The sequence below is a fragment of the Falco cherrug genome, chromosome 4, assembly GCF_023634085.1.
Source record: "Falco cherrug isolate bFalChe1 chromosome 4, bFalChe1.pri, whole genome shotgun sequence".
Classification (NCBI taxonomy): Eukaryota; Metazoa; Chordata; class Aves; order Falconiformes; family Falconidae; genus Falco; species Falco cherrug.
In genome coordinates, this window is record NC_073700.1 from 110,230,970 (window position 1) to 110,302,368 (window position 71,399).

General features: G+C 41.9%; 3 protein-coding genes and 1 long non-coding RNA gene across 10 annotated transcripts in view; 1 reads left to right on the forward strand and 3 right to left on the reverse strand.

Annotated features, from left to right (window-relative positions):
- Positions 1-24,788: 24,788 nt before the first annotated feature.
- CBX3 (chromobox 3) lies at positions 24,789-38,139 on the reverse strand. 7 transcript variants are annotated; one of them, XM_055708789.1, is made up of 6 exons: positions 37,017-37,351; positions 34,195-34,245; positions 30,156-30,298; positions 28,464-28,629; positions 26,997-27,091; positions 24,789-25,434 (listed from the first exon to the last, which is right to left on the reverse strand). In XM_055708789.1, the coding sequence occupies exons 2-6, from the start codon at positions 34,216-34,218 to the stop codon at positions 25,308-25,310; spliced, it is 555 nt and encodes a 184-aa protein (XP_055564764.1). In that variant the 5' UTR covers positions 34,219-34,245; positions 37,017-37,351; the 3' UTR covers positions 24,789-25,307. The 7 variants fall into 7 exon arrangements, with proteins under 7 accessions (XP_055564764.1, XP_055564763.1, XP_055564762.1 ...); XM_055708788.1 differs by lacking the exon at positions 37,017-37,351 and adding an exon at positions 36,797-36,815; XM_055708787.1 differs by lacking the exon at positions 37,017-37,351 and adding an exon at positions 35,893-36,013.
- Positions 36,082-49,640, forward strand: HNRNPA2B1 (heterogeneous nuclear ribonucleoprotein A2/B1). Its single transcript, XM_055708786.1, is given in 13 exon segments — positions 36,082-36,289; positions 41,435-41,545; positions 42,327-42,473; positions 43,950-44,160; positions 44,481-44,582; positions 44,688-44,719; positions 44,722-44,770; positions 45,318-45,380; positions 45,840-45,959; positions 46,220-46,257; positions 46,259-46,346; positions 47,349-47,431; positions 48,750-49,640. Coding segments are annotated over 12 exon segments (1,053 nt in total). The 5' UTR covers positions 36,082-36,259; the 3' UTR covers positions 47,411-47,431; positions 48,750-49,640.
- Positions 49,641-55,143: 5,503 nt separating this feature from the next.
- The window catches only part of NFE2L3 (NFE2 like bZIP transcription factor 3), an 18,211-nt gene continuing 1,955 nt past the window's right edge, over positions 55,144-71,399 (reverse strand). Inside the window, 4 exon segments of the mRNA XM_055708785.1 lie at positions 55,144-57,942; positions 60,331-60,379; positions 60,381-60,409; positions 61,322-61,426. Of these exon segments, the coding sequence (XP_055564760.1) occupies positions 56,734-57,942; positions 60,331-60,379; positions 60,381-60,409; positions 61,322-61,426 (1,392 nt within the window). The 3' untranslated portion in view covers positions 55,144-56,733.
- LOC129735951 (uncharacterized) overlaps positions 68,986-71,399 on the reverse strand; it is a 3,442-nt gene continuing 1,028 nt past the window's right edge. Inside the window, exons 2-3 of the long non-coding RNA XR_008731980.1 lie at positions 71,092-71,150; positions 68,986-70,688 (exon numbers count right to left, since the gene is read on the reverse strand). This is a non-coding gene — a long non-coding RNA (uncharacterized LOC129735951). The remainder of the gene's footprint in view (positions 70,689-71,091; positions 71,151-71,399) is intronic.

Sequence of the window (71,399 nt, forward strand, 5' to 3'; positions counted from 1 at the left end):
AATGCTATTACACATATTTACTTAATTTCTAAATACTGAAAAGCCTAGAAGCTTTTCTTTTCTTAGTCTTTTTATGTAAATTGTGGGCTCATTTTTCCCCCAAGATATTAAAATGTGAAGGGATCTCTAGGATAAAAATTCTGAAAGAAAATAATTGTCATTAATTTGTATTGTGTGCCCCAAAACTTTCATCTGACGAGCTCTTAGGCAAAATACTACAGGGACAGGTAGAGAATAATATGAACAACTATTGATTCCTTGTAACAAAGTACAGAGAATTACAGGGCTGCTACATTAGGTGTCTACATCAGACTTTTTTTTTCCCCAAATATTTGCCACTTTTGGTGATGGTGGTTCAACATCACTGGCAGGGAGATCCTGTGAGCGCAGATGGGGGCTCAAAACAGCTGCTGGCATTTGTCCTGTGGAAGCAATTTTGGTGGGAAGGTGGTGGAAACACCAAGGCTGGACATCGCCTTTTTGGCTGTTCCTGTCCGGTGCCGTGCTGAGCAGCCGTCCTGTCTGAGAAAGGATCCACAATGGCAGGCCGGCGTAGGAGAAGATGGGAGTGGAAAGGAAGAGTGAAGCTAACTGGCAATTAAGTAGCTCTCTGTGGGACTGCCAGTATAAACTCATTTTCAGAAATCAGATTTTTGTTTTTATAATCTAGCATAATAAAAATTGTTATCAATGAGATCTGTGAATCTTAGTTATCTCTGCTCAAATGTGAAACAGTGCAACCTCTAAGCCACACAGTGTTGCCAGCAAAAAACCATAATTAGATACAGTTAAATTCAACAAACAGGCTGTACAGGCAAGTGTTCTTAATGAAAAAGGAAAGAACAATTACAACAGGGCACAAGTTTTTCTTTTGGAGAAGGTCTGTTCAAACTTCCAAACTGCTTATTTGTAGGATTTCAATCCTTAATTCGTTTACCAGACCTCTTTTGCTCTGTCCCACTTCAGTGTCATACTGAATTACCACCTTTCGTAAGGACACGGTGTGCAGGTATATTCCAGGAAAGAATGGAAATTGGAAGACATCAGACCTTACTAAGATGACTGTCTGCGGTGAGCAGCAGAATGTGAATGATGCTCCTACAGAAATTTTCTTCCTTCCTACTTTTACACGAAAGCGTACATCAAAAGGAACAGAGGCCAATCACCACAATATCCACATTTTCCGGTACAAGTGGAAGATCTGTCCCAGACCTCCTTGATGAATTTCCTCAAAAGAGTGGTTTTCTGTTTCTGGAGCCTAGTTTGGTCAATGCACCCAGTTTTTGCTAGCCTAGACAAAATTTTCCTAGTCTCAGTCATCTTCACTGGTGTTTTCCATTTCATGTTCTGCTCTCCATTTATTCACGGATGACGGGAACTGTATGCTCTAACTCTGTTTCCTTCTTCCTTTTGCCAGCAAACCAGACTCTCAGTTTGCCTTGAGCTATATAACGCTGCTCAGTGAGAGATCCAGAGGGACCTGTTGGTTACTGCTCAGAGCATCTACCACCAGACCTGCTGCAGGGGAAATAGCTGTCAGCTCAACAGCAAAATCCAGGATTATTGCCACTGCTAAATGATAAAATGTAAAATATGGCATCCTAGGAAAACAACCGAAAAAACTGAGGAAGCAGAAGAAAAACAGGGAGGGGAAAAAGACCGAAGGACTGGAAAAAGGGGATTAATATCCTGAGGAAAGTGCTAGAAATCAGAGGTGAGAAGGAGTTTTACAAAACTGGTGTTGCCAGTTCAGTTCTGTTGCCAGTTGAGAATTTGCATAAAGGAAATTCCTGTGCATTTTCTGTGAAATTCTCATACTATTTCTGTCCAGCTTTTTTCACACCAGCAGCATTGTGTCCTGACATGATGATGTGGTTTAACCCTGGCGGGCGACTAAGCCCCACGCAGCCGCTCTCTCGCTCCCCCCACAGTGGGATGGGGGAGATAGAAGAGTAAAAGTGAGAAAACCTGTGGGGTTGAGATAAAGACAGTTTAATAGGTAAAGCAAAAGCCACCCATGCAAGCAAAGCAAGACAAGGAATTCATTCACTGTTTCCCACAGCAGGCAGGTGCTCAGCCACCCCCAGGAAAGCCGGGCTCCATCATACGTAGCAGTTACTCAGGAAAAACTTTGAACATCCCCCACCTTGCTGCTTTTTCCCCCAGCTTATATATGCTCAGCACGACATCATGTGGTATGGAATATCCCTTTGGCTAGTTCAGGTCACCTGTTCTGGTTGTGTCATCCCCCCCAGCCCATTCGCTGGCAGGTCCTTGGCTTGGCACAAACATTTGCAGGCAACAACCAGCACCATCAGTGTGCTCTCACGCCAAATCCAAACCACAGCACTGCACCAGCTACCAAGAAGAAAATTAACTCTATCCCAGCTGAAACCAGGACACGTGATGTCCAGGAATGCTTCTGCATGAAGGTTTTTTTGTGGCCCTTTCTCGGGGTGCAGCTGTAGTGCTGGTGTGAATGATGGGGCCCGCTGCTGGCACCAGCTGACCTGCTGGTCTAAGGGAGCTTCTTTCTCTGCTCCAGGAGTTTACATCTCAGTGCTGTGTTAAACTAATTGCATTTCAGGGAGCTATTGACTCTCTATAAAATATTTTCTCCATGTTTTAGCAAAAAAAAAAAGGGGGGGGGGGCAGGGATGACACACAACTATTCCACACGCTCTTCAAATTTCCACTGAAATAAATTATTATTCTGCTATCTTGACATCGGTTTGACCTAGTTCAGATCAAATCTCCCACACCTGTCGCTGTCCATTGACTCAGAAACGCAAACTTAAGTGTGCCTTCATTTACTTTAGCATTTTTGTTTCAGATGATGTATATCTGTATTTTTTGAAGCAGACCTCTGGTTGCCCTCCCTTCCTGCTCTTCGGTTCGGTTTGTGGAGCAGCTGCAGAAGACACAGAAGAAATCTAGTGTTACCTGCAACGTAACCAAAAGCTGCATTCCAACCACTGATGGAGCCAGCCTGGAACAAACCCCCCAGAGCACGCGGAGGGTCAAGGCTGGGTCCTCCATGCAAGCTGGTTTGCACTGCAGAGCTTTTCCTGTTGCATCCCGCTGCCTGCTAACACAGACATAGCCTAAGTCGCACAGTGATTAAAGTACCGGTTCTGTTACCACATTTTTATAATCCTTCAACTAGTTCATTAGACTGAAATAAAACTCTGCATCCAGAAAATGCAACTATCTGGATCCTGATTGCTTGATCACAATTATGAAAAATTGTAGCTACAAAGGAAGATCCTTAAATTTGCAAGCTACGCTTCTTCAAACCGGAGAACTAGAGTTAAAGAACAATCATACGTGGCATATTATGGACACAAAATAAAAAGAAATATGTTTTTAAGACTCTCCTATAGTTTTGGTTTTGTAGCTAAAGAGGGGAGGGAATCGTGCAGCATTAGGCTGTGGTGGGATTCTTAGGCGTTACTCTTAGGAAGCACCAATAAGTAGTGACAGGAGTCGTGTCACTGGTTGCAGTTCTAAAAGTTGCTCGGTCCTTTCATGTGGAAGGTGTAAGGATTAAGAAAGGAGAAGAAAGGAAGGAACACTGCAAAGATTTCCCCTTGCTGGTTTGTGCTCTGTGGTGGAAAACGGTTGTCCCTCATCCATGATGTCACATTACGTTTGGCAAGCAGTGATTTTGTTGTAGCTTGTTTGCAATAAAGCACAAAATCAACGCATTTGCTGCTGTCCTGCCAACAATTTTTATCCCTTTTCCAGGTATGTGTAACAATAAGGGGTTGAACATATTTAAATTCTCTTACCTGTGAGCAGGGCATTCCCTGAAGCAGCTGGGACAGATTGATGTTCTGTTATCTAAAATTGCTGGAGGAATGCAACTTGGCTTTGGTTTATTTGTTTGTGTGAGCGTGGCTAAGGGAGGAGATTTGGTTAGAACAGGCGAGTTGTCAGTACACTGCCATCGTAGCACTGTGAACACAGTAGCTTTAAAACTTTATTTTGCAAGTGCTGTGCTCCCGTATTCAGTAGTATCTCCTAAGTCTACAGTCTCAAAGTTGCCTGGCTTAGAAAAACAAAGTCTGCCTAAGCAAAATGGGGTCACACTGTGGGAGGGAGAGGATTATTTGGATTTGCATGTAATATAAAAAAAGACTGTTTATTTTGTTTCTTTTTTTTACTTTTCTCCCTGTAAGTAATTCCAGTTTCCCGTATTACATCTGATCTGAAGACAAGCTAAAATGGAAGGCCTCAGTTTTTTCAGTGTGAAAAAGAAGAAAACGATCAATTAAGAAGAAAAGAACTATTAATGAAATCTCTATGCCATCTTTTCAACTCAAGCAGAAGCCCAATGCCTTATTGAAAACTGAAAACCATCAGAAGGAGCTATGATCCACTGCCACACACTCAGCGCTGCAAAGAGTTGTCTGGCCAACCTGCAAGACTTGCATGATTTTCTGCAGTAAAAATAAACAAGGATGAAACAAACAGGAATATTTTTAAAGGGACTCCTCCTTTACATGTTTGGTAGAAGCAAAGAAATACAGAGTTTCTTCTCCCTTCTCTCCTCTAATGTTGCTTCTTCAAAGGTCCTTGTTGTTTCCTTTTTTCCTAGACAGCTTGTTCCGTTTAGTTTTGTTTCTTTCAGTCAGGTTTAATAAAATGACATAGAGTAACATGTTTATTTGCACAGACCCACCAGACTGACAAATTAGAATCAGCATCCAGGGCAAATGTTAAAGTAATGAAATACACAGCCCTCAAATTTGAGAAGATAATAATAGCATAAAGCAGTGGTTGAGCGGAAAAGCCTGAGACACTGTTTTTCCACCTGCAATTTCTTACTGTTCGTGTGCTGATTTCTTGTAAAATATTATACCAGAACAATATTGTTCTTGAAAGAGATTCCAGCTGAGTGTTTATTTCTGTATCTCCTGGTTGCCTTCCTATTTCTCGCCCTTTGTACTGGGACGCAAGGCACAAAGGCCAGGGAGCTGGCTGTGCCCGATTTTCCCTACCTACACGGCAGACTTACTTGTCCCTCAGCTCTCTGTAGTCGACGCAGAAACAAACATCTCCTTCAGATAATTCAGATTGCCTAGGATATAATTTGTCCTCTGAACACACCTGTGCCTCCAGTGTCTGGGAAGGCGGCCGAGGGTAATTCTGTACCTTCAAGTAGGAGGCGGGTCAGGCTGGCAATGAAATGGTAGGTTTTTCTTGCAGAGGCTTGGCCGTGAGCTGTGATTCTGTTAGCACAGAAAATGTGCGTGTCATGCAAAAGGCCGTGCCTAGGCAGTCTGCTGTCTACTCCCCACCGCTGTCCTGAGACGTTCATAAAAAGAGGTGGCATAAGTAGAGGTTTGTGATAGTCTCAGTCCAAATACTCTCATTAGTAAATACCTTTTCCTGTATTTCTCTTCTGGTTTTTTTTTTCTTTTGATGCAAAGAAACCCACGATAAATTCTCATGTGCCATTTATTCCACATCTGGGAAAAAAAAAACCAAACCATGAAAAAATTAGCCATTCTTTATACACTTTAGAGGGAGCACCGCTTTCAGCAAGTTGTACATGTGTGTTTCCAAATGAGCATCTGTTCCCTTTGGCAGATGACCCCGCTGTTCTCACACTCCCGAAGCCTCAGACACTTGCTGCTACTGCTGACAGTACCCCACGCCTAAGGGGCCGGTGGGTCTGACCCCATGAGGTGACTTCTGCAGTTGACTTGTAGACAGTGACTGTGCAACAGCCTGCTAAGGTAACTTCTGGTCGCCCTCAGGCAGAAACAAGGGTACCAGCAATGGGAACCAGGTGGGGACAGTGGAGAGGCTGGGAGGAATCAGTCATTTTGAAAGGCGTTTGGATCTGTACTCTTTGTCTGAGATGAGCTTGGATGGGAGGGGTCGAACTGGTGGTGAGTATTAAAAGTGAAGCTGCGTCAGGGTGAGCTACCAATGGAGTTAGAAGCTCAAGAAGAGCAGAGATGCAATTAGGAGAAGCAGTTTTGGAAAGACCAAGATTTACAGGGTCTGGCATTACTGGCAGTGGTTGTGTTACTGGGGAAGGGACCCTTTTTCCTAAAACAGCTGGAGAGCATGCATTTGTTCTAATTCCACACTGAACGAACATTTCCCCTCAGTACTTTGATAGCAAAGGGTTAGGGTTCATGCCTGTGCCGAAGATGTGGCAGCTGAACAAGTTACCGTGCATCACCCAAGTTTCACCGACACTGCTGTTGGTTCATGTAAATGGCACATCGTACAATCTCATTTAGCAGGAAACAAGAACGATCAAAGTTAAATGCTATCACCTTGCTTTCCCAGCACTCCGAGGTCGTGCCGGTGGGTGGCTCCCACGAGGGAGCTTGGTCCCTTGCAGGGCTTTGCCTGCCATCCCCTCCTTGTCCCTGTGACCTGGTTACATCCAGGGTTTGTGCCGGTGTAGGTGCCGTTTAGGGCGGGTAATGCTTTTACCAGCATAAACTTACTGGTACAATTCCTAGTACTAATGTATTAGGCTGATGTAAAGCTATCATACATTATCATAACCTACTCTCTTCCCTAGCACAGGCACAAGCCTGTCTATATACCCTTCTAATGCCAATTTAATGAGCTCCTTGACAAAGTTTTATTATTTTAAGACACACCTGTGTAGTTCGAATGGTGCTCCTCTCATGCGGCGGTATGACTGCCATACACAGACAACCTCTAGTGCAGCATGTAACATGCCAACGGCTGTCACTTTTAATTATATCAATACCTCGTTGTTGTGAATAAAGTTTACAAGTACATGTGGATGAAATCTACTGAACCAGCTGGCTTGTTATATGGAGGAGATGGGCAAGCAAAACCATCTGGTGTTCAGAATCCGCTCTTGACACTGTGTTTTAGGGCAACTTGCTTAGTTCTTTCCACACTAAGTCAAGTGGATTAGGTACCTCCTGCTGCCTGGCCCAGCTACACCAGACAGGCTTTGCCCTCCCTGTTGCCCATGTATTCTGTCCCTCTTAGAGGAACCTACCTGTGACCTTAAAGGCATTACAGCAGAGAAACGCTGCTATTTTTTTCAGACTCCTTCCGAAGTCTACATGGAATAAGCAGTCACACCTGTGTAATATCTGAAGTTACAATGTAAGTTAGGTTCTGTGCACTAGTATATTTGAAACAGCTTCTTCATTGTCTCATAAACATCTGCAAGGCCATTTATGGCCACAGAAATACGTTGTAGGGTGTGAGTGGTACTGGAGCATTGTTGCTTCTTTGCAGTTGGCTGCCTGGACTTTGTGAGCCTACATGTGTGAGTTGCAGCTCAGCACCACAAGCAGCTTCTGGCTAACTATTACCTCATCATGAAACCATGCAGTCTATTGTTCCATTTCCTTCATTGTGTACATTTACAATGAAGGAGCAGTGGATTGATCTATAGAAGGTGGTTACTGTGAAACAATCTGAAGTGCAAAATTCAAAGCCCAGCAGCTATGGTGTACCAGTTCCTCAAGCAGATGTTCTTATTCTCCATGATGGATGCCTTTGCTTTTAACATAGTTCACTTCTCCCGTGTATTAAGCTAAACCACACAAATTCATATTTATTGCAAAAAAGCATTCCCTCGGGGAGCCGTTGCAGAAGAGATACTCTGCAATGGCTGTGCTGAGCTCTTTCCTGGGTAGACAAGCCCTATGGCGTAGCTCATTGCTTTGCCTGCCTTTAATGACTTCATATGAGGTTTATTCATTATATTACATGGCTAAAAAAGCTAAGGCTAGGGACTATCTGAAATGTGTGTTACTTAATTAGACACGCTTTCAGGCATTTGAGTGACTCTTTAGTTTCCTCCTGTGGCTTGATTCCCTCTTTCTGACTACAAATTCTAAAACATTTGGGTGCATTTTTTAATTACCTTGTCATCACCGGTGTCGGATACTAGTGTAACTTCCACGGTGGCAGGAGTATTAAGAATTTTGTCATTAAATTGTGACAAAACTCACTGGTCTGACCTCAGGATTTGTTGGTATAGCAATATTGATAGGGATGTTTGTAATGCCACCTGCCTTAGCTCGGTTTGTGACGTGGGACTCTACCATGCACTTGCTGTGATTTCAAATAGTATTTCCATGCTGTACTGTGCTGCCCTCCCTCACTTCATTAGCACAGTTAAGCAAGACACCAAAAGCCTTTTTGCAGTAATTTATTTACTTTCTCAGAAAGTTTTTTTATTACTTAAATGAAATAAAACCATTTTAAAAAGCATTTTGCCCCTGTGCACTGACAGCGTGGTAGCTGGGCTTGCTGGTGCAGTTAGACTGATTACACTGATTACGTATCTGTTGTGTGATATCAGGGGAACAGTTAGAACTGAGGTTTCAAGGGAGTACATAAGCAACTCCCCCTTACCTGTAACTCTCACCTGCCTTTTCAGAACATGTTCTTCATCTCTTCAGCAGTCTGGGCCTTGATATTCTGAACTCCACTCAGACCAGTCTCAGCAACTTCATTTCTCACTAGGTACAGGAAAAAGGCATGCAAATTTTAAGCGAGAGCCTGCTGAGTTGTCTTAATAGTGAGATATGACTGGGTCAGACACAAAAAGATGACATTGGTTCCATTTTTGTGCATAGTCAAAATAGACACAGGCAGTGAGCAGTCTGTAGCAGCTGTAATTGAGCAGCTTCAGATGGCAAGTAACGAGGAGGATGAGAAGGAAGAGCAGGAGGCCTTCAATTGTTTGAACTTCAGTTCTCCACTAAAGAGAGTACCTCTTAAGTTTGTAATTGTGTCTTTGAGATCTGCTCCAGTGGTGTTGGCTTTATGTACACTGTCCTCTACTAACTGAAGGTTTAGTATTGCCTTAAACTTCAGTTTTGCCTTTGCAAACACTGCCGATCAAATCAAATTGCCTCTTTTTCAAAATACAGCATCTGTTATTTTGAAAGCACTTAATATTCATCATGAGAAAGCATGAGGAACTAGGAATCAAGCCTGCGATGATATTGATGTACATTTCTTGCAATTTTGTAAAGAAATGCAACTGTTCCATGTCTGTTCTTTCCACGTGACATCCCCACTAGAATCATTCTATCCACATGAATAAAGTGCTTTCATTTATTTGCATTGTTTTTCTTCAGCCACAGTGGTGCATCCTCAGCCTTGCCTCAGCAGGTCAGCTCTGTGAGTCTAGCCCAGCATTTACCGATGTTATTGCAAAAGGAACAGGAACATTTCAGCAGGCGCTGCTTCAAGGGCTATTTTAGCACAACTTTCTTGGAAAGATAGCGATTTATCAATGCATAATCTTTTAACTGATCTGAAATATTCACATTTTTCAGAGGCAACACTTCCAACTGGTGAGGAAGTTTCCCAAATGTATATTTACCAGGATTTGCTGTGGTTCTTCTGTTGCTCTTGCACATGTGCACAACAAGAAAACTGTCCACATGGCTACGTACAGGTAGTCTCCAGTCATCCACATCTGTTCCATACTGCTACTCCACAACTGTCCTGTATGAAGTTAAACAGCTTCTGCCTCCTGTCCAAGTGTTCAGTAAAACCATTTGGAAGCCAAGGAAGCAAACAGTAAGTCAGATCTTTAGGACATCATGTCATCACCAGTGTGACTAGCAGCCACGAAATCACAAGCAGGAAGGTAACCATGACAGTCCCCAAATCAGCCTGAGAAGCTATTCTTTTTCATCAGAACCATTGGCAGGTTGAGAGTCCTTTACCACATCTTTGGTAAGGCATTTTAATATTCTAATTAATGTTATCTGACATATCTATTCACTTGAAGTTTAAACTTTTTGAACTTTATCCTTGTTCATCCTAAAAATACATTTGCAAACCTCAACATACATCTTGCATGTCTGCCATGGGATAAAGAAAAGCAAAGACTCTACTCAAACCTTGAACCATACTTAAGCAGTTAATGTTACAGATTTGTATTACAACCTTTATTCCCCAGGCCCACATTCCCTCTAAACGAACACAACATCCTCTGTTCTTCACGACAGCAGCTCCGACTGCTGATCTACTGGCAGCAAATAGATTAGTCACCAGAAAGCAATAAGCACAATTAGATTCCTCAAGGAAGTTGCCAATGCCTGGAGCCATCTCGAGGGAAGCCGCTGTTCACCTCTGAAATTCTTTGGCCGCTGCTCACCTTTCCGTTCTCGGGACCAGCTCATCCCAAGCACAGCATCACAAGGAGACAGCCGTACGGAAAGTGCTGCATTCATGATTGCTCTTCTCCAACGCTGACCACATTAAGTCGCAGTGGCCAGGCTGGTGGCATCTTCCAACTCTTCAAGGTCATCCACCAAGATGAGGGCCAATGTGACTGAAGATCTATTCAGTATTAGTGGTTAGGATAGTGGTCATTTCAGAACGATGGTGCACAGTGCTGTGTAAACAGCACCTAGAGTGTTAGCAGCAAAGTCACTGCGGAGCACTGACCATGGAAAAACAGTACATTGTTAATTTGACCCCGATCCTTTGTATTCGGATAGGTTGTAAACTGCACCCAAAGGGGCAGTCCAAAGGTACGTCATTGCAGCATTGCACACTGGCTATGAACTATTTGCAGTTACGTGGGAGAACACAAACATCACCCCCCAGGCACCAGCCAGTGCGCTGGCGGGTTGGGTGCAGGCAGCTCCGTGACTCCCAGGCTGGGGTGCCACCTACTGAATCACCACCGCTGTTGCCTACGGCGATTTGTTTCGAGCTTGTAGGTTTAGCCACAGCATTTGAAATAAAAGCCACTGCACACGAGATATCTTAATTACGTGTTACATCTAACAACATGTTTAAATGCTTAAACCTAGCAACTGTATCTTCAGCTACCCCTGAAGGAGTAAAACCAGCTCAACAACTCGTTCAAAAAGATAGATTGAACTAGGTTTTTTTCTAAATTGAGGGGGTAACGTACATTTTCTAAGCAGTGATGCACAGAATACTGACAGGCATGGCACCTGTGAGTCAGTGGCAATTAAGAGAAACAACAGACTTTCAAAGGGAAGCCCACGAGTTCTGCTTTTTATCTAAGGACTACCAGGTATTATTCTATAAAAGCAAAAGCACCTTCACCTGGATCATTAATACTATTATTATTAACACTGGAAAGACACAAACATTTCTCCGGTGATGGGAAGCGTGCTCCCTGCACACAGTTTCGGCTGACTTTTGTCCAACAGAAATGTTGCATCTTGTCCAGGCTACTCATGGTGCTTGATGACAGAAAGAGCAAATGGCTTTTCAGTTCTTAACCTTCCCAATACATTTAGCACAGCCTTTTGCAGTTCTGGGAAAACCAAAGTCAGAATTCATTGCCTGCTTTTTGATTGGTGTTTTGAAAGGTGGGGAAAGAAGTTCAAGCAGCCTTTGAATTTTACACAGTGGAAGAAAAAAAATATACATTTAGCAGTCTCATGTTGTCCAAGTTGTGAAAACTTATTGGTTCCTTTATAGTAGCCTCCATAACTGTGTTTATCTTGATTGGTATAATTCTCTGAGCTTCTTCTGAAATGGATTGTCCACAAAAATGAGATATGTTTTTAGATGCTGACCATAGCATGTGTACACTAAGGAGAAATTCTTATTCCCCATGGGACAGCAAAAGATAATACAAATCAATACTGTAATAGTAAGTGCTAGTGTGGTCTGTAGCTGAGAAGTGCATTTATGTATTTCTCAGTATTTTCCTCTGGTTTATTTGGATTTAACTGTAGTTATCTAGTTTAAACTAGCTTTTTTATGTCATAAAGTGAAGAGAAAAGCACTGACTTTCTGGCATCAGTTACAGAATACTTGGGAATTCGCAGCTTAGTCTATTAGGACAGACATCACTTAAGAATGATACTGAAAATTAAAATTTGTAATTCCTAATTTCTCAAAGAAGCAAGTCCTCTTTATTCACCTTTACATGTGTCTGAGGCGTATCTTTGCAGTACCTTTTTCCTTTTATTTCCTCATCTGTAGAGTTGCACTGACCTATTTCTTTGCTGGATTTTATACTGCAGTTAGAACAATGGGCTGGTTGCTTATCTGCAGAGTTTCCCAGTCTCAGGCCAATTGTTTCAAACGATGGCAAACAATTTACTGAACACGAAGTCCTGAATTACAGTGCAGTGATCTGCGGGGTCTGGTAGGATCATTAGACCTCACATAATTCATTATAATAGCTCCTTTACTATGGAGGTGTAGACCTGATGTGCAAGTCTATCTGCAAAACTGATTGAGTACCTGGAAAAACTATGGAGAAGATCATGCTGCGTGCTATTGAAAGACATCTAAAGACCGTGATCATCAGGCACAGTCAACATGGGTTCACAAAGGGAAAGTCCTGTTTAACTGATTTGATAGCTTTCTGTGATACGGTCACCCACCTAGTAAGTAAAGGGATGGATGGTGGTGGATATAGTTTTTCTGGGTTCTAGTAAGTCTTTTGGTACTGTTCCTCACAGCATCCTTCTGGACTTGTTGTCCAGCTCTGAGGCGAGCAGGTAGATGTTGTGCTGGTTGAGGAACTAGCTGAATGGCAGAGCTCAAAGGGTTGTAGTGAATGGGGCTACATCTGGCTGGCAACCAGCCACCAGCGGTGCTCCTCAGGGCTCAGTTCTAGGGCCAGCTCTGTTCAATCTTTTTTATCAATGATCTGGATGCAGGAGTTGAATGCACCATTTGCAAGTTTGCTGATGATACCAAACTGGGCGTTGTTGTTGACTCTTTCAAAGGACAAGAGGCCTTGCAGAGGGATCTAGATAGATTGAAGCACTGGGCAATCATCAGTGGCATGAAATTTAACAAGAAGAAATGCTGAATTCTGCACCTGGGATGGAGTAACACTGGGCACAAGTATAACTGGGGAGAGGAGCGGCTGGAGAGCAGCTCTGCAGAGCGGGATGGGTGGGTGCTGGTTGCAGCAGGCTCAGTGTGAGCCAGCAGCGTGCCCTGGCAGCCAGGGGGGCAACCCGCGCCCTGGGGGGCATCAAACACCGCAGAACCAGCCGGTCCAGAGAGGTGACTATCCTGCTGTATTCAGCGCTGGTGCGGCCTCACCTGGGGTCTTGTGTGCGGTTCTGGGCCCCACAGTTTAAGAAGGATGTGAAGGTCCTCGAATGTGTCCAGAGGAGGGCAACCAAGCTGGTGAAAGGGCTGGGAGGAATGTCCTATGAGGGGTGACCTCATGGCTCCTACAGCTTCCTGAGGAGGGGAAGTGGAGAGGGAGGTGCTGATCCCTTCTCCCTGGGATCCAGAGATAGGACACATGAGAATGGTTCAAAGCTGCACTGGGAGAGGTTTAGACTAGACATTAGGAAGCATTTCTTTACCAAGAGTCTGGTCAACCACTGGAACAGGCTTCCTAGAGAGGTGAAGGATGCTCCATGCCTGTCAGTGTTTAAGAGGCATTTAGAGAATACCCTTAATATCATGCTTTAACTTTTGGCTGGCCCTCCTGCAGTGATCAGGCAGCTGGACTTGATGATCGTTGTAGGTGTCTTCCAACTGAACTATTCCGATCCTATCCTACCCTATCCTACCCTATCCTATTCTACTCTATTTTACTCTACTCAACTCTATTCTATTCTATTCTGTTCTATCCTATTCCTACTCTATTCTGTTCTATTCCTACTCTATTCTATTCTATTCCTACTCTATTCTACCCTATTCTATTCTATTCTATTCTATTCTATTCTATTCTATTCTATTCTATTCTATTCTATTCTATTCTATTCTATTCTATTCTATTCTATTCTATTCTATTCTATTCTATTCTACCCTATTCTATTCTATTCTATTCTATTCTATTCTATTCTATTCTATTCTATTCTATTCTATTCTATTCTACCCTATTCTATTCTGTTCTATTCTATTCTATTCTGTTCTATTCCTACTCTATTCTATTCTATTCCTACTCTATTCTATTCTATTCCTACTCTATTCTATTCTATTCCTACTCTATTCTATTCTATTCCTACTCTATTCTATTCTATTCTATTCTATTCTATTCTATTCTATTCTATTCTATTCTATTCTATTCTATTCTATTCTATTCTATTCTATTCTATTCTATTCTATTCTGTTCTGTTCTGTTCTGTTCTGTTCTATTCTACTCTAATTCTATTCTATTCTATTCTATTCTAATTCCATTCTATTCTATTCTGTTCTATTCTATTCTAAATTTTTCTGCCTACCTCCTTCCCCTAGGAGTACATGCTAAGGAAATTTTTGATGACATTTATTCCCAGCCCTGCACTGGCAGAAAGGTTTGAATGGGGAATCATGTCCCAACCTAGGCCCTGACTCTGTCACTTTGTGGGGAGGAGGCCTGTACCTTCTGATGAGAGTGAAAGTTGTGGATTGTCTCTAGATAGTTGGAGCACCTGAACAAATTTGCAAAAAGCATGTGTGAACTGCAGTTTCTGAAAATCTTCTGTGTTCTTCCAGTTTGGCTGGGTTTCCACAGGATAGCACAAGGTGACATCTCTGACAGCAGTGAGGCTCAAAGATCAAGCCCCCCCCGGGAGGCCCAGGGGGCTGTCCCTGCCCTTGGCAGCCATGAACTGGTCACAGCTGCTGAATGTCCCTGTGAATTAATCTGCACATTCAGACTATGTAAATAAAGGCATTTATAATATACATTCATTTCATTGTGGCAATGCCAGAGGTGAAAGAAAGGGTTCTGGTTCCCTCTGCATGAACTTTGCAGAGACGAAGAGAGCATGCAGGATTTCCTCACCATTCCTTATCAATGCACCAAGTGACACTTGCTATTACACTGCTTATGGTGAGGTCTTCTTGGAAAGAAGTCCTGAATTGTTTTGTGCTCTTGACCATATTTCACTTGCACTTCAATAGCTCTTTTCCCCCTTTGGCCTTCACCTTTGGTATCTTTCTTGAAAGTGACGGCAGCCCTCCCAGCCTTTGTCTTGCTCCTTCTAGTTGTCCTCTGTGGGCTCTACATGCCTCTAATCAACTGCTTTGGTTGCCTTCATCCTGGACAGAATTTATCTTTCTTGAACCCGAGTAATGAGACATGCCCACAGTGGTACAGGTGAGTTTTCACCTGGGCTTTGCACAATTCTTGCCTTTCCTATGGAAAAGGCTTGTAGCATTTAAGAAATCTCTTTTGTGTTTTTCACAGAAGGTGTTTAGAAATTTGCTGGTGTTCATTAACATTAATGTGTCTATTTCGGGGGGTTACCTGTTGTATTACTACCTGAATGCAACACTTCATTGATTGCCGCTTAATTTCATGTTGGTGTCAGATCAGTGAAGTGCTTTGATCCCAATTTGGTTTAAGCTGCAGGGACTGAGCAGGTTTTTGCTGCAACACTCATGAAAAACAAGTAACTGACTCACTTGTGTAGAATAATTTAAAAACCCTTAGCTCAATATCGCTTAAGGGTACCATAAAAAGGGTAAACTTTTAGAGAGTGATAACAAATCACCTCAGCAAGTTTGTTCACATCCTTGAAATGCAGAATGACTGTTGGTCTCTCTCCCATAAGGCTTATTTCTTGAATGGTCTGTCAGGGGAAAAGGGAAAGTCACCGAGGTCGTTATTGGAGATGTTGCTGTAGGTTGCAAAATGGAGCCCCAGCTGAGTTCCTATCTGAAATGAGGAGTTTTAACAAACTGTTCTTTTAAGCAAAACGCCATTATTCACACTGAAAACAGCAGTAGAAAATGCTGCTGCCTCTGCCCACTCCTGGCACAAAGTGAGCGTAATCACCTTCAGGAACAACCAGGAAAAAATAGTACACACACACACATATATCTCTATCTCTGTGTCTCTGTCTCTATCTCTGTCTCTATCTCCATCTCCATCTCCATCTCTATCTCTATCTCTATCTCTCTCCATCTTTCTCTCTATCTCTATCTCCACCTCTATCTCTACCTCATCTATCTACATCTACATCTATATATCTCAGTATCTATACCTACTCCCTATGTTAGCACAAATAAGCCCTACATGACAGCAGTCCCGGTAAGTGCTATGGAGAGCATGTGCCGAGGACACCAGTTCAGAATGCCAGAGCTGCAGCCAAGGCAAAGGGAGACAAACTGAGGGAACTGCAGCAGCAGCAATGCTGTGGCAAGAGCTGGTCATAAGCAAAGGCAGGGAACAGGGGAAGCCGTGAAGGGACAGCTTGTTGCTGATTCACACGATGTCCTGAGCTGGTACCAAAAGGATGGGCTCTAGAAGGGAAGGATCAAGAAACAGTGACCTCCTCAGCTGTGAGAAGGCCATGGAGGAAAGGAGGCAACAGACTGAAATCTCTGTGTTAAGAGAAACTCGTTGTGTGCCCGGTAAAGGGCAGTACAGATGAGTTTTGCTGGGCTGGGCAAAGGACTGGTGTCCTTTGGCACTGGCTTGTGTGCCCATTCGTGGGCCCCAATGTCAGCCCTGTACCAATGGTCTCTCTACAGAAAGAGCAGTCTTCACAGCCTGTAACACCCCAGGAGCTGCTAGAGCTCCTGTCACTGTCCTAGTTACCCACAGACTCACACCACAGGTATCAGAAGCAGGGACTTGCAGAAGTTTCTGTGGCACAGGCTACATTTCAGAAAGCTTTTCAGGTATCATCTGTTTTCCTGACCATGCAAACCACCTCCCAACATTCCTGTCAACATCTGTGTTACATTGATGCCATGCACTGATATATGAAGATAATGTATTAAATGACTACAAATCATCCCCATTGTGATTGTTATCATTCACTATTTTTAGCTGTCAAGCTGGTGAGAAGTTGGGATACAAATATTTCCTCTGTCTATATACTTCCACCAAAAATCTCTACAGCAAGTACTAAAACAAAAGCTTTAAGCATATCAGCTCTGAAGTATCATGGCATTGAAGGAAAACCACAAGCTTGTTGGCATTTAAATACATTATGACCAGTCTCTTATGATGCTCCTTATTAGACCTTCCTGCTTGGAGGAATTCTGCGTACAGTGGCTAAACCCAATACTGATCAGAGAGAAACTAATTCACCTACAAGAGAATGTGTCCTGTGAAGCATCTCAAAGGGATCAAACTGAAGCAAGCGTGCCTTGGAAGGTCTGAAGTTTCAGCTTGGGTAAACATGCAGAAAGTATAAACTCTTGTCTTAAATCTGCTGAGTGTGAAATGCTGAGCTGTGATTTGCAGGTGTGCTCCGGTGAGACTTCTCCCTGTTCTTCTCCCTTCAGGTAGAAATACTGTGAGAAACAATTTCAGAAGTTCAGCCTGAAAAGCAGTGCTCCACTCTGACAAATGTTCATGCAGAGCATCAATTTGCTTCAATATACATGTTCCGTCTGTGAACAGCTGCCTCTATATACATCCCCACAAAGAATCAAACCACTGCAGAACACAAAACAAAGGAACACATCTTCTACTAAGCATGAATGAAACATAGATCTGTTTCATTAGGAGCAGGTTAGCTAATACTTAGAATAAAAATAAAAATCATGAGAAGCATAACCAAGGTTCTCTTTCAGTCTGTAAAAACTCCTACAAATAAAGAGCTATACCAAATTAAACCAGTTCTAAGTCTTGGATCTCAGGCCCAAGAAAAACTTTCAGCCTAATGAAGATGATGGGAGAAGGAAAGGCAGTGGCTCAGTGCCGCAGTACACAGCAGAGGCATGAGATGAAAGAGACAGTTTCTGACTGAAAGCATTTAATCTAGAAATGATTGAGAAGAAGAAGAAAATTACCTCTGTCTTCTTTTCATTATGATTTCCCAGAGCAGACACGCGCCTTCAGATGTGTGAACAAATAACCTCAGTTCTGGAATTTAAAATACCTTCAAGTTGGGAACAGGGTGGAGATTTGCTCACCTTCCATCCAAAGAGACATAATTCATCTTTGCTCTGGATGGACAATGGTGCTCCACTTACAATCTTGTGATACTACATTGTATAAAGTCTCCACATCCTACCTTGAGATTATAACTACCTTTAGGATTATTTTGTAAGAATTCCTTGGATAAAATTAAGCAGAATCAGCGCATTTGTATCTTAGGCAGGTTAGTAAGTGAGCCAACTAGGGAAGGTGCCCCACTGGACCTGGTTGCAAACAGAGAAGGACTTGTGGGTGATGGGATGGCTGAGGCTGTCTTGGGCACAGTGATCATGAAATGATAAGGGGTTTTGATTCTCGGAGGAGGGGGCTCAGCAGAACCACCACCTTGCCCTTCCAGAGGGTCTGTTTAGGGGCCTAGGTGACAGAGTCCTTTGGGAGGCAGTCCTGAAGGGCAAAAGGAGTCCAGGGAGGCTGGACAGTCTTCAAGAAGGAAATCTTACAGGCACAGGAGCAGGCCATGCCCACGTGCCAAAAGATGAGCTGGCGGGGAAGAAGACTGGCCTGGCTGAACAGAGAGCTTTGGCTGGAACTCAGGAAAAAACTAGTTTATGGCCTTTGGAAGAAGGGGCAGGCAACTCAGGAGGACTACAAGGATGTCATGAGGCTATGCAGGGAGAAAATCAGAAGGGCCAAAGCCCAGCTAGAACCTAATTTGGCTACTGCAGTAAAAGACCGTAAAAAATGTTTCTATAAATACCTTCACAGCAAAAGGAGGGCTTAAGGAGAATCTCCATCCTTTATTGGATGTGATGAGAAACATAGTGCCAAAGGATGAAGAAAAGGTTGAGGTACTTAATGCCTTCTTTGTCTCAGTCTTTAACAGTAAGACCAGTTGTTCTCGGGGTACCCAGCCCCTGAGCTGGCAGACAGGGACACAGAGAAGAACGAAGCCCCCACAATCCAAGGGGAAATGGTCAGCGACCAGCCACACCACTTAGACACACACAAGCCTATGGGGCCAAATGGGATCCACCCAAAGGTACTGAGGGAGCTGGCAGAAGTGCTCACTGAGCCACTGTCCATCATTCATCATCAGTCCTGGCTAACTGGGGAGGTCCTAGTTGACTGGAGGTTATCAAATGTGATAACTGCCCGTTTACAAGAAGGGCTGGAAGGATCCAGGGAACTGCAGCCCTGTCAGTCTGCCCGTGGTGCTGGGAAAGGTTGTGGAACGGATCATCCTGAGTACCATCACACAGCACATACAGGACAACCAGGTGATCAGGCCCAGTCAGCATGGGTTTATGAAAAGAGGTCCTGCTTGACTAACCTGATCCCCTGTGACAAGGTGACCTGCTCAGGGATAAGGGAAAGGCTGTGGATGTTGTCTGCCTAGACTTCGGTAAAGCCTTGGATGTCATCTCCCACAGCATTCTCCTGGAGAAACTGGCTGCTCATGGCTTGGATGGGCGTACTCTTCACTGGGTTAAAAACTGGCTGGCCGGCCGAGTCAAAAGGGTGGTGGGGAATGGAGTTCAATCCAGTTGGTGGCTAGTCACAAGCGGTGTTCCCCTGGGCTCAGTACTGGAACCAGTTCTGTTTAATATCTTCATCAGTGATCTGGACAAGGGGATCAATTGCACCCTCAGGAAGTTTTCAGATGACGCCAAGTTGGATGTTGTTCTGCTGGAGGGCAGGAAGGCTCTACAGGGGGATCTGGACAGGCTCGACCGATGAGCCAAGACCAACTGTATGAGATTCAACAAGGCTCAGTGCCGGGTCCTGCACTTTGGTCGCAACAACCCCATGCAACACTACAGGCTTGGGGAAGAGTGGCTGGGAAGATAGCTGGTGAAAAAAGACCTGGGAGTGTGGGTGGACAATCGGCTGAATATGAACCGACGGTGTGCCCAGGTGGCCAACAGCACCCTGGCTTTTATCAGAAACAGCATGGCCAGCACGATTAGGGAAGTGACCACATCCCCGTACTCAGCACTGGTGAGCCTGCCCCTTGAATCCTGCGTTCAGTTTTGGGTCCCTGCCTACAAGGAAGACACTGAGGTGCCGGACCGTGTGTGTCTGAAGAGCAGCGAAGGGTCTGGAGCACAAGTTTTACGAGGAGCGGCTCAGGGAACCAGGGTTGTTTAGCCTGGAAAAAAGGAGGCTCGGGGGGGACCTTACTGCCCTCTACAACTGCCTGAGAGGAGGCTGTAGTGAGGCGAGTGTCCGTCACTTCTCCCAGGTAACAAGTGATAGGAAGAGACAAAATGGCCTCAAGTTGCACCAGGGGAGGTTCAGATTGGATATTAGGGAAAATTTCTTCCCCGAAAGCGTTCTCAAGCACTGGAACAGGCTGCCCAGGGAGGTGGTGGAGTCACCATCCCTGGAGGTATTTAAAAGAGGTGTAGGTGTGGCACTTAGGGACATGGTTTAGTGGTGGGCTTTGTAGTTAATAGTTGGACTTGATCTTAAGGGTCTTTTCCAACCTAACTGATCCTATGATTCCAAGTTTCTTTAACATGTCTTTTCTTTATAGAGGCAACTTCCTGATGACCCTGCTTATACAAAGTCAGGCAACAAGGCCCAGTGTTTTTTGACAAATTTTGAAGCAAAAAAACACATGGATTTCAAATGGGAAGGAACCCTGCACAGAGCAGTGCACCTAAGAAAACCATTTTTGGGAAGAAGGAATTAGATGTAGAAACCAAAGACACCTCTGCTGGTCTGGCAAATCTGAGAGGTTTGTACATCCAGCAAAGGAAACACACCAAGCCCTGCCATCCAATACCACACCCAGGAGGACTATCTTTTCACCAGATTAATTTTGCAGACACTGCAATGAGTGTAAGTACTTGACCATTGACTAAAACCATTATCTAGTCAGAAAATCCATCACAAAAGGCTATTGCATTCTCAGACACCACGCTATCAATGCTAGCATCTTCAGACACAAGACTATGAGCTCCCACCTGGAAGGCGTTATCTGGAGCCCTGGGAATCATACCCAGTTCTCTCTCGTTAGTAAATCCCACAGTACTTTACAAGGAAGAAAAGCACCATTCCTGCTTCCATGGGGCTGGATCAATTACAGGCTCTTTTCTAGGGCAAGTGCTGCTTTTTTTTTTTTAAATTATGCTTAAACCATCTATCATTTATTTGACATGAGAACCCAGAGTGCTTTCATAGTGGTCCCTGAAAGGGATTTTGGGAGATGGTAGTTTTCCATTTGAACTTCAAAAGGATCTGACGTTGCTGACAGCTGGGAATGTCCCAACAAGAAGGAGCAGGAGTGAAGCTCAAAGCTTCTGCAACTCTTTCCAGGTCCTGCTAAGATAAAGGTACTACCAAACACTTCTATGCCAGCTCAAGCATTGTCTCAGCCAAAGGCTGGGAGAACACAAAACACTATTAGTCAGAAACTACCCTTGAAAGGTATACACCTGAGTCAGATAAACCCCCCAACAGCCCGTCAGCGTGTTCGCTCTGCAAAACAAAGCACAACTCCTTGAGCTAGTGGAGACACAGCTTCATCTATCACAGGGAAAAACGGGGCTCTGTTTGGCCCCGCAGTGTTCTGGTCCGGGCACCGTACAGCCGTTATTTCCACGGCGCTGCACTTCAGCTCGTAAGGTGCAGGAAGTATGTGCAGTAAGACTTTTCATTTTGGGGGAGGCACCTGGGAAACAAGTCTGGGGGCATCCGGCTGGCCTGCTAGTCCAAGTTCAGAGGCCTCTGTCAGCAGTGGAGATGTGCCTTAACACAAGCAGCTAAATTCAACAGCTGAAAAAAAGGTGGCATTTTGAGAAGACATTCCAAACAGAAAGAGAAGGAGACCAAGGTAAGGAAAACGCCAAGGATGTTGGAGAAAGCTGCTAGAACAAGAAAGAAGGACAATCTTTTATAGTGCAAGAGCCTAATTCAGGCACATAAATAAGACAAATAATAATTTGCAGTTAAAGGAAATATTTACTTCTAGTTACATTTGAAATGATGGCAACATATGTTGAGTCCTAGAAGTGCTGTAACCTACTGTTAAGAAACTATCAGTTTTAAAGAGAACTGGACTGTAAAACTAGAGTTACCACAGAGCACACAGAATCCATTTGTACTGAACTGATAAAATTCACTTGCAACGCCATAGTTTTTTTGTGGTTACTAAGAATTGTTTTATTCCATTTAACAGCAATTACTTTAATACTAATGAACAAATTAAGAGTTTTATTTTTTCCTAGCAAAGAAATAAGAACCAGGCTTTGAGAGGATGATGCCGTAACTGATCATGATTTGTATTTTGCGTAACCTAGCACTATCTGGTTACCCTTAACTCAAGCGTATTTTCTTCAGCCAGGGTGAGGGGTAGGATTGTAGAAGCAGAACTGGGGGGTGGTGGTGGTGTTCGTTTGTTTTTTTCAGGACAGCAGCACCAATATAGAGTGATCATGAAAGGACAGCAAAACCTATTTGTTCGGTATAAGAAAGGACAATGATGAGAAACCTCCGCACAACCCACTAACTACAGAAGATACCTCATTTATTTAATCAGTTAATTTTTAATTAATAACATTTGTTAACTTTTGCATATGTATGCAGCACATTCAGCATTTTACATAACTTGTAACTTTAAAGTGTTGCATTTCATTACTATCAAAATGGAGTTTGACACAAAGTGAGGAGAAAAAGGAAACAAGTACCAGTCAGCATTTCTACCATCATAACGTAAAAAATCAGAAATCTAAATAATTGCCTAACAAGCTGTAAAGCTGTTTAATGTGAATACAGTGCATATTTATAAATAGACAGAAGGAAGAACCAAACATAATGTAAAAGCTGTATCTAGTTGCAAATCTGTACTTTAAGGGTTAACAATTGAGGAGAATCAACCTTTCAACAAAAAACTGTCTACCACTTACAATAACCAATAATTTAAATCAACCGTTTAACCTGTATCACTTCAAATCAACAACTTCATATAAACTTCATATCCACACTTGAAACAAAGCATAGAAAATGCAGTTTCAGACAATAAAACACAAACTGTAGAATAACAGTTTTAAGACTTTAAAAAGCACTCTATACTGAAGAAGCAGGCAGGAGAAAGTAAACCGCTTTGGAATCCTTGTTTAGCCCGTGCATTTCTCAAACTACTGGTTAAAAACCCCAAGGATTTCAGAATCCTATATACTAGATGTATATCTATCTATCCGTAGATTTCTATCATAGGCCCCAAAGGATTAAGCCATGAACTCTGCAGCAGGCTTACCCATATGACAAAGCTGGAGTCATGTGCCTAAGGAACAGGCAAGAGAAGCTAACTAAGCTCTGAAATTATCATTACCTGGTGCAAGGGAACCCACACACTAACAGGCGTATCAGGTTTTTCCTAGAGCCACAAATAGATGGTGACTGAATTCTGCCCAAACCCAGTAATAAAAAAAATCTCAACTCGACAAAGCTGTTACATGTAAAAAGGTAATTTATCATCAGTTTAGCCAATGCAATGTTTAACTGTAATTTTTTTACAATTACAAGTTTTGATTCATAATATAAATGGCTTTTGAAGCTACTGAGAAAACTTACAGTACTGATTTGTAAAACAGTATTGAAAAAACACCAAGCAGAGACTAAATTCTTTCATTTGCTCCTCAGCACACCATATGAGGGTTTCCAGGCCTACCCATCTTTTTTTCACCTTCTAAGAAAACATAGCTGGGCGACCTTAACTGTCTCAAGGTATCTAGGACTCTGCGAGTCCAGAGGAGGGGCACCAAGATGATCAGAGGCTGGAGCACCTCTCCTATGAAGACAGGCTGAGAGCTGGGGTTGTTCAGCCTGGAGAAGGCTCCAGGGAGACCTTACAGCAGCCTTCCAGTACCTAAAGGGGGCCTACAAGAAAGCTGGAGAGGACAGGCATGCAGTGATAGCACAAGGGGTGATGGCTTTAAATTGAAAGAGGGTAGATTTATAATGGCTATTAGGAAGAAATTCTTCGTTGTGAGGGTGACGAGACACTGTAACAAGTTGCCCAGAGCAGCTGTGGATGCCCCATCCCTGGCAGTGTTCAAGGCCAGGCTGGACGGGGCTTGGAGCAACCTGGTCTGGTGGAAGGTGTCCCTGCCCATGGCAGGGGGGCTGGAACTAGATGATCTTTTAAGGTCCCTTCCAACCTAAACCATTCTGTGATTCTATGACACCGACAGTAGTGTATTACAGGATTATTTTTTTTTTTTTAGTCAAAACTCTTCAGGAGAATTCTGAAACAAGCATGGCCATTGACATATGGAGAGGCACAGCTCAAGGCAAACTAGACCATGGTAGTCAAAACACAAATAAAAGAAGGTGTAAAGATGGAAGCAAGTGAAAAGAGGAATGGAAAAAAACCCAACTTTCTTCCTCCTGAGTTCCCTACCCCTTACTACTGCCCTTCTGAAGACATTCTCCAAGCAGCTGAGTATAGGACTCATTTTAAAATTCAATCTGAAACAGAAACAATTTTGTTTAAAGTGTATGACTTAAGCATCTTCATGAAAATATTCCACTTTAAAGGCAGTTATGCAAGTATTCTTCAGGTGATGCCCTGAAGAATAATTCCATCCAAACCACCGCTAGTTACACTATAGCTTGTACTAAGACCTGAAATTAAAACAAAGGCTGATACTGTCAACACATGTCAAATATTTCATAGTACACCTGCAGGGGCCACTTGGCCTTGTGACCAACAGCCACACCTAAGCAGTATGGTTGCCATCTGTGACTTACGTACCAAAAGCACGTTCATTTCACAGGCCCTCCCTGACTGAAAAAACCCTGTGCCTTGGACACTGCTCACCAAAAAAATACAAAGAATCAAAGCCTGGTATTTGTCTGGTATTGTGATTACACAGTAGCAATGGGGTAATATTAATTGATCAATCTACCCCCCAAAAACCCTAACTTAAATATATTACAAATTGAGAGCTTAACATATCAAAAGTTCAGAAATAGCATACCATTTCAAAAGAGTCACAGCCTGTCAGTATAAAGGAAGAATATAAAACTATTTTATTGACCACTGTTCACCAGTATTTACAATAAAGTAAACAATATACAGTCTGATAACATTCAAATTACTACAAAGTTAGTTGTCACTTGGTCTTCTCGAGACCAAGTGATCCCAAATACTAAAAAGAATAACTCTACAGGTTTAAAGGGCTAGGGGCTTGGGTAAAGAAGATACATGCACATCAATAGTATAGAAGACTACAAAACATCTGTGAGTTTGTTTAAACATTCATTATGATTCTGTAATAACTATGGAAGTTTATGAACATTTTATAAAAGCTTTTACCTAATATGGAGGAAGTAGTAGTATCAAATGCTCTCTTGTGATAAATGAAACAAGTTGCAGAAAGCTTTTATTTACTTGCTGTTGATGCAAAACATACTACTTCAAAAAAATATCAAATTTAATTCTTGTTAGAATGTATGTTTCTCACATGGCTAACAAATCAAATTTCAGGTTTTAATATTCATATATATAAAAAAGCAATGCAAACAATTATTGTGCTTCATCTTCTGGGCATGAATGCCAAGTTAGTCGCTCTTCATAAAAAGCAATTACAATCTGAGGACACTTCACGTTTGCTTCTTTGGCCAGCACCAGATCTGCCTCATCAGAGTCTTTCCTGATGTAGAAGAGAGTGAGACTTATGAAAATGTGTAATAATTCAGTACATTTAGCAGCTCTTGGTAGGTCATAAGTTCTGAAAAGAACATCAGCTAGAAATCAGTTTTCAGTATACCTTTTGCTATAGCTACCAAGAATTTCCATGCTAATGGCGAGGTTTCATAGCTGCATCTTCCTTTCCTCTCCACATTTCTGTTTGAAAGGAAAATGCTATTCTCAAAGGGAACCATTTATACAGTTACCTATTGTTGTATGTAACAGAAGAAGTAAAACTTTGCTGATTTTGTCTTTCAAAGCATAATCAAAACTTCAAAGCGAGACTTCTTAATATCAACAGCATCAGTCTTAAGAGGCGGTACTTGGATCCAAATTGTATTTACTATTTATGCAAGTAACTTGCTTTATTTCATACTACTATTCTTGATGCTGTCTTGGGGTGATAAAACAATCATTCCAGTCCAGCATGCTTCAGATTCCATTTTAAAGCATATGCTGTCTTTACAAGTCAGTTTTGCGCATACATATTCACATCTGTGTTTGTTGCCTACAATCAATTATGAAAAATGAATCAACTGCAACTGAACTAACAAAAAAAAAAGTTTATTTTTGTACGTTTCCTTTGTGTTTGATTTTTCCAATTATCTCTACAGAAATTCAAATAGTCACAATCTGTATTTTGCAACTCTTCCAAGTTTCACATAAAATTTATAGAGAATTTGAAAAGCCAGAAGGGAGGCAGAATTTTCCAAAGCACTAATCTTTAGCAGTCCAGGCATATCACATGACAAATCATTTTTCTCTCCATTCAGAAATTTGTGCCCTTCTTAAAGGCTGTGGAAAGCCACCTTTCTTCTCATCCTACCACCATAAGAAATCTGACCCCCAGCAAACGTTAATTCAATCTCTTGTATTCTCAACACTGGGAAAAGTACTGAGTTTATCCTGCTTGCTCACAGGCAAGAAGTCCTCTGTCAACACTGTAGCTAATGAAGCCACTCTTCACCCGCTCTCCCAATAACACAACCCTCTCCCCATCAATTTCACCTCTTACTAGCCCACAACAATAAACCTCTCCTTCATATTGTTTATTCTTCATCTCAGCCTCAGCTTCCTCCACTAGTTGCTTCCAATTCCACTTGGCTGCACCCAGAACAGCTGGCACTATGGCTGGTTAAATGGTTGGCTATGCAGCAACTGACTTATGCTTATTGAAACATGTAAAGCTGGATTTCTGCCTGCCATTCCCTCAGCAAGAACATTATAAAGATCCATATAAAGATCCAGCTTTTCCATACAAATGTCAATTTTTCCATATTTTATGAGAATTTACCTTTCAAATTTCTACTTCTCTAAAACTGAAGCTACAGAAACTGATCGAGTTTCGAAGCAACAGGGATTAAGTACTAACTGATTATAGAAGCCTAGTTTTTCTAACAATACAAGGTTAATAAGCAGGCTACCAGCTTCTCTGTCTTCTGAAATTAAGTCGTCTCATTAGCCTAAGTGCAACTGTCTGCCCCCCCTTAATATGGACACACGAACTGTGGATATAAGACTTACCATTTCATGAGAAACATAAGCTCTCCACTGCTATCCGTAGCCCCAATTATCCGCTCAGGATCAAGACCCCTTGCAAACCCTCTTGGTTTATCAACCTATTAAGTAAGTTAGAAGACCGTTATCTAGTTTAAGATGAAATTCTATTCTGGCATTAGTGCTAGATACACGTATTCTTGTACATACATATATGTGTGTATTGGAACAAAAAAGTATAGCGTTACATAATTACAAAAGCTATCGTTACATATTATTGTCCAGAGATTACATTACTTTTTTCATGACTGATCTTCAGGCCAAATCATCTAGATGTAGAGTAATAATGAAGGATTTTACACCAATGTTTCTAGCATTTATTTCTGAAAACTCAATAGGTGAAACAAGTGGTCTAAAATCATTATAGAACATAAACACACAAGCATGGCCAGCAAAACCAACAAAAGCAGCAAAGCAAAAATGCATTCTGGAAGTGGGAAAGACACATCCTTTTCAGCAAAACAACAGCCCTGGGTTGGCTTAAACCATCTGTGAAACCGTCCCTGGGGAATACCTCAACTCTTCCCGGCTGCCTGAGATCCCATTGGTGGGAAGGAGTATCACTATTTCCTGTAATAGTTCCTCTAGCTTCACAATATTCTTTTTGAGACAGTGGCCACTACTGTACCAGATGAAGCCACACACCAGACTTTATACAGAAACTAAAATATTCTTTGTATTATTCATCAACTGTTCCTTCTGATGCCTCCCAACCTTTTTGACAGTAACCACACATCTAACAGCTGTCTTCGGTAAAGCACTGACTTTGCCAACCAGTTTAGTTTTCAAATTGCTAGTTTGAAAGTTTACAGCGACAAATGAACACAGTATTATACATCCATTATTTTATACTTACCAGCATTACATTTGTCATTTTTTTTTAATTTAAATTGTAGGAGAAACCCAGACCTTTTAAAAAAAAGTATGCTTTCTTCAGTGACCCTTTCTATTTCCTCTCCATCATATCTGGTCTTAATCCAAGTAACTGCCTGGTTTTCACATTTTGCCATCTTGCCACTCACCTATTCAAGATCATATACTAAATATGAAAGCCAAAGCAGAACTTCATCTTTGTTTCATGTTTATTCAGGAACCCTCTGCTTTAATACAAACTGACCACTTAATATCATTCATTAAGAACTCTTAACCAGTCTTAATTTCAATTATTCATTCAGTAAGCATCATGGGACAACGCAAAAACTTTTAGTCATCATGTCAATCAATCATCTTTTTCCAACTATTTGGACAGTCTTATTAAATACCATGGATTACCCTTTTCAAACCACAGTTCCAGATGCTGTGCAATTTTTACGGTTTTAAACTCGTGTTTGGTCTCATTCTCAAAGCCACAACAGGATTTTTGAGGGGATGGGGATAGAGAGGTGGGGAAGAGACACAGGAAAAAAAAAGCTTAGTACATGAATATATACTTACAGAGTCACGCTTTTTCTTTGATTTACTATCATCAGATTCGCTATCTGACAAAGATTTTCTTTTGGCACCATCTGTTTTCTCTTTACCAGCTTTCTGAGAGTTCAGAAAAGCTTCGATTAGCTCCGGACAATCTAAGTTTTCTTCAGGTTCCCATGTATTGTCAGCACTGAAACACATATTTATGTAAAATTAAGAATAAAAATGTAAAACTATCCACACGGCTCACCTTAAGCAAGGTAATTTTTTCTCGTTATGTAAGGCAGGTTTCTTAAACCTAAGGATGCTTATCTTGCCATCTTTAGTAACCTTCACGTACTGCATTTGATGACTGAATGAAGTACGCTCTGCTATTGTTGGAAAATAATGTTCTGAAACTGAAAATGCAGAATAAGCAGCTGTGTTAACTCCTGTGACCTATGTGGGATCACAAGAGTTCAAACAAGCAATCCCCACCCTACCAAAACCTACCTGTCCATTTAAACTGACTCCCTATATCATGAACACTCAAGACTTACAGAGAACAGAATGTACACAACACTCACTACAAAGAGCGTGTATGTCTAGGCTTCTCTATACGAGGAATACTCTCAAAAAGCTGCCTCTGAGCACTGAGCTCAACTACACCTAGAACTTTCTTCCTCCTTCAGTTGACTACAGGAGGAGACAAAGGTTCCACATCCAGAGCTGGGCATTGCAAATATTCCAGTAAGTGCATTTTGTGAACTAAAATTTTAACAAGTCCATAAGTGTTCCCTACAACAACTAAGCACCTCATCAGAAGTCCTCATGCACAAATACTGCCACAGCATACTGCACAAGCAGGATGCCTACAAATTATTTTCAGTGACTAAAACGTATTTTCACAACTTCAAAACAGACCCTCAAATACTAAACACATTGCGTTTATGCACTCATCACTACACAAATTTCAGGTGCTAGAATGCAGTGTTGCAGTGCAATCACTTTGGGCGGAATCCAGCAATAATATCACTGCATATGTAACTACGTATATTCAAATGCTAGGTGCATCCCCTTTTTTCAGCTAGTAAAGCAGTCTGCCAGTGTCACAGAAGGGAGGGAGGAGGCACAAATATGTGCCTTCTTTATCAATCAACTTTTTAAGTAAACCGTAAGGTTTTCTTGTGCCTCCACAAGTCCTGGGAAAGAGATTCAAAAGCTACCTTTCAGGTATGCCTGATGAAGGTGACCATGCCACAGAACTCCTTATGCAAATTCATTTAATTTGAGAGCAGCTCCGAAAAGTGAGTAATAAGCAAACTATCTGCTTCAAATTCACACTTAAGAGCTGCCTACAGTTTAAATCCCTGCAAAATTTCTTACTCAGAAGTAACATTCATTCCACCACACATGTAACAACTGACAACTGTCAGTCTAGCTTACCTTGCTAGATATTTACACAAACTGAATCAAAGAACAGTGGCAAAAGAACAATCACTAAGGAACTGTTAAACCTTTGGAACACTGTATATAGCACAAACACTGAACTGCGTATCTTCTATTTTGTTTTCATACTTTAGTGCCTGACTTGAAGACGCATTTATGGATGCCCTTCCCTTGAGGTTCTTTAAAATGTATCCACATCATCCAACCTCCTCTCTGCACAGTTATTTCAAATAAATGGTTAGTATTTAGCATTCTATCAGAAAAAAAAAAAAAAAGGTAATGCCTTACTCTGTAAATCCTTTCCACTTCAAGTAGTATTCCACCTTTCCATTTACAACACGTCTGTCCAGAACTTTCTCCACAACAAATTCTTCAGGCTCTGCCTCTTCAACCTTTTTACCTTTGCCATTCTGTTTCTTTCCCATTTTGTGCTAGAAAAGAAATTCAGAACGACATTATTCATTCTTCTGCTTTACACAGTTACTTCACTGGCCAAATCCAACTTTGCTCAGTAAACAGCGAAGAATCATGTACTTATTCACATTAAAACCAGAAGCTCAGCCTCCTTTTTACATTAGTGCATGTGGTCAGGTAACCTGAGCAAGACATGTTAAATGTTTTGGTTTTTTTCAGGTGCTTAATGAGAAACTCAACACCAGTTTTTAAAAAGGTGAAATATTTTTGTCCATACACTCACTGCCTCTACTTCCCTTATTAATTTAATTCTCAGTGCTACATGCTCAAAAACTTATGAAGCTTCTAAAAGTTAACTCTATGCCCGTGAAAAGGCAGAAGGCAAGAAACAGCATACAGCAGAAGTAAAGGAAAGTAATAAGGGAACCGTGAAAATGCATAAAATAGAAAAGGGATGGTACTCAACAAGGTGGTTACTACCTTTTCCAAAACAAAAAAAAACCAAACAACAAACCCAACCAACCAAAACAAACAAACGAAAAAAACCAAACCCAAACAAAAAAAAAAAATCAAACCCAAATCAAACCAAAAAAGGAGAAGCTGATGGAAGCAAAGTTTATGATGTATTGCTAGAATAACCAAAATACTCAACAATAACCCATAACTATTGAACAGGAAGCATGCTAGGACCATTCTGTTACTGCAGTCCCTTCTCATTCTTAGCCACGCACCAATGTTACTTACATTCAAACAGGTGTCACAAAGGTGCAAAAAATTAAGACAGCTACACTTAAAAGTACAGCACTTAACACGTAAATGAAATTTTGCTAACTTAAAAAACTTTATGTTTTAATTTTACATTTTATACTTCAAATAATATTCTAAGATCTTAAAAATAAATATTACATCCACATCATCCTCAAGGCATTCCCAGTTTAATAAGGCACAATTAAATAGTAATAGAAGGACACATTTCAGAATTTCCTTGTTTGTAATCTTCAAAAGGTTGTAACAAGCCCATCATGTTGTTGTGTAACATTTCTGGAGCACCAGCAGACCAAAAGCAGTTTGCTTGCCATTTTGGACTGCACCTTATAAGGAAATTGTTAAAGTGGCAGTCATAAACTAATGGAGGCAGTATTAAGCTCCTAAAACATAATAGTCATGCAGCACCCTAAATCAAGGTAGATAGAACTAATTCCTCATAATGCACTTCCTATAGAACAAGAAAACACACAAGCAAAAATCACAGGGCACCTCTACTTGCTTGCTGGCCTTTCTCTAGAATTCATTGGTGTTAGTTTGAGAATACTGCAAAACCATTCTGAAACTGACAAATTTTTAGACCTTCTAGAATTTTGTCCTGATGTGGTGAAAGGTAAAAAACCAGTATGTGTTAGACACAAGGAAAACTGCCTTCTTTCTGTAAACTGAAGATCTGAAGCTGATTCTTTCTTTCCAAAGCCCTGTCTTTGTGCCCCTTTTTTATAATTGATTTTTCCCTCTATCCCAAAATAGTTTTACTCTGGTTAGCAACCCACAAATTGAAGGTGCAAAACAAAGAGGAGGAAAACTTCAAGTTTCCCTTTCAAACAGCAAGTTGCTGTATATGATTGTATCTTCTGTGACATTGGTTTTGATTTGGAAGCATTGAAGAGTGATTATCTAAAACTGAGCATGTATTTCCAATTAGATTTTAGCTGCCTGCATATCCCAGGTCTGTTTTGACCACAGTATTCCTGTCTGAATAGTGTCAACTTAAGCACACTGGCTTTTTTTGCCTCCACAAGAAAAAGAATGTAAGACTGAAATTGAAGGAAAATAAAAACATGAAGATGTCCAAGGCTTCTATGAAGGCAGTTCTTTCAAGCAATGTAAGTGTGAAAAAGAGAAAGGGGCACACGATGAGGAAAACAAAAAAAGCAGAGGGGGGAAAAAAAAAAAAAGACTCACTATACTGTAGTAATGACATTATATTACTGGTGATGAGGCAAGCAGGATACAAGCGGGGAACATCTCCATCTGTGTTCTCTGTTGGACTAAAATTATTTGATTGAATGAAAGATTGTTTTCCGGTACTCTTTTCGGCTTCACTAATTCTTGTCACCACAAGATAAACGTTTTGGATTTCTGTATCACAGCAACAATTATTTTTTTTTTACTTTCTAAGACTTAAGTATCTATATAATCTTCCACAGAAGAAAATTAATGTCATGGGGGTCTGTATTTTTTCTTGAAGTGCAAGAAGAATTAACAAAATTGAGAATATGTTGCTTTTTGGTTTAAATATTAGCGTTTAATTATGTCTTGCGTGCATCAGGACTGCTTTCCAACCTATTAAAATAATGCTTTATTGTAGAGCCTGCAGAAATACTACTGAACATTTGTTAATAACCTGTACATTCTGAGATTACACAAGCCAATGTAAATCTCAGCCCACAAGTGAATTTGGTACCTGACCGAAGTTAAAGGGTACTAAAGGTCCACTAGACCCCTGAAGCTCCATTCTCTAAGGCTGCGTGTTAGAAACTGCAACCTGGGCACTTGACCACTGAATGCTCATCTGTGGCTCACTTCCTTCCCTGCATTCAGAAGTCACATGTGACAGCTGCAGATCTGTGGATCACTCTTTCTTCGAGGGGCAAGATTAAAACAACTGATGTGACACTGTGGTGAAGTGTTTTAACATACAAGAGGTAACAAAATCGGAATTACAGTTCCAGAGCTTTGCTATTCCTTAATACATTTAGATTTTGCATGCAAATACATAATGAAACAGAATTAGTTATGGTTCCCATGGGAACCATAACTGATTTTCCTGACCTGTGCAGCAAAATTCTCAACAACATCAAAAGATTAAAAATACTGCATTCACAGATTCTTTCCTCTCCCTGAGGCATCCCCTCCCCAGGCTGGCTAACCCCTTCTCTTCCTCAAATTAGGGAAACGCGGGCAATCAATTACTAACAGAAAGTTCAGACATTCACCTTGGTGAAATCTTTTTAAATAGTTTGTTATTGTACAATGTAAAGGAAGCACTCCATTGCACTTCTAAGCCAGGAGTTAATACTAAATTTATCTTGATACGGGTCAACCAGCAATCATTTCACTAACTTTAAGAACAGGCCTTTTGAGTGCATTATAGGCCAGTTGTTCTGCTATCCAAATTCTGAATTGAATACGTGTATTTTTGCTTTCTTTCCCACCTCAACCTCAGATGCATCTCATGCTATACTTCTTCAGTTCTGCCTTACATAAAACTATGTGTCATTATTAGCTGAACAGTAACCAGCCACCATCTGCCCTTAGAAGTCCCTATTTTAATGCCAAGCAAAGCTTTACAGGACTCGAGATCCATGAATACATCATTAAAATGGTCGAGGAGGGGCTGACATCAGATAATCTCTGCTCCTATGAAATTGAAAGAAACCATTGTTTGTTAAAAATAATTTCAAAAGGCATCTTAACTATGCCACATCATTTCCCAATAATGTTATTTTTCATCTGTAGAGACTCCTTTCCTCAGGCAATTAGTATTCCCCAAATACACTGGGAGAAATTAAATGGATATATGATTTGGATTTTATTTTTTACATATATGATGAATTACACTGTATGCTGAAAGTAGGATAAAAAAATCCTTAGTGTTTTCTACTGTAGAACAGACGAAATAGTGCGGAGTCCTTTAATGTTGTTTTTTTTCCCAACAAGTCTCTTTAGAAATGGCAGATTTATTAAAGCCAAAGCCAATGTCCTTTCTAGTAGCCTTACTTTCTGGATCTGAAATTTTGGTCAGAATAATGCTGGGGAGGGGAGATGTGGATGTATCTTTTAAATGGAGATGCCAAGTTATAAGTTTGAAGAAAAATATGTTGATTAAATCCTTATATACTTTAGGTGTGCATGAACTTACCAATGTAGTTTTATTGGAGGCCATTTTTATTGCAGACTTGCAGAGCTTTTACTAGAAAAATGCATGACAATTAAAAGGAAGTTTACATTACTCAAAGAAAGGCATCCCAATACAAACATGGTCCTTGTTCCAACCCCCATGTATTCACTGCATATAATATTTCTAACATGGATTAAATCCAGAACAAAAAGTAGGCTACTACTTTGTCTGGTATAACCCAGTAATGCACCATTATGCTAGCCAGGATAAACGATACTGACAAAGTGGTATATAGGGTCAAAAAAGGTTTTTCCCAAGGCCTTCTAAGGCATAGCAACGTTTCTAGGGAAAAGGGGGAGGACCATCAGGGATGCTTATTTCCTTACACCCAATAGAACAGGAGTTCAGATTCTAGCAGTTAATTGAGGTATACCTAGGTATATTAACTGTGAATCTGGTGGGGAGCAGCTACAGCTCTGTGGTGTAATAATGAGTCTCCCATTACCCTTACATCATAGTAAATGCTTATAAACAGCAAATATTTATCTTAATGCAACTATAACGTTGCCTTCTGATTCTGAAGTTTGCAAGAGTTAAAGTCCGAGAGCAATATTAACTCGACTAGGCTGTACATACTACACATTTAACCTGAGCAAATTATGTTGAACACAATCCATCCCCTTTCTCATGTCATTTCTCAAACTGAGCACCTCCTTAGGCATGTATTGTCCCCGCCCCACCGCAAACTATAGAACTGTTAGAATTCCCCATATGCCTCTGCAAGGCAAAAGAGAAAGTCCTTCCAAGGCCAGAAAACCTCCCCGTCTCGGCAATCCCGCCCAACTCTCCCCTGACACCAAGTGGGGTTTGGCATTCCCATAGGCGGTGGGGTAGGTGAGGTGGGAGAAGGGCAGGAGCTAGGGCCCCAGTGCAGAGGGGCTTCTCTCGTCCCCGTCGGAAAGGCAGGATAAAGGGAGAAAGAAACAATAAAAAGAGCAACGAAACCCCCGTGCCACCCCCGCCGGAAAACAAGGGCAGCCCCGCGGAGGCCTGCTGGGGGAGGCTGCGCCTCGGGCCTGCGGTGGGCGCACGTGAGGCCGGCGGGGCCGCCCCGGGCGAGCTAACGGGACTGCCCCGGGGGGGGCGTGGGGCCGGCCCACCGCCCCAGCGCGAGGGCCCGAGGGAGGCGGCCTGCCGCTCCCGCCCCGGGCAAGCCCCCGCCGCCCGGCGGGCCCTGCGCGCCGCGCCCCCGCCGCCTCCCCCACCCCGCCACGTTTCCCCCGGCCCCGGCACACGCCGCCGCCGCCACCTCCTGGAGCGGGGACGCCCGGTGGCGGAGGCCGCCGCTCGGCGGCAGCGGGCTGGCTTTGTCTCCCGAGCGCGTCCGCCGCCGCGCGGGTGCCGCTGCCCCCGCCCCCAGCGCAGCCCTCCCTTCCCGCGGCGAAGCCCGCTGGCTCCGGGGCCCTCCCTCCCTCCCTCTCTCGTGCGGGCCGCGGCCCCCCGGCAGCCTGCTCCGCCCGTCACCCCCCGCCGCCAAGGAAGCGGCGGCGTATTGAAGGGGGGGGGGGGGGCGCAGGCGGGCTGCGCCCCGCTTCCTCCCGCGGCGGCCCGCAGACGAGGCCCGCGCAGCGCTGCGCGGGGCGCAGAGGGAAGGGGGGGGGGGGAAGGGAAGGAGGCGGCTGCAGCAAGAGAAAGAGGGAGAGAGAGAAGGATACAGACTTCAATGGTGCCCAGCCGCTCGGGTCTCCCGTCTCCTCCTCACTCTCGCCCTGCGCGCACTGAGCAGCGGCGGCAACAGCGACATCTGAGGGGGGCTGAGGCGGGGGGTGGGGGAAGGGAGGGAGGGAGGGAGGGAGGGGGTGGGGAGCGGCTGGGCGGCAGCGCGGCGCAGGGCGGGCGCGGCGGCTGGCGGGGCTGGGCTGGCCGAGCACTGCGCGCCGGCGGCTGACGGGGCAGAGCGCACGACGCCGCCTACGCGCGAGCTGCAACCTCCTACCGTCGTCGCCGCCAGCACAGGAGGGGGGCCAAGACGTCTCTCCAACGGGGGGCTAGCGCAGGACCGCGTCAGGCGTCCAAAAGAAGGAAGATGCCTCGCGGCGACAGAGAAAGCGACTGGGTGAGCTGGGGGGAACGGGCCCGCGGCGCCCGGTAACTGCAGCCGCCATGATGGCCGCCGCCATGAGGGCGCGTTGGGCCAGAGCGGACGCCGCCCGCCGCGGAGCGGGGCCCTCAGTCGATGCGGGAGAGCGGCCCCGGCGAGCCCCGGGAGCGGGGAGGGTAGGCAGGAAGCGCTGGTGTGCGTTTGAAGCTCGATGCGGCGCGGCTGAGGGGGCCGTTTGGAACGCGGCCATTTCCCGCGTTGCGGCGGGGAGGCCTAGTCGTTAGCGAGGGCGCGGGGGGAGGGAAGCGGGCTCGGAAAGCAGGGGCGCGGGGGAGCTCGAAAACTCTTTATTAGTGGGGAAAAGGGCTTGGAGTTGACTGGGAGGCTTACGCTCTGGGCGAGGAACCGCGGGTGGACCTACGCTGGCTTTCCCTGAGAGCTGGGGCGGGGGGGGGGGAGGGGGCGGGAAGAAAGGAGCAGCCCCATCGCCATTTCCCTGGCGCGCGGGGCGGCAGCACTCACCCTTTGTCGCGGTGCGTGCGGGGCCGGCTGAAGGGGGGGGGGGGGGGGGGGGGGGGGGAAGGAAGGAGGGAAGATCAGAGCCGAGAGCCGCAGCGGGCGGCGCACGCGGTGTCAGCGGCGCAGGGTAGAGCGGAGCAGGCTGCGGCGGGGTCCGCTTCCCTCCGCTGGCTCCCGGGCCCCCGCGATGTGTCGGCGCTGGCGCCAAAATTTAGGTAGTTACCGCTTTCCCCTGCCCGGGCGGAGGGGGAAGAAGAGGCTCGGCTGCCAATGACTGGGGGAGATTTCGGGGGGGCGCTCCGCACCGTGCCAGTACCACAGGTGGCCGGTGAAAGGTTGGGGGGGGGCGATACGAGGCCGCCTTCGGTTAATTATAACCCGTCGCTTTGACCGTTGCGCCTTCGGAGCCGTTCGGCAATTTCCGGAAAAAACGGCACTGTGCCAGTCGGTTCTCGAGGCTGGTTCGGCTCCGCTCGGGCACGTATTGCGTGTCTCTTTCGTTGTCGGAAATTGCCGAACGGGCTAGATAGTCGATGACTGCTGCGCCTTTTTCTCCGGAAATTGCCGAGCAGATCCCGAGCGCCGTTCTTCTCCGCTTCGGCAAATTCCGGAAATTGCCGAAGCGAGTCGAATGGGCTTCCATTCCCCTTTCGGCTTTTTCCGGCGACTGTCGAAGCGGATAAGGTCGACGACGACGGCTCCTTCGGCTCATTTCGGAGACAGCCATTACTAACGGAGTTGATGACTTTTTATTACGTGATAAAAACACGTAGGGACGTTCTACCAAACTGCTGCCGCTTTGGAGATATTTAAGCTCCAGAATCGAGGGCGGTTGTTTGTTGGTTTGGTTTTTTTTTTTTTAAACGAAAACCTCGGAAGCGAGCCGGGGCTGGAGAAGGAGGGCGCTAGCACTACGTGGAGCTGAATTTCAAATTACGTAACAGTTAAGGCAGCCATTACTGACCAGTTGTACGGTACTCTCAAGCAGGAATACGTAAACCATGAAGAATATGGTACGTGAAAAGGGAAAATTCAGAGTTTGCTTTTACGGAGGGTGGCGCGTTTGTGCGTAGGGAGTAAATTTTTTTCGGGTCTGGGCGTTACGAGCAGGCTTGAGCCCTCGTTGGCGCAGGTCTGGGTGCCGCCGCTGGGTCCCGGTCGTTGCGCCGCGGGTAGGGGGCCGATGTCTTCCCGCAGAGGAAGCGTTAGCGGGGAGGAAGGTTCTGGAAGCGGTGGTTGGGGCTAGCGCGCAGCCGAGAGGGGAGGCGGAAGCCGCAGTAGCCGTGCATGGCGGGTGGCGGGTTTTTAAGTCACTTGACGTACCACTTGGCCGAGCTGCAGTTAAGGTGGTGCAGGAGGAGGGGGCCGCAGGACCATGGAGGTCTGTCAGTCCGCGATCCGGCGGGGGGGGGGGAGTCGCCTTTGCCCTGCGAGGTGCTGACCGGCCGGTGTGGCGCTGCTAGTAATGGCGGTGGCGAGGGGGAGGGGTAAAATGGCGGCGCCGAGACTCCCCAGTGCGTGAGGCTCTGAGGATCGCTCCGAGGGCGGGAAAGCGAGTGAGGCGGGAGGGCAGTAGGGGCTGCGAGGTGGGCAGGCAGGCAGCTGTAGTCGGCTAGGGGCTGCGGGGGCGGAGAAGAGCGCTTGCAAAGCTTTTCCTGGTACCGTGTGTGTAGCTGCACGCTGGGAGCGGTTTGCAGCGCTTGGTTTGTGTTTAGCCCGAGGGCCCGGGTGTTAATTATTTCCTCTGCCCTATCTGGGGTCGGTGCTTCCAGCAGCGCTTTCCTTCCCGCCGCATCGCTGCCCCTGGAGGTGACGGCTGCTTCTGGGCGCCATTTTCCGCTTCTAGCTGCGGGGGGCCCTGTGTTCCTGATAGCCGCCACATGGCGGAGCCGGCACGGGAACCGCTCCGCTCCTGATAACGGCGGGGGCGGGGAACCAGGCTGTTGGATTGCAAAAGCCCCGTCGAGCGTATAGGGCCTAACTGGGCGCTTGGAGCGGCGGAAAGAGGGCGAGCCGGTAGCTTTCTAGTTTGGGACCAGTAAACCCAGCTCTGCGTTTGGCAGGCCTAGCCATGGAAGCTCAGAGATCCTTCTCGCTTGTGTCTGTTAACCATTTTTGTTACTCGCCTTCTCAACTCTGCAGAAGCCAGCGGTCAACTTGAGAGTATTTGTGCATGCATTATTGCTATATTAAACACATTTCCTTGCTCTGACCATGAATTTTCCAGCAAAGGCTATGTGTTTTGCAGTCCTTTGAAGTGCTGCTTTAAGCCTGTGAAAGAAGACTTAAAATAAGCACTGATGAAGATTCTACAGAGTTCATAAATATTTCCTATCACACTCCATTCCTGCTAGAGAGTGTACTATGGAAATCTTGAGAGAGGTTTTTCTTCCAGCTTTTATATTGTGAGCCTTGGCAGGAGTGGGTTCTGTGTGTGTGGGGGGGGGTGTTTCTACCAAATGAGGATTTTCATCGAGATTCTCAGAGGGACTGGAGAATCTATCATACATTTTACAGCTTCAGCATAAACTTCAGATGGTCAGAGCTCTGCTTAATGTTTAGTAGTAATGTGTGGTATGTGTGTCCTTTAAAAAACAAATGCAGTTGTTAGAACTAATAAGATCCCATTCTTGATTTTCATTTACATATTTGTAACTGATTTCAAAGGTAAACCTAAGGCTCACTGGAAAAATGCTGCCTGCCTACTAAATTTGCTTGATTCTCATAATAAGAATTCAAATGTGTGCACATGACAATCAGTTATATAGGGAAAAGTGTCTTTTGTGGGTCTATGAAACTGTAGTTAAGTAGTCCTTAATTTTCAAGCAACAAAACAAGTAATTTGAGGGGAGGATTTTTGTTTCAGCAGTATCATCTCTTAAAGTGACTTCTTGGCTAGCCTACTGAGATTTTAAATGATAGTATGTCTTGCAGCATACGACTTTTTAGTTTGTCTAGTATGCAGCATCCTTTCCTTTATTCCTTTTAAGAGATGAGGTGAAAGGAAACTTCACATGAGTTTGCTGCTTTTAAACTCTTATGTCTTATTTTCCTTGTCTGTATAAGGAGAAGACAGCACTGGCTTCCTCTGTATTCCTTGGAAGAAAAAATGAGAGATCCAACAGCAAGTGCCAAGTGTTTTTTTAAGAGACTGATTGTTCTCAAATACTGTATTTATTGGGGGGGGTTCTAATGTTTGACTTCCTTGTCAGGCTGCAGTATCTTAGGCTGGTAATAGTGATGTATTTTGAACAAAAACTGGTTCAGTACTTTTTAAAGCGTTTACACAGAACTATTTTGCTTATTTTTCAAATCGCATTGTTTGTTATTGTTCATCGTAATTTCCTTTTACATTTATCTTAATGTCCAGTGCATAGTTGTTCATGTTGCGTTTGTCAGTTATAGCTAACAATTCGGTGTTTTAAGATAAATACCACCCTGAAGAAAACACCAAACCAAACACCCAAGCAGATTTTCTTGTTTTTTACAATTAGTTAACAGTATAAAGCTGAAGTAATCATTGCATTTGAGTTCTGTTGTCCCTAGCAGGACAGATCTTTTTCAGACAACATTCTGAAATTTAAATTTTGTGGAAGAGGACTACCCTTTAGTACATTTTTTAAATCGTTGCTTTTTGACATGAAATTGTGAAATGTATGATCCAGTGATAATACTCTGTGTAGAAAATGGCAATTATGATCCCTGCTTAGTATAAAAAGTTAGTACGAAAGTGTTTTTAACTGGTAGAGGTTGGAAGGTTGTCCTTCCTGCTTTGGTATAATACCGCATGCAAACCAGTAAATGTAGTACCTTATTAGTGGTCCTGTGTTTTTTTTTCAACTATGTACTTGTCATCACAGCAGAAATTGCTGCTGAACAAGCGCAGTGGTAATTTCTCTGGAAGGTAATAGAACTAAGTCTTACTGAAAGCATAGTTTATATTAGTGGATACATATGGAAGTACATAGTATTCTCATTTCCAACTTAAAGGGAATCTACTTAGTTTTGGTATTGCTGCTGTTGAGGATGGGTAGGTTTACTGCTAATTCCAATGGTGCAGGATCCCAGATTGATTTTACAGATGCTCCAGCTTTCATTATTTTAATAATTAATGAGAAAACTTGAATCAGAGACCCATTTTAGAACATCTTTAGCTATATATTCATACATCATTATGCTTAATGCCTTGGATAAATAGCATCATAGTATTCATGTACAACAATTTGAGCCAGAATGGTTTATAAAAAATATATGTCATCTGGAATAGCATCAGACAGTATGAATGAATACATGTTATCTGTAATGAGAACTTTTTGATTTGTTTTTATTTTCCTTTTCTTTAAAAAGCATATCTTACATAGAGGAATATTCTGGAAATCTTTGAGTGTGATCCCTTGTTCTTGATGTTTGGAGGGAGAGATGGAAAGAAGCACATTACTAAAATCTGTGTCATAAAAGTAGACCCATAGAATTGCGTAATTACTTGAATAATGGTAGAACATTTAAAGAGGCAAGCCTAATTTTGAAAAATGTGTCTTACTGCAAGTTTTTAACAATTCAGAAAATGTTACTTAGGGTCTAATTATGCTGGTGCGGAAGGGGATAATGTTAGTTATGTTAATGTAATCTTTTCTGTGACAGAGGGAAAAGGAGCAGTTTCGCAAACTGTTTATTGGTGGCTTAAGCTTTGAAACAACAGAGGAAAGCTTGAGGAGTTACTATGAGCAATGGGGAAAGCTTACAGATTGTGTGGTAAGTTTGGCATACTCATGCACAATAATGGCATAGAATGTTTAGAAGTTGTAAACAGGCGGAGTTTTTCGGATAGCTTAATGAAAAGATGGAGTATTAAATTTTCTTAAGTGTACAGTTGGTTGATTTAAACCTGATTCAGTCCATTGAAGCATATGCACAGACTTTCCCTTGCAAGAACTCTTGAGCATTCACAGTTTCCTATAAAATCTTACAGATTAACTGTTTTCAACAGTTTAGCTTGGCTGTCATTGGCTGAAATGCATTAGAGAGTGCCTACAGAGAGCACTATTGTATCTGTGTAACCTTTGGCAGAAAGCTGATACAGTGGTAAGCCTCAGTAAAGCTGGAAAATGATGTCTTTCTGTGTGATGTTTTCAGAGAGTCATTTAGGTTGGAAAAGACCCTCAAGATCAAGTCCAACTGTTAACCTAACACTGCCAAGTCCACCACTGAAACATGCCCCTAAGCACCACATCTGTGTGCCTTTTAAGTACCTCCAGGGACAGTGACTCCTGCAGAAGTTCCTCCACTGATTATGTTTTGGGAGCAGTAAATGCTATTTCATAACACCGAGTGACAACAATGGCTTGAATTTCTGTGATGCCAAGTAGTGCCATTCATGTACTTAACCAGCCTAGCCTACTACTTCATTATAATATAGTATTTTGAGATCAATTTGAGTAAAATATAAGTTAAATTTACATGTCTCCTGTAAATATTGCTAGTGTTAACCTTAGGTGACAGAAAGAAATGGTTAAAATGTGTTTATTGTTTTTAGGTAATGAGGGATCCTGCAAGCAAAAGATCAAGGGGTTTTGGTTTTGTAACATTCTCCTCCATGGCTGAAGTTGATGCAGCCATGGCTGCAAGACCTCACACGATTGATGGAAGGGTGGTTGAGCCTAAGAGAGCTGTGGCTAGAGAGGTAAGTATGACTTTGAAAGCAGATACTTTTCGTGCTTTGAAAAAGGCATCTCTTGTTTTGGTCGGACAGTTCTGCTTTGTTCTTGTTTGAAACTGCCTGGGTTTAAATTCTCTAGTTAAAAGGATGTAGTTGGGGCGTTGTTTCCCACATTTTAGGTCTGTTATGTGACACTTACAGAAATGTTCCTTATTACAGTGAATTACTAAGTTACTCTGGTTGTGGAATTGTGTGTGCAAGGGACACAACTGGGGTCTGAAAATATTGTTATTGAAAACATGTTGAATGCCTGTAATTAGGCAAATTCCATCTAACTCTTGTCCAGAACAGTTACTGTTACTAAACCTCAAATTGTAAACTCTTGTCAGCCTCTCCTGACTATTCCTGATAGTCTTAAAAGGTGTGTAACTTGAAGTGAATAAAACCAGAGAATGTAGTAGGGAAACTTTTTTCTAATGGTGGTGTACAAAATCATCTTAGGACGACTCTGGTTTTAGCCCCAGGCATACATGGTTTTAAACTTCAGGGTAGAAATTAGATGTGTGCACAGGGATGCACTACACTTGTAAACTTTGCAGCCAGGGTACTGTGGCACAAAGGTACTTGAGGAGCAAGTGCAGATGTAGTTTCTGTTACCACATTGTGGGAGTTCTTGGAGGGTTTACCAGTTCAAGGACCCCAGGTATTTAGTGCATTTGGACTGACAAACGAATTGAATGAGTTGTCCCAGAAGTCAAGGGAAATAGAAATCTTAACCACTAGTACCTCTCTTAGCCATCCCGGTTTTTCTTCTGTTCCCTGCAGAATGCAGGGTTGGCTAGCCTTTGGGAAAAGGTAATTAAAGCAGCATACATGCATACTTTTGTTACACACAAAGCTGTTGCTAAGCTTTAGGGTGAATCATTCTTGGCTAGTGCAGCAGCTTGGATATCATGCTCAAAGTGTAAAAAAACCCATGAATGTGGAGTTGTCTTCATATTTTGAATAGCAGTTAAAATGCATAGGTGTAGATATGCTGAGGTTGAAGGACCTTTGTTGTTGATAGGAGTGGAATGTGGGTTTCACTGCTTTTGAGGAAATGGGCGGAGAAAGCTGATAAGTCTTTGTTACAAAAATTGTGCTCTAGCTACTAAATTACTTAGTTATTAAATACTAGGCCGTTCTTTCAAACAGTTGATTTTATGTTTTGTCTAAATCTGTTTAAAGGCTTTTTACTTACTTCTATGCATTTCATAGCCGTTCTACCTGTATCTTCTTCTTCAAGTGCTTCTTAAGGCTTTGATGTAAAGGGAGGGAGGAAAAAACCTCCTAATTGCCCCATGTTATTTGCCTCCCAGAAGACCTGCCAAGCAAGGTTGCAGGGACATGCATTGTAAGAGGGTGCTTGAAAAATCTTAGTATTCCATTCCTGAAGTACTGCCAAAATACAGTGATTTGTGAAATTTTTCTTGGTGATAATTCAAAGGATTCTTTTAACAGGAATCTGGAAAACCTGGTGCTCATGTTACTGTGAAAAAACTATTTGTTGGTGGCATTAAAGAGGACACTGAAGAACACCACCTTCGTGACTATTTTGAGGAATACGGAAAAATTGACACTATTGAAATTATTACTGACAGACAGTCTGGTAAAAAGAGAGGGTTTGGATTTGTTACATTTGATGACCATGATCCTGTGGATAAAATTGTATGTAAGTAAGCTTCATTTGACGCTTTCATTTGATAGTATTAAATTTAGCAGTCGGGGTAATTGTGTAAAGCTTAAACTAAGGAGATAATGAGATTAGGTATGTGCATGAGTATTTGCTATGTCATAGTTCCGGTGAATTGCATGGGAACATGTACTTAAAATAAGTACTGGCTTCTTTGCTTAAAAATGATATGTTTGGGGTGTTTTTAAATGATGTACAATATGTATTATTTGGGAAATTCCTTTTGGAAGCCTGCTATTCTTTCTTGTTGCCAGATCAGTACTTAAATGCTGATGGTATCTTACCTGATATGTTTACAGTGCAGAAGTATCACACCATCAATGGCCATAATGCAGAAGTAAGGAAAGCTCTCTCTAGACAGGAAATGCAGGAAGTTCAAAATTCTAGGAGTGGGAGAGGAGGTATGTACATGTAATGGTTAGCGGTTTGTTGTTGGCTTTTTGTTTGTTGGCTGGTTCTGTTTGCTTTCTGTGATCTCACTGCTTATAAATGTTAAATTGTTACAGGAAACTTCGGTTTTGGTGATGCTCGTGGAGGTGGGGTGGCAACTTTGGTCCAGGACCTGGCAGCAATTTCAGAGGGGGAGCTGGTAAGACAGGCATGTTTGTAGCATATTTTTTGTTACCTTATTCATACTGTCGTTCTGGTTCTGGGGAACTTTGTAAGATACTGCTGTTTAATATAAATGCAGCTGTAGCAGTTAAGAGCATTTGGGGGAAAAATAACTTGCAGACCTCTTCTGTAGTATACAAATGGATTATGTGGATAGTCCATAAAATAGAATTTATTTTCTTTCTTTTTTTAAAAAAATAAGGATTTTATTAAAAGCCAAAATCAACTTAATTCTTTTAAGGAATTCAGAGATTTCTCCTCTGTAATTCTATGCATCGCTTGCCAGACCTTTACAGTGGAAGGGCTATGTGCAAAATTAAAACGGGGGTACCTTACTAGTGCAATAAAATGGAGATGTTAAGCAGTGATTGGATGTGTTATTCACATATATTTTTCTAAATTCAAATCTATGTATACTTAATAAATAATGTCTTGAGGTAGTTATCCTTAAAGTCATAGGGATTTGCAAATTCAGTTAGTTTGCTAGAGGTGAATTGAACTTCTTTGGATTTTTTCTCCAATAGATGGCTATGGAAGTGGCCGTGGATTTGGTGATGGATATAATGGATATGGTGGAGGACCTGGAGGTTAGTTTACTTGGTGGTGGTGGTTGTTACTCCCGCATTCGTTTTTCATTTTTACATTCACTTGTCATTTGTAGAAAATATATAATTTCCACAGCCATTTTGTTTAAGAAGCACACATGGTTGTTGGCTCCTGTTAAACCTTTATATTGCAAATTCTGTGGTTATTTCTTGGGCAACTGTGCCCTGTTCTGTTTCTTGGATTTCCTGAAAAAATCAAGATTTTAATTAAGCCTTTTGATTGAGGTTTTTAGGCGGTCTGACTAGTGGGTTTTGGTCACAGTTCAGTTAGGGTGGGAGTTAGCATGTGCCTCTAAAAACAGTGTTCATAAAAATTTCTTCACAAAACTACCCCTTTCTTCCCCTGTAGACTTCTAGACTGAAAAGTATCCTCTTATTCTCTAGAATTTGGTTGCCTTCTACATGGAAAAGTTTATTTTAAAAAGGATTGTATTGTCATAGGTGGCAACTTTGGTGGCAGTCCTGGTTATGGAGGAGGAAGAGGAGGATATGGTGGAGGAGGACCTGGATATGGCAACCAGGGTGGAGGCTATGGAGGTGGTTATGACAACTATGGAGGAGGTAACCTACTTGCTTGAAATTACCTAGTGTTTTAGTTGTAAATGAGTGCAAGTCATCCAAGACTGGGATGTGTGTGTGCAAATGTTATCTAAGGAAGCTCTTGTTTTCCAAAAAGCATGAAAAAGCAGTTTGTTGCACACACTATTGGAATATCTGTGTGATTTTGTACATTCAGCATTCTAATGATGAGATAACTTTGTGAGTCCTGTATGCGTTGTAGCTCACCTAGGTATTTCTCCACTTTTGCATTAATAATGCAGGCAATTACGGAAGTGGAAACTATAATGATTTTGGAAACTACATACAACCAACAACCTTCAAATTACGGTCCAATGAAGAGTGGAAATTTTGGTGGCAGCAGGAACATGGGGGGACCATATGGTGGAGGTATTGTATATGTTCTGGCCTGCCTTGGAGTTAGAGTGGGTGGGCTTCCGTCTTCTGGGAGGGTGGTAGGGAAGACAGGACCACGGGGCAACTGTTTTGTACTAAAAGAGGGTAGGTCAAGATTAGGTAGATGGAGGAAATTCTTCATGAGAGTGGTGGCACTGGAACAGGCTGCCCAGAGAAGTTGTGGATGCCCCATCCCTGGCAGTGTTCAAGGCCAGGCTGGATGGGGCTTTGAGCAACCTGGTCTAGTGGAAGGTGTCCTGCCCATGGCAGGGGGGCTGGAACTAGATGACCTTTAAAGGGCTCTTCTAATCCAAACCATTCCATGGTTCTGAGGTGGATGTGTAGAAATTGGGTAACTTCAGCAACAGAATGGACTGTAGTGCTCCTGCTCTTTCTGCAATTTGGCTACAATTTCTTATCTTAAGACTGTAAAGGTGAAATTATAAATGACAAGATCCTAACTTTTTTCCCCAGAATATTAGGAAATGTTTTGCAGTTTCCAGTTTGTAAAGATTTTGGCCAAGTTTTTAATGTTCTTTGCTATTGGCTTACTCCATTTGTAGGCAGTCTAGTTAAAAGTCCACTAAACTTGCTGGAATTTCTCTTTTTCACCCCCTTGTAGCGCTATTTTTTCCTGACACTTCCTGTTGTCTAAATGTAATTTAATACATCGTGTAGAACTCACAAAATTGAAACACGAAGCCCTTTCTTGTAAGGCTTAGCCTGCAAGTAAAGTCAGCCCTTGCAGGCTCAAGATGGTACAGTGCGTCAAATTACGTGTAACACTGTCGAATCTTCTAAGATTTCAGCATGTACTTCTTGTGGCGGTTTTTGGAAGTTGCTTAGATGAGGACACCAAAATGTTAAAATCTTTGTTGTATGTGCCATCTCTGGAAGTAAAGCAAATGTTAATCTTCATACAGAATCAAAATCATTCCTAGATTTAAAAAGTTTACTGATGAAACTGTTCTGCTTCTTGTTTCTCTGCAATTGCAGGAAACTATGGTCCAGGGGGCAGTGGAGGAAGTGGTGGATATGGAGGGAGGAGCCGTTACTGAGTTTCTGCAAGCATGCCATGGGTAAGTATGTTTATAAGTGTTAAAATTGCAGTGATTCTTGAGAGTAGCTGCAGGAGTTAAAAGCTTTTTAGGATCATATTATCTTTCCTTTAAAAAATGGTTAGATGAATAATTTCATAACCTATTTTTTTACTCTTTACTTCTGTTGAAACAGGCTTCACTGTATAAATAGGAGAGGATGAGAGCCCAGAGGTAACAGAACAGCTTCAGGTTATCGAAATAACAATGTTAAGGAAACACTTATCTCAGTCATGCATAAATATGCAGTGATATGGCAGAAGACACCAGAGCAGATGCAGAGAGCCATTTTGTGAATGGATTTGGATTATTTAATAACATTACCTTACTGTGGAGGAAGGATTGTAAAAATGCCTTTGAGACAGTTTCTTAGCTTTTTAATTGTTGTTTCTTTCTAGTGGTCTTTGTAAGTGTAGAAGCATTCCTTTGATAATGTTAAATTTGTAAGTTTCAGGTGACATGTGAAACCTTTTTTAAGATTTTTCTCAAAGTTTTGAAAAGCTATTAGCCAGGATCATGGTGTAATAAGACATAACGTTTTCCTTTTAAAAATTTAAGTGCGTGTGTAGAGTTAAGAAGCTGTTGTACATTTATGATTTAATAAAATAATTCTAAAGGAAATATTGTGTAATTTTAGATTTTTTTTTTAATACTGTAAAATAAGGCAAGGAGTGGGTAGTATAAGGTCCCACAAATAATATAAAGCTATTGTTGTACGTGTAAAATTAAATGCTGGTCAGAAGAAAAGTATGTTGTTTGTAAATGATCAGGTTTAAAATATCTAGATAACTTAAGGGATATCTCTGCAAGGAGAAACACCTTTTTAGATCTTTTAGATGCTGCTTCTTCAATGGCAAGGAAAGGAAATATCCCCAGCGAGGTACTCTTCCAGGGACACAGGTCTAGTACAAGAGAAGTCTTGAAAACGTCACTAAGTTCAGCCAGTCTTAAAAAGCTGCGCTGTATTTCTGCAAAGCTTTAACCACAATAGTTTATAAGGATGCCAACGAAGGCTGAGGGTGTAGAGCAAAATAGTTCTAAGCTTCAGTTAAACTTCTTTAGGTAAGATCTTATTTACTTTTCCTTTCTTAATGTTCCAAAACCAAGAAATTAATATTGTATGACAGTATTCTTTCAGTATAGTGATTATCGTTATGTAGTTTAACATAGCAATGAATTAACAATTACCAATTGAAAAGAAATTTGTGAATCCTGTTTTTCTTGTATTATTAAATTTTTTTACAAACAAATTTTTGTTAATTTCAGCTACTTAACATATTTTTTTCCTACTGGAATCTAGCTATGATATGAACCCTGGACAAGCATAGACTGCTGCCACTGTACACTGCTACAGTTGAACAAATGAGACCTGCAAGTGTCCATTAGTAAAGCTTTGCAAGGGTTCCATCCCTGGTGTTGGTAGTTAAAATGGTAGGTCACAAGTTAATTAAATCATACAACTTTATTTTTGCATCCTGCAACATTTTATTTTTTCTTGGGAGTCTATGCATTATGGTGGTTGCAAGGTAATGCAATGAAGGTAGTTCTGTGCTGTTGAAAATGAACTATGTTGTTGTGTGTCTTGTCTACTGTAATCTATTTTATATAACACGTTTCATCCTGAAGGTTCCCAAGTAACTGTAGACTGTTTACGTGTAAGGAAAAAAATTTCACCACAGAATACATCTGCCTCTGTGAAGGAATGTGTCGTCCATTCTTTTAACAACTGCATAAGCAGTTCTTTAGGAGGGGAAGTGAAAACTTCAAATGAAACTGCAGGTGGTATTTCATAAGTGTATACTGTAATTACGTAAATTGGAATTTGGCTAGAATGTAGAGGTTTCCACCATTTTTTATAGTTCTTGCAGCTAATAAACCTTAGTGCCAAATTCAGTCAGCCTTACTCTCACTGCATTGAATGTTTGCACCTCAAATTAATGAAAATTCATCCAAGTAATGAGTTATTCAGAGTAAGGGTGGCATACTCTGCTAGATTTGGTTTTCAAATAAAAATCAACAAAACCCACACAAAAAAAAAGCAACCAAAAATAAGCCCTAATTTCAAAGTTCCGTTGCCTTTAAAAGGCTACCCACTGAAGAATGTGGACTCAGCTAACAAAAGTCCTGTTCCTTTTGTGTTAGACACACCAGTGAACTGCTTATACTTAAAAAAAAAAAAAAAAAATAAAAATGGCTGAAGTTCCCCTATTGGTAATTTGGTTTAGACATATGTGATAAACTTCTTCAGATACACTTTTTTTTTCTTTGGCAGGAAGGTGCCATGCTGCAGGTAACTAATGAAGAAGTGGTCAACCACAGAAACGCTTCAAGAAATAAGAAATTCTGTATCATCAGAAAATAGTTGTTTTTGCTGCCTTCATTAAAAATCTAGAGGTTAAATGAATACTGATAAAACATCACAATTAGTACAGCTCCCTGTAATGCTGGGTTTTTTAAATTATAGTAATAATGTCTTGTAAACCTTTCGAATAAAATTCAGATTCCTTAGGAGAAACAAATCACTAATGTTAAAATAGCAAACATTCTGTGAGTAGAAAGTTTAACTACATATTTTTATAACTTTCATAGCTTTAAAATAAAGTATTTTTATACCAAAGTAGTTCTAGTGTAATGCTTAATAAAAAACCTTAGTGTGTGTCTAACATTAAATAATGTTTATGTGCAGCTTTTAGACCCTTTCATGATTTGAAACATTAAGTTTTGAGGTGAATTTAAAACAAAAAAGTCAACTTGGCAAGTGTATTCACAGAACTTGTATCTCTGTCCGTAGGCATCTGTTCTCTGTCGGGAGAAACAGTGCTACAAATTAAAAGTGCTGATCTTTTTGCTGTTGGACACAATTGCTTTAAAATAGCTTTTTGGCTGTGTTTTATATTACTTTTATAAAAATACCTCCTCCTTTCCTGTTAATGAAACTAACCGCTTCAGACAGTTTGTCAAAATGTGATAGGACAATAGTTTTATCCTTTTTACCTGTAAAGAGCTTTTAGCATCAAGAGAGAAAGACTGAACGGAACGTACCAGAACTGTACTACTGATAGATGCATGTTGGGGGGGGGGGGGGGGGGCAACAAAACCCAAACCCAAACAAAAAAGCCACCACCAAACCAAACTGCAAGTGTGAGCTTGGGAAAGCTTCAGCTGGGAATGTATCTGAGGGAAGCTATCTTCAGTCTGTACTATTTTACTCTGGTCCCTACATACACAGTTTATTCTGAACTTGAAATTTATATGCTTGCTTTGGCAGAATCATTATGTCTTTAACATTATATAATTCAAAAATACTATTTAAGGATTCACATACGAATTTTTTTTGTGTTTCTTAAGTTGCACTTTGAAGTATTTGCATAGGTAACCAGTGGGCTGCAATGGAAGCAGAAAACGAAGATGCACAATCTGCTTTACTTTCTTCTTTCCAGCAGAATGAGTTGACCAGATGATAAGGAATTTGCCTTCTTTCCTGTAACTTAGATTTAGTTGATGGAAGTTTTTCTTTACAGTTGCCAAGTCCACATCCATGACATAACACACTTCAAAAAGGAGTAATTGTTTTTTTCTGTTTGAGATACTTTCAGCAGTTTTGCAACAAAGTTCAAAACCTATTTGAATTAATGTCATTATATTTTCCATATTGAGGTGGTTTTAATTTTGATACGCTGGTGATGGGGGAGGGGAGTGTATAGGGGACAGCATTACGCAAAAACTCAGCTACTGGGTATTTGAAGTCTTGAAAGGTAGGAGTAAGTTTCCTGTTGTCTTACTGTTGAACTTCCATGACTTTTCTTTCTTACTATGTGCCTAAGGATTGAAGCAAGTGACAGTCACAGTGTTCACTGATGAATTCAGTGAGGGAAATCATTGTTTTAAGTCAACTGAACACTGAAAGCCAGCAACTTGAAATAAAAACCAGCATGTGGTTAATTACTGGTTGTCAGTTTGTAGGCAATGTATACTTTATTTCTAAGTAGTTGGTTTTTATGTCACTCTGCAGACTTTGTTTTGAAAGTAACGGTGGCATTGCGGGTCAGGATGCTTCAGTGTACTAAGAACCGAGGATGAGGTTGTTGGTACTAGGCCCAGCTTGCCCCCAGCAAACACTTTATAAACTGAGTGAAGAATGTGGAAGACAACCAACTTGTTGGTAACTGGTATGGGAGCAAACTACAGTGTGTGACTTACGTTTATGAAGTGGTGAAGAGAGGTCAGTACTAGGGCTCTGGCTGCTCAGACTTTGTGTTGTCTGCGTTACTTACAATGCAAGTTGAGTCTCATCCACTTCTTCTACTTACGCTTCAGGTGCTGAAAGTGTTAAGGGAAATGTGCAAAATTGCTCTCAATACTGTAAAACTTGCAGGAATTTAACATTGTCACGTGTAGGGAAGAAGACTGCATTCTTCTGGTTTGACGATGAATGTGCATACTACCTTGGGGATGAAATCATGCTACTTCTGGGGAAGAAAAAGCACCCCCCAAACCCCATAGATCTGAGTTTTGAAGCGGCTGTCAGCCGAGTTTGTTTTGGCAGCTTGACCGCATTTGTGAAAGAGGACGATTTGCTGGGAACATACTGGAGCAGCACATTTCCTACTGTAGCTGTAGTGTTTCAGTTTTGTGATGCAAGTGGAATCCCATAATAACTGCTGTTACTTCCCTCTTCCCCACCCCACCCCCCCCCCCCCCCAGTAAGGGAGATGCCACCTTTTCTTCTCCCTCATACACAGTGATACGGTAGGAACGCGTAGCAGTGTCACGGCAGGGTTTGCCTGTGTAACGATTCTGTGTGCACGCTGTCCCTTTTAACGGTTCTTGATTGCAGCTAGTGTCGGTTTGCGTTGCAGCAGAAGTTTCAGTGTTTTTAGAAGTTACTCAGTTCATGAAGCAAGAACAGGTTTCTTTATCAACAGTAAAAGTAAACGGTGTTTAAATGGCTGTGTGACTTGCCTGACAGTGCGAAGAAGTAAGAAACAGTGTTCTTACCTCCCTGCCAGTGTTTGGGGACCATGTAGTTTATGAACTAGCTCGTGTGGCCTCCCATGCTGCTCCATTGTATGAACAAGGTGACTGTGGGCAAGTCCCAGAAAATTGCTGTTTCCCCCAAGATCTTGCCAACACGTGATTCCTGCCCACCTCGCTTTTATTTGGTCTGGTCTTTCTTGGTCTGTTCCTGGGCATTCTTGTATGAAAATCAATGGCTGGTGCAGTTAATGGAGTCTTAGTAGTAGCTGTTGCAGCAGCTATCGAGTTGCTGCAATGCTTTCACGAGGTGTGCTACAGTAATGATTTCACATGGCTACACGTGTCATCTCAGTTTGGTTTATTTAATAAACAGTACTGCACTAAACCTGGTGTTGAGTGTCCTGTTGCCTTATTTATAGGCCTCTGCCTGCTCTGTCCTCGAGATGTTGGAACCATACTGGTGGCTCCTTGAGATACAAATGTAGTGTGTGTATTTTGGGGCAAATAACAAGCTGTTAAACTGATCTTGATGAAGTTGCTTTGTCCTTTGAAGTGTCTTACTCCAGTTACCCCGTTTAAACTAGATTGTAAGCTCTTGAGCAGGAATGGTCTTCACTTGTACAATTTAGCTTCTGTAAAAAGCCAGCTCCGCTGAATAAAGCGAACGCAAAGCTAAAGCTGCGCTGCAGTGCAGGACTGTTGGTGGTCATTCGAAAGTGGAGTTGCACAGCGGTACGCGTTGCCTCTGCGGGGAGGGGAGGGCTGGTTTAAAGTAGTAAACTTGGGTTTGTTTCTAACGGATGCTTCTCTGGAAGAGGTATGGGTCGAAGTGCTGATGCTGTTCCGCAGTGCCAATGCGTGGCATTGCTGGCAGTAACGGGAAAGTTAATGTGTATGCTTTGTGAATTCCTTGCCACCCACCGTTTCTCCTTTTTACTCAACCTTTCCTAACCTCTTGCAGATAACCTCTTACTTCTCATTCAGTTTACCACTCAAATGTTACAGACTACTTAATAGCTTTACCATGGGAACGATACTTTAATGAGAACAACAGCTACATCTACAATCCTCAGCTTTGCAGTTTCGTAGCAGTGTCGCAAGTTTTAAAAGTGTTTTTTCATTGTTCCTACTTCAGGGAGATGCTTTTTCTCCATGTTGAGTATTCAGTGAGGTAGGATGCTAGCCCTAGGAAGTCTGATACCACGTTGTGTCTTTTTACACAATGGTAGTTCCCGGTTTGCACGCTTGGGCTTTCAGTTCCTTGAAAGATAGATCTACCAGTAAGAAAGCCAAGATTGACTGTAGTCAGGGGTTTCCCCTCTTTTACGATCATTTCAGTTAAAAGTTTTATTTAATGCTCTTCCTGAATCGCTGCTCAGCTCCTGTACAGTGTACAGTCCAAGGCCGTTGCGTGAAGCATATTAAAAGTAGCTTCTGGAATCCTTTGTCTTGGGAGGAAGTCTTGCTATAAACCCTCTTTCCTTATCCGTCTAGCCTAACTTTTAACACTACAAGGTCATGGAAATGAGGTGTAAGCAAGATAAGGCAATGTTTGGAGTTGGTTGGGGGTTTTTTTGGGGTGGGTTTCAAACAGGCTAGTCACGGAAAGGGAAGACGCTTCCAAAAGTGTCGGCAGTTTTTAGGTGAAATTGAATGGTGGTCTACTAAAATGGAAAAAACAGGACATCATCCTGAATTCTGCCTACAGTTTTGTCTTTTCTGTGGGTGGGTAGCTGAAGGTTTTAAGAAAATTACGTAGTGCATCCAGCCCTGATGCTCTGTCTGTGTCATTGGCACTACTCACAGTCCACCCAAAATTCACGCGAGAGGGTTGTGTTAGGGGTGCGGTTGCTAGTTGTGTTCTCAGAAACTGTGATCCATATGTAAATTTCTTCGTAGAAATACAGTTGTTGAACAATAATGAGTGTAATTGGCAGAGGGCAGTTCGTGATAACTTTCCAATGTGCAGATACGCAGGTAAGGGGATGGGGTTGGGGCCGATGTCTCTGCTTTCTATGCTTCAGCTGGAGCATGCTACTTCCTATTGGGATTGCTTGAAAGAGTTCAGCGTGGTTCCCCATTTTCAGCAGGTGCCAAAATGTAACCATGCAACTGTTCCTCAGTTGGGTGTATGTTTTACTCCACTAGTAGCTGGCTTTTGTATGCAGAATCCCCAGAACTTGCTCTCTAATGCTACTGAATGAGTGGGCATCAGGAGGTTTAACCATTTTTAATTTTAAAAAAGAATATATTTTTTTTTCTCCCCTCCTTCGTAGGACTGTAGAAACTTGTGAGACTAAAACAGAAATACTTGGGCTTCTGGTTTTATCAGTTATAGGCCTATCTTGTCAGAATGTGTGCACGTGGGCCACTTAGACCTGGTCCTGCAAAGGCTACCTGCATGCACTTTAAAATGTTTATGTCACTCAATTAAAAGATGAGAATTGTGCTCACTCAAACATACTATTTATTTTTCCTGGAACTAGAAATAAAGGTCACAATTAATTTTATGTACCCGTTACCTGTGGCATGTTTTGGTTGATGAGCTAGCAATTAAATAAATGCCTTGTGAATACCGGTTAGGATGGAGATGCTTCACACTGATGCTCAACCAACAGCAAGAAATTTCAGGGCCTCACTAGTGAAAGTTTCCACTATGAATTTACTCTATCAGTTTGAGGCTGTGGCAAAACTGGCAAGATGCATGTGTTTGTTTATAAAGAAATCTTTTAATATAAAATGCAGAGGAAACTGTTCAAACTGGCTCTTTTCATTATCGGTAATTCAGTGCGTTCTGAGGCAGTGCGCTCTTTTTAGAAAATAACCACTCGATGCTACCAGGTGCTGCGCACACAAGAGCAAACAAACATTATTTACATGCTAGTGGCATAGTTTATTTCTTCAAAAGGGATAATTTGGCATTTAAACTTGTATTGCATGTATGTGTAGTTTTCCTGTGTTTGGTGCAAGTGCTTTTTCTGACATACCTGATCATCAAGTTGCTATGTTGTCATCATCCCATAATCAGTGAGATTTTCTTTTAATGGGTTTTGTTGATAAAAGATATAAAAAGTATTTCTTGCTATCTAGTTGTTAGTAATTCTTTTAATATCTTATGAACTAGTATACTTCTAACATTCCATATAATTCACTACATGCCTTTCAGGCCATCTTTTTTTCCAGACCCTTTTCAGGTTGTAAAATAGAAAAGGATAAGGTGTTGCGAATAAGCATGAGAGTGAATAAAATGTCATCTTCTTCATAGCAAAAATAAATATCAAAACTAAAAGTTCATCTCTTCATTCCAAGCCATTGTTGGAGTGTAACCTCATTATCACAAGTACAGATAAATAGCAATTTGCTTCAGTTTAATTTACTTTAAAGGTTTAGGGAGACAAAAAAAAATAATCCACAACATTGAAGATACTTTAAAAATACCAGTTTTAAAAAGTTAAAAGGAAAAACTTCAGTACTTTTCCAGGAATGTATCCAAATGGGGAGAAGAGGGAAGGTACACAAATAAATGCATCACAAACCAGGAAACGACGGGGAACTCATTCACCATTACTCACTTTCATGGAAGAAAAGCTGAGAATGATTCAGTTGCAGAGGATGAAGGTAAGAAAATATTGAATCAGATACAAGTTATTTTTCAGAATCTATTTGCAGATGTTCCATACGAGTGTAAAATTAACCGGCATGTTATGTTTGCTTGGAGCCATGATGGTGAAAGCAATAAGCAAAAATGCAATTGCTTCCTCAGCCTCTCTCCTCAAAGGGAAACTAGGAAAAGCAGAACAGCTCTGAACAAATGCAAAGCACAGAGTATCTCTTAGGAATACATAAACCCACAGTGAATTTAAGGTGAAGATTAAATTGAGCTACAGTTTTTCTTTCAGTGCTAAAAAAGAATAAAATAAGGTCACTTTGTGTATGAAGAATCAGGTACTGAAACCACATTTTTCTTCTACGTGTATCTTTGATCTAAAGCTTGCTTTTTTTCCCCATTAATGCTCTCCTCCTTCCCCCATCACCAGAATTCCTAGTTTTACACAGGTCTATATAACTACGCTTACACCAATGGCCTAGCTCCTTTAATTCTAATTAAAACAGATTTCATCATTCTGGAAGCCTCAGCTGGCAGCCCTTCTAACAGATCAGTCAGTTGGGTTTGCCAGACCCTTGAACATCCAGTCTTCTCAAATGTAGTCTTTTCTGCGTGTATTATTGTAGTCAATGACCTCCGGTCTTCACGTAAATATTGTTATGCTTTCAGGAAAATAAAACCTAATAGATCTTCAGCCATCTTATTTTTGTTTCTGCTCTTTTTTGTTGTCTTGTTTCTGTTTTGATGTGACAAAGTGTTTGGGCATTATGAAAACACTGCTATCACTATGGCAACAAATGACATATTGGCGTGGGTTAACAGGTCTACCCTGGTCGTCCCTCAATCTACTGAAAATGTCACGGTACAAGTTGTTTAATTTTTGCTTCATCTGCCTGATTGATCTGCTGCACTGAGAGTGCTCCTTTTTAAGGCTTTCCTTTTGTGTCTGAAGGTTACACACATCTTCTTCCAAGCTAAGAATTGCATTCAGTTTGCGTTTACGACAATTTTGAACTGCGACCTTGTTTTTTCCTCTTCGTCTGATGTCACGTAGAAGTAATACCTGAGTATCTGTCAGGTGGTTCTTTGCTAGCAAGGTTTTGAAAGAGTCCATAGGCATGCTCACAATTTCATCATCTGAAAACGGTATTCTCAGAGCTTCTGCATGGCATTCATCGCTGCTAGGGTTTGTATCAGTAGAATTGTGGCACTTACCCTTTACTTTGTTTGGTTTCTTCATCTGCATCTGTTGATGATGCTCTGGAGTGGATGCTGGTTGACCTGGCAGCTGATTATAAGTGTGGGTATGAAGAAACTGCTCAAGTGTCGCTTCTCTAGAACACTCTGAATCACCTGGATATTCCACGTGGCCATATTTAGTGTGTTCTTGGCAATGGCTACCAACAGCTCCTAAGCCATGTGAAGAAGCAGATTTAACATCACTGCTGTACCCAAAACCACCTTCACTACAGACTGAGTAAGAGGTGGTGCTATGATTCGAATTCAAAGACAGTCCTGAATCTGAGCCAGCTTCTTCAAAGAGCTGAGAAACTTCTCTAGGATGAAAGCCTTCCTCCAAAGCCAAAACCGTGAATTTAATTTCATCAAAATTACCATCAGGGGCTATTAGGTTTCTGATGTCATCAACTGAAAACAGCCCTGTCAGATCCGACCCATGAAGTAATGATTCTGGATTTGTGATATTAGTGGTTGACTGAGGAAAAGACTCTTGCATTTGTAAATGTGTTTCTGAATTTGATTGAGTGGGGTAGTCTGTACTTAGTATCGTGGCATCACGAGGACTGAAACACTGGTGATGTGTCTGGATGAAACTTATATTGTGGTGTGAGGATGATGGGTCTTGGCTTCTACTAGAAGTAGCAACTTGCATATCTTCCAGTAAACCCACCTAAAAGATGATGAGGGGAAAAAATGGGATCTTTTATAAAATTAATGCCTCTACATCCCTCACTTACACAGTCTTGATCAATTTGGTTTTTAATATTCCACTATTTGACTCTATTAAAGTCAAAATTTTGCATGTTAAACTCTTCTTCTAGCTATCCTGAATATTGTTTCCCATTTGTACAAAGCATAACCCATGTTGGCATACAGCAAGAGGAAGCAGGAAGGGTGCAGGAGAAAAGTGACTGGAGGGACAGGAGGAGGACTCACAAAGGACAGTGTGGGACGGATGAGTATTGAGAAGTAGAAATGGGACTGTTGCTAAGTGTACATCAAACTACAGCCTACATGTTACAACGATCTGCTCTAAGAAAAGGTCCTCCTAGGAGAAGCAGTCCTGAGCCTTCCCTGGTTGTGGTACTGATAATCAATCAATTCCAGGGTGACCTGGTTCAAGGTGCTGAACAGTTATAAAATTAACCTTGTAAAGAAGAGAAATAGCTCACCTTCAGGAGTTAGCCAGTGGGAACAGCGGTGTAAGAAAAGAGGGGAGGAGGGCAGGAACGTTAAGATCATACTGTCACAGTCTCACTGCTTTCCTTTCACAGTTTATAAAGCCTTCGGGGCTGGGAGCTGCCGCGCTGGCTTAGCTCCTTCTGAACTCAGGTCTATCGCGTTCTGATTTCAACTCTCAACTCTTTACTAATCAGTTTGGAGCAAACATCCCCCCCCAGATCACACCTTCTGTGGATGTCTTTTGACTTTTAAATTACTCTTCAATTTTTCTTTTACAAAAATAAAGCTGCTGTATGATGCCTCAGCCCTGAAGTCCAGACAACAAACAAGTGCTGCAGCAGCATCAAGGCCCACCTTTTGTGGGCCTGGGTTATATACTTGCTGGGTCCTAGAAGTACAAAGCCACTGCCCAAGATTATGTCAGAGCACTTGAAGACAAGCAAAGTAGTCATAAAAACTTGGGAATGTAAATAGATCAAGTAGGAAGCATATGATATGATTCCTCCATAGCTAAGCATCCCTACACTGATGCAGGAAAGGGCTTTTCTGACTGCTGTTCATTGAACAGACAATGTAAAAAGCATTTTCCACAGGAAAGGAATGACGTACCATAATGACCAGAATGTCTTAAGTTCTCTACTGTGCTTACTGGGAGCTCAGGTAACTGAAAAAAAAGTCTTGCCTTATTTCTCCTAGGAAGTTACCTTATACTAGACCACCTGTAGCCTGTGAGATAAAGCTGGTATTTTCAATTAAGCCCTTGAAAATAAATATTCTTAACAATTAAACTATTGAAAAAAATCCCCCCCCACTGTAAAGAATTGTTACCTGGAAGAAACAAGCAATCCATTTTCACCAGATAGGTTGTCACAAGATGGCAGTGCATTAATAGTCTTACATAAAATATGCAACCGTGTATTGTATAGCTACATAAAAGCTACAGCCAAATTCCTTTCAAATTATGAAAGGAACAGAGAAAACTAAACAGTTGAATTTCTGAACCTTAGTGTGCAATCTTCTACCAAAGCTGAACAGAGGAGGAGGCTTATTTATGGGCTAGGAGGCACTATCCAACCTAGAAATTCCCAAAATTAGGTGTTTCAAAGAGAACCATGAAGTTATTTGGAAAACACTAATGATCCTGGCAGGCTCCTGCAATGGGAAGTGCATGCAAGACGCACTTGGACTATTGCAAAAAAGGAATGTAGGGAGTAGCTTCATGGTTAATGACTGCAGCTACGAGCTGCGGGAGAGGAGGGAGACTCCGATTAAGATAACAATTGTTTTTTGTGAAGATGATCACCTAGAAAGTAAACAACAGTATCAGAAGCCCAGAGGATAAAAAAAGAAGAAAAAAATGGGTTTGCTGCTAATGCTGACTGACCTGATTTGCAGCAAAGACGGGTCTGTTCTTCTTGAGGGTAGTACACGTCTAAGCACTTGACCCGGTATTTATGACAACAGCAATCTTTCACCACAAATGCTTAATGGCTGATAGTTGCTCTAGAGAAACACACCAAGAGCTGCTATATAAATATGAATTGGCATTTGGTTTCAGCAAGAGAATTACTAGTTGAACTAATTAAGTTGTCCAGTGGCTGCATCTGACTTTGAACACCAGGTCACAGGAAAAGCAGGACTCTGTAGCTTTCAAATCCAGACAAGTTACTGGGGAAAATTTTTCACGTAGAGCCAATGAAAGTGGCTGTAAAAGGTAGATAGTAGTATCCTTAATGTCTTCAGGTAAGTTTTACTACATTGATTTGCTGATATATTCCCTGGGTGGTTTTTTATTAGATAAAACAGAGTTAGTCATTATCCAGTAATCACCGACTGTATTCCAATCTATTAGTAATACATGTGTTTTCTCATTTACCTCTAGCAAGTTTTCCATCTGCGATGACAGAAGCTGTAAATAGCCCTCTGAGAAGGGAATATAGATGGTTGTGGTTTCTCTGTGACAGAAGAAACAAAAACACTTTGTAAAGCACAGTTATTTTAACCAGAAGGAAGTAAAAATCAAAGTCCAAGAGAAAACAGAGCACAGCTCAGTCAAATACCGCTGCTGACCCTGCTATCAAGCCTTCATCCCGAGGGGAGATGTCACGTCGCTAGAACGAGGAGTAACCCCACGGCAGGAGCATCTCTGCTCTGCCCCACAACAACGGGATTGTGGCTTTCCTCCTCTCTGAGGTTGCATCTACCCAAAACTGTGTAAAAATCAAGTATTTTTTCAAAGCCTATCTGCCAGGGCAGTGGCAAACAGACGAGCTAATGAGAAACCCGGATCGGTGTTGTCATTTCTCACAAGGTCTCAAGAAATGATTAGATTTTCTTTTCATTGTAGATTTCAGAGAGAACAAAACCCAAAGTGTACCTGTTTTGGTTTAACACCATTAAGATTATTTCTCTGCCTTCTAGTTACAATACACACGTTAAGATCTGAACAATCCAGTCTCCCAAATGTAAATCTGCACCTGAACATCAAGCTTTACATAAATGGTGAAAGCAGTATAATTTAACATCCACATCTCTAGCATCTGTAGGAAAAAAAAAAAAATATCTGCCCACAAACACAACATCTTCACAATGGAGAAAATAAAAACAAATTGAAAAATAGTTAGTTGCAAGTCACTTCTGTAAACCTTACAACATTTTAACTACATAAACTATACTAGAGGGGGAAGCAATTTTCAAGATGTACCAGGTGTACACTCCAAATGAAAAAAGGAAATCAGATATTCCTTTCAACACCATTCACTCCTTTCTTTCACCACTCTCTATCCCTATATTACCTCTATATAAGACCTATAGCCTTCCTCACTTCCTTTTCAGTCTTCCCTTCTTTCCTTTTTTCCATTATTTACTTGATTTATGTCTTCTTCCTCCTTCTCTTGCAGTTCCAGCTGATCATCTCCTTGGCGTGGACAGCAGTGATCCAAAGCTTCCTGACATGCTTTCAGGTCAACATCCTGGAGACACAAATAAAACACGTTGCCAAAATTACTCTTGAAAACGCACTTTTTTTCTTTTTTTCTACAGCTATAGCATTTCAAATAAAATACACGCTGAACGGTTCATTCATGCGGATGAACTGACTCTGTGTAGACTTTGGGGTCCAAATGAGACTGGTGTCCGTTCAGGAGTGCAGACACCACCTCCCCTTCTGGTGCCCAGGCACTGAACCCATCAGCAGAGAAATTTTTTCTTAGACAGACACATGAAGATGTGATTTTATGGAAAGTTTGTGCTATCAGTGTCCTATGGATGCCATTTCACAACATAGTCAAGCCAAATATATACTCTGGGGTGGAATCTTAAAACAGGCACTTACACATGGCCAGCTAGCAAAATCCCTCGCTAAAGGAAAACCATCACCTTAACAGGTACGGTAACAGCAGCTCTGTTTCTGCATCACTTCATGCGGTCATTACCCAGTCACAATATATCCACATGATGGAGTGGGTGAAAAAAAATTTTTTTTCAATCTCCATCAGTGAAACTGTTCCGATTTAGTGGTCTCAGAAGCATTTTTCAAGTATAGTCCTATCAGCAGACTTTTTGTATTTTTATTATAGGGCTGAAGGAAGAAGGAATCACTGCTAAAGGACTTTGCATATTTACATTTTAAAAAACTTTGATATTTCATCTTTTATAGGGCAAGCCTGAGTGATTAAAACGAGAAACTCAGTGGAATGGCAGCCAGAAAACCAAGTGGCTGCATTACATTAGTTTCATATACTCCCAGTTAAATGCTATGGCAGGAGCAGGAAAGACAAGCTCTCAACAGCAGCAAATGTTCTAAGTTAGTGTCCTGTTCTAAAAATAAAAATTTTACTTTTCAGGTTTTACATGAAAGCATAAACTATATAAAAGCTTCACCTGTAACATCACCAAAATGTGTAAGAGATTTTTAAAAAATTATTGCTTCATACAAAATACATTAAAACTAAAATGTAAGAGGGTTTAAAAACAAAACTCTGGAGTAAAGTTAAATAAAATTTGAAAATAAATCGATTTCATTTTGATTAATTCTATTAACATTTACTCTTTAAACTATGAACATAAATTTTATTTTTAATTTATTTGTTGGCTTTCCATTTTTCTGTACTTTCTTTTCAAGGATTGGAAGGGAACATTTTATAAACAGGCATTTCTAACAAGAAATAGATATACAGGGCACTCATCTGTCACTCTGATACAAGAGGTGCTTTCCTTCAATGATGCCTAACAGTTTCTAGTTATTAAAAATGACTTTCCAATTCATTGTGTCTTCTTTGTCAGCTGCAGTTGGCAATGACCATATGACTTGTTATTGCCAAATATAAGAAAAAAATTACTTTTCTAAACACACACCCCCCAAACCAGTTTTCCTCTATGTCGTAAAACAGCAGGAGAGGGAATTTCGTTATGGGACACTGAGAACATGGTAACTAGCTATTTGCAAACGCTTAAATGAGTGCAGTGGACCTACTCACAGGCATGGTTAGTCCCATAATTACACATTCGCAAGATCAGGGCCCATCTATAATTTGACAAAGAACCAACCTAATACTTGTCCAATGAATATGATCTATCATCATCCTAAATAATAAAATCCATCATCATAATCATCAAAAAGTGGATAAGAAGTCAAGGATAACTGCTATTAAAGACTTGAAGCAGCTCCTCTTTAGCTGAGTGGCCTGGAAAGCTGCTGGTGCTAAGACAGTACTCAGCTCTGAATAACGCAGCAAATTCATTACTCTAGTGGCTGACGAAGAGGCAAATGCAGGAACCAGTTAAGAAATACGGTATCTATAACGTGATGCTTTGAAAAAACAACTGAAAGCACTGGTTTTGAATACAGAAAGTATATGAGTGACAACTTGATGGCTCCTATTAAAATTGCCAGGTGTACAAACCTATTTTAGTGCCAGGGAAGAGAAAAGCTTGTGGAAACTTTGTGAAGATTTCACAGTGTGTCCTAGAGATCATTCAACACTCCACAGTTCCACTTGCTTATGGTGGAAAACTGCCTGCACACAATGCTAGTCTGCTGAAGTCTACGGTGGAGATGGTCCTTCCCAGCACCACCATGAGGACAACTGAATTTCTGACATGCCTGACTGGACAGGTCCATTCCAAAGAGAAACTAAATGCTCCTGAAGATTGTAGGAATTTGTGAAGACTGTCGTGGCTTTGGTTTCCCCAGGAAGCCACAGACAACTAACTTCTCAGGTCTTTCCCTATCAATATATAGAGCTGTTGACCACTAAAGAGATGGGGGATAAATTCTAAAATTAATCATTGGATGTATCTGGAGTCTGCCTTGATTTTTTTATGTATCATTTTAAGAAAAATTAACGTATTTGACTATCTTCTCTGTGAAGCCATAGACGGTGTCCTTGGTACCCTTAGCTTCCAGGCTGAGAGCTACCAACTGCACTACAGGATCACACGCCTAACGAGGCTTTGGCTTAAGAACAGCATGGAGGTCAGAGTCCTCCTCTGACCTTTGCACAAAGCTCCTGCTGTTGCGAACGGAGGTGCCAGTGGGGACGGGAGGGAGGCAGGGTTTCCCATCTGTGAGCACGACCGTTCACTGCAGTTTACCAAAGTGAATGTACCATCCTTACTGAATGAGCTTAATAATGCTGCACCGTGTTAGTCTTACCACGACAATTTCTTCCTCCAGCAGATGGTATTAAAATATGCTCATGCCTGCTCACACTGATTATTACTGCAATAAGTTACCCATCCTTTTTTTTAAAAAAAAAAAAAAAAAAAAGTTTCACCACTGCCAGGGCAGTTTCTGAAGGAGCACGACCCTGTGACCAGCTTTTCACACCAGCGGTGGTACAGATACAGTACAAGCAAGATTGCTCACAGCACCAATTTCTATGTAGAGGATCATTTCAGTGAAACACTCTATGCAGAAATCACATAACACAACCAGAACCTTTTCCCCTCAGTTTCTCAGTTTTGGCTTTAAAGAAAAATCCCCTGGATTATGCTGTTAAAAGAGTTACTCTCCGACATTACACTTCCCACCAGCTTGTTAGTCTTTCCCAGTGATGAAGAACAGCTGAAAAATACTGTTCAACAACTGAATGCTTCTTTCTATGCCTACGCATCACTTGGGATTGACTGCTGGGCTACTGCTTTGGGAAGAACAGGAGGAAACAGGAGGAGAACTCCTCCAGAAACAGCCATATCATGTTTTTGAATAAGGCATTTCTTAAATACAGCTTAATTTTGCAATCTGAATACATATGTAATGACAAAAGGGATTAGGTGTAAATACCACTTACTCCGTACAGCACTGCCACACTTAGCGTTTCTGTCCTGTTGCTTATTTTGCATTAACAACAGAAGAAACAGTAATTGAGTAATACCATATCACTACAAGCCCAAGAGCTAGATCAAGATCACATGTGGTTGGTCTCTGTACAGAGAAAAAGACTGATTTTTGCTGATTGCAGATTACTTAATATTACCACCAACCCCATTTACTGCTGCAGTCTTTACACTCCTACCGCTGGAGGCTGTGGAAGTTCACACCTCCCACAGCAGGCTGCTTCCACATGAAACCCTACCTGAAGACAACCTTCCATTTGCATTTGGAAGGATTTCTGTGCAAGCACAAGGCAGGAGGTTTACACTAACACTCCCACGAAAAATAATGAAAAAATAAATCCTCAAGTAGCTCGAATTGTAGTCTTGCTTCTGCCATCCAGTAGTTTCAGTTGGGCTACAGAACGCAATCTGACACTAAGTCTGGTTTACCAAATTATCCACCAGCCCTGTCGGCTGGAGAGCTGGACTCAAACCGTGCATCTGCCCATTCCCTAACGTACAACTTACCACAGGTCAACTACAGCTTCGGTTTGTCAGTCTTTGGAATATGAAAAATAGTAAATTATGACAAAGCTGCTACTTAAGGTGATCCAAGAATCAATGTGGAGGGTGAGAGAAAGTACGATTTTCAGGTGGGTGGCCTGGACTACGCTTAATTGAAAGGATGCCGCCTGCTCTGGCAGGTTTCCAGAGTTTTCTACTATGTTAAAAATAGAGCCTTCAGTTTCCAATTAAATACATTGGAGTATCGTTCTCAGCATGAACTGGGTGCACCGTACATCAAACTATCCCTCCACATAACTCCTCCCTTTGCACCCCACACTCATGTATTATTTGTTGTCCATAAAACAACACGTAGGGAGCAAAACCTGTAATGATATCAAAATACAAATAGGTCCACCACGATGCGTTGGATGGGTGAACAAGACCCCTCTCTAGGAGCAGCAGAAAGCATAAGCGAGCTGTTTTCAGCTGTCAATCAGCATGCATTTGTTAAACAGGGCTAAAACTACACAGCTCAGGGCTACAAGTGCATGGAGACACTGGAACTAGCTCTGGACTTAATAGCAGCAACATCTCACCACAGCAGAACTGAGCAGACAGGGTGTTCTGCCTGGGTGCACAGACAGCACCAACAGTCAGGGGTACCTGCCCCTGGAAAAGCTGTTTCACTGCAGTCGGACTCCAAGTTACCTCTACGAATATCCCAGTGCCAGGGCAAAGGTATACGGCCACGACTATTTGCAAAAGGACATCGCGTTTTGTGCCGATTACTCGTGTATCCTGTTCACATGCTGTCTTCTAATTGTCCTACATTACATTCTCTTTTAGTTGTCAAGCTTTAAATTGTTCCACTACTGTCATTACTAACCTTTAAGATGCTTTTCTGCAGACTTGTGTCCCTTCTCCTTTATTAACTGCACTTCTTTGCAGAACTGGCCCTCTCCTTGCTACTAGCTGAAAAGATGCAGCACAGGCCTGGTGATCTTTGCTATGTTTGGAATCATTAAGTAGCATTTCCAAAAAATTGTCCCACACCTGTAGACATTAGGCAAAAGAAATACAACTTTTAGTAACATCACCAGTAGTTTCACTTTACTACTGTGTAGAATTACATACAATTAGTAATTAAATCTAATTATGCATAGCTATTATCATATAGCTCTAAGGTTACTGATGTTGCTCTTTGCCTGTGTAGATGATAATATGATAATTTAAATTATAATAATTAATCTTACCAATTGCTATCTACCTAACCTGAGTTAAAAGCAAAACATTTTTTGCTGTTTCTCTATATTCATCATGAGCCCTAAAATATCCTGAAAACACAGGAAGAGTACTTTATTATTTGAAATGTAGTCAGGGTTTAGAAAGCATGGAGGGTGGAATGGCAGATGGAAACACCAAATAACAAAGTAACTGTTATGTTATAAAAGGCTACACTTAAAAAAAAAATCACACTAAACCATGCTAATTAAGCAACGCAATTGAGTAAATCAAATTGTAGATAACTGTGACTCCAAATGTGGCACCTGCCAAATGTCCACGACACGTCTAAATCCTAATAATACCATCTGGGCTGCAACCAACCGCACACGGTTAAAGGCGCTCCTGTTGCAGAGAGTTCTTAGCACCTCCAACCACATGCGATTCTGAAACAAAAGTGCTAGGGCTTTACACAGTGTGGCTCAGCTATGTGAGCTATTACAAAACACACATACTCTCTGCACGTTCAGCATAAACACAGAATTAACACCAACCACCTTCCCAGATGAAGGCAGAAACAGGTACAAGTTGAAGCAGACACAAACAGTACCGCTAATTTCGATTGAGACATCAAATTTCAAAATCCAAAAAAATTTAAAATAAAAATAAAAAAAAGCAGACATGCTGAAGACGACTCAACATCCCCTTCAAAATGAACTTTTAAAACCACTTCTAAATCATAAACCAAAAGAGTTTTACACTCCAGCCATTTGGTCCCATGCTAGTGTTTTGCACCAGAAATTAATTTCATCCTAAAGAATGCAACATCTCTGACAGTAAATCTGATGAAGGTTATTAAATTTATTCAATCACTTTTCCAGATTGAGTGGAGGGTGGGGGGAACGGGGGGGAGACCTCTTTCCTATGCCTCTGCTGTCCCTGCATGTCTATTTTGTCATTAAACTACGTGACATTTGGGTTCTGTAAGAGACTCCTCTCTTTGTCTCCCCTTATCCAGGCTAGGTTGGTAGTATGTCCTCACTGGTACGATGTAGTCACTAAATAAACACGGCAGGACGCAGGGCTCACCCTTTCTGATGAAACTTCATCCACAACTCCGTTCCAGACGTCTTCCTTTTGAGCCCTGCCAGGCAAACACCTTCTCAAGTACCCGGCTCCCGGCTTGCTCAAGCTACCAGCCCCATGGCGATCCCAAACGCCTGCCAACTCACACGCAAAATCCACAGCCTGATACTTCAGCTCCTCTGGGATTGAGCATCTTTACCTTGCGTCTGTCACTGTATGTAAACTCTTCTGTTTTCCACACTTACCGCACTCTTTAATTCTTTCCTCTTTATGCCTGATATTCCCCTCATTACCTCTCACATACACTTCTCATGCACACCCTACACTGGGAATACCTTCCCCGCTCTCCAGGGAGCAGGATAATGCTGGCGTAGGTCAGCCCTTCCCCGCCTGACTCCCACTACACACTTCTTGGCCACTCATTTGATGCAGCTTTTTCAAACCCTTGTACATCCCACAGCACACCATAACAAAAATTAAAATCCCAGTCTTTCAAGACAACACGTACCTCAAATGTCTGAGGTTATTCTCTCAGCCCACCTCTCCCTGAAACACCACACGGTCCTTCATGCACCTTCTTACTAAACCTAGGTGAGTTCTGGCTAACAGATAAGTCATCCGTGAGCAGAGACCCAACCCATTGAACTATTTGCAGATGTCCCTCCGTAGCAATATTGCCATGCCCTAGTGCTCAATGTGTTAAAAAAAAAATAAATTGAAATATGTTCTGTAAGTTAAGCACACAGCTTAGTGGGACTGCTCTTAAATGGGCTGGAGAAAAGCCTACCTGGTTTCTACTTACCTTTACTTTACCAAATTTTTGACACTCACCAAGAAAAAAAAAATAAAAATCATAAACTATCCTCAGTCAGTGTAAATACTTCAAACAGTGCCCGAAGTCCTGGACAGATTCACCCCCTCCAGTGCTTTAATACTGTGAAAGTCTGCCTCTAGCAGCGTTCAAAGAACTGTGCTTGTATGAGGTTTCACATAACCTGCCCCAAACTGCCCTTTCTAAGCACAGACATAGAGCACACACAAACACACATACGGTACAAACAATACAAATCACCCACTGTGCATCTTCTTCCTTAACTTCCATAATTCATAAACAGCAGCAATGTTAGGATGTTAATTATTAATTAGAGCAGGTGTTCTTTAATCGAGCACAGGAATTCAGTTCTTTGGAAAGGCTTCAAAATCATCATAGAGTATGTAATACATCCAAATAAATACAGCAAACGTACTTGGTTTGAGTGGGAGCAGTGCTTTCCTTCCCTGCCCCCCCCCCGCAAGCTGGAACATGTCTCATGTAATGGCACAATGACCCAGCACAGCAACTACCGCTCTCGTTCAGGTACTGCCTCTTCTGCTGGCATGGGCAGCATCAGTGCTTGGGTGTTCATGCGATTTGGAAAATAAGAACATTTTTACTGTAAGATTCAGGCCACAGATAAAAAAACTGAACAGATACATAGCCCATTGCTGCTAATCTAAATAAATCCCCACGTATATTCCATGAAAGACAAAGAACGCATCCAATTTTTATACTCCCTTTCTTCAAATGTCTACACATATATACACACACATGCACACACAGAAATCTTGATATACAGAGAGAAAGGGGAAAGAAAACTATTGAATCAAGTAGGCCAGCTCTGAACCCTTGCAAGATCTTCAGCTAAGAACTTGTTTTATGAAAAGCCTCTTGAGACTTTCTCTGTATTTGTGAATAATATTACCATATACATAGGGGTGATGCCACATCCTGCAGCACTGAGGCCTCCCATTTCCCCACACACCGTTTTTTAAGGTGCTTTGGAAAATGTGCCTCATCCATTTTGCATATGGATTTATGGCTCAACGTAACAGCTTTTGGAAGCGTTGTCGGGGCAGGGTTACAGAGAAGCCTAAGGAAAATGCAGTTAGACTGGGGCATGGACTGCATCCCAGGTTACGTGCCTGTGGGTTGGCTTCTCTCTCTTCCCTACCAATGTAACACCTCTATGTCTTTTTTCCTTTTTATTTCCTTCTTCTTTTTCCATGCTTAAAACTTCAAGATTTACCCACCACAGTGTCTCAGTTTAGTGTTTTCCTTAAAATGCATTCCTTGAGCAACCCAACAACACTTTAGAAGCACAGTGGTGATAGAAAGCTTAGCAATAACTAGATTAATAGGATATGGAAAACTTAGAATAATTAAAATTCTCATTGTACGTGCAAAAAGGAGTTTTGTAGTGTGACTTCGCAAATGAGGCGCGGAGCTTCACGGTATGACTTTGCAAATTATCCCAGTCCTGAGGCCCTTCGTACTGATAAGGTGGACCTGGGACGCTCCGTGTGCCGATAAGATGACACCAGTATGTACATCTGTGCCTTGAGATAGGAAAACTGGATCTGTCCTGGTTTATGGTTTGGAAAAAACTCGAGACACAACTGAGTCTGCGCAAAGAGTGAAGGTGAAAAGTTCAGAGCGAGGGAGACTGCTAAGCCTTCATCCTCAACCACCACCATGACCACCATCAGGAGACAGCGCGCAAGCGCGAATGGGAGGAAACTTATGATAATGACTTCTCAGTAGACTATCCTAACCCAACCTATTCTCTCTCTCTCTCTCTATATATATATATATAAATAGGGCATCTGTTGAGGATGTACGAATGTATACTTTAAATCACACGTGCACAAAGAAGTCAGGGCAGCAGGTGCTTTTGGAATTATCTACCCTGATGCCCGCCGGTGAATTAAACATACCAGCTTTATAATCTATACTGAGTTATAGAGTTTAATTCCACATGTCAGTGAGGAAAAAAAAAAAAAAAGCAGACATGCCTCACTTCACCTGTGTAAGTCAGTCAGTGTGACCCACTCACATATGGCCTATTCTATGTGACCTACTTACGTGAGTAGGTTTGACGAGGCCAAAAAAAGTTTAGGCAACCATGTTTTCAACAGTGAATGTCAGCACTCAAATAGGTGCTGAATATTAAGGAGTCAGTGGTGCTCCCGTTATGAATTACTTCTTAAAAAAACAAGACTGCAATCTCTTTTTTCAGCAAACCGTGAAGAGGAAGACTAGGTGGTGGATAAATAGTGTTGTACCTGGAAACAAAGTACCATGACAAATTATTACCCCAAAGAAAAGACAAGGTTCACTCTTACGCTTTTTATCTATTTCCTTAGCAAACATACCCACTGGACCCTAAAATCTTGGAGCATTCTGCAAAGGCCAGGACCTGAATTGGCTTTCATTACTACAGAAATTACTCTGTTTCCTTGCATGAACTGATGCATAATTTCCTGGCTACTCAAAGCAAAAGTTCACTGCTTTTTCTTTAAAGATGTAACTCATGGTTCCTAGGCAGGAACCCTAGAACCTTAGTCTCAATCTTAAACCTGCGTGCGAACCAAACCTACACATCTTCTACCAAGCACCAGCTATGACCTGCTGTAGGTAATGCAGGACAGTGAGTTATGGACAGGATTCAGAACAGAAAACTCTCACCTGTAGTGTCCGCTGGGGTACAAGCGCTCTTTATCCTTGGTCCTGTTACACACATCCACCTAAGAAAATGGGTAGCCAGACTCTGAGACCACATGATTATTTTCTCCACTAAAAGATGATTTCAGAATAAATATATTTTTAGGGGGGTTATTACCAAGGCAGCAAAATACTGTGGGGCTTACATTTCATCTGCAAACTTACATGTGATTACAGAAACAGAATGAATGAAACAGTTTGCTGGGAACATAGTGAATGCAAAGGTTAGGGCTGATCCCAGAATGTTAGGCAGCAAGATGAAAGTAGGAACC

Coding starts and splice junctions, on each gene's coding strand:
- CBX3 (XM_055708789.1), bottom strand. CDS start 34,218: ATGGCCTCCAATAAAACTACATTG. Junction 30,299..34,194: donor CCTCCAATAAAACTACATTG/GTAAGTTCATGC, acceptor TTTCTTTTCTAG/CACAAAATGGGAAAGAAACA. Junction 25,435..26,996: donor CTTATGTTTCTCATGAAATG/GTAAGTCTTATA, acceptor CTTCTACATCAG/GAAAGACTCTGATGAGGCAG.